Source organism: Gossypium arboreum, chromosome 3 (assembly GCF_025698485.1).
Source record: "Gossypium arboreum isolate Shixiya-1 chromosome 3, ASM2569848v2, whole genome shotgun sequence".
Taxonomy (NCBI): domain Eukaryota; kingdom Viridiplantae; phylum Streptophyta; class Magnoliopsida; order Malvales; family Malvaceae; genus Gossypium; species Gossypium arboreum.
Window position 1 is genome coordinate 3407668 of NC_069072.1, and position 72089 is coordinate 3479756.

At 29.8% G+C, this 72089-nt stretch overlaps 3 protein-coding genes and 4 long non-coding RNA genes across 9 annotated transcripts in view; 4 read left to right on the top strand and 3 right to left on the bottom strand.

The window, feature by feature from the left end:
• Positions 1 to 13696: 13696 nt before the first annotated feature.
• LOC108475798 (uncharacterized) lies at positions 13697 to 14503 on the top strand. The gene is made up of 3 exons (XR_001870017.2): positions 13697 to 13831; positions 13929 to 14037; positions 14138 to 14503. It is a non-coding gene; the product is annotated as an uncharacterized LOC108475798 (long non-coding RNA).
• A 5684-nt stretch (positions 14504 to 20187) lies between these two features.
• Positions 20188 to 21144, top strand: LOC128290514 (uncharacterized). The gene is made up of 2 exons (XR_008280377.1): positions 20188 to 20460; positions 20901 to 21144. It is a non-coding gene; the product is annotated as an uncharacterized LOC128290514 (long non-coding RNA).
• Positions 21145 to 21980: 836 nt separating this feature from the next.
• On the bottom strand, positions 21981 to 22775 carry LOC128290515 (uncharacterized). Its single transcript, XR_008280378.1, has 2 exons — positions 22576 to 22775; positions 21981 to 22133 (listed from the first exon to the last, which is right to left on the bottom strand). It is a non-coding gene; the product is annotated as an uncharacterized LOC128290515 (long non-coding RNA).
• An 11185-nt stretch (positions 22776 to 33960) lies between these two features.
• Positions 33961 to 37391, bottom strand: LOC108474516 (uncharacterized). The gene is made up of 4 exons (XM_017776464.2): positions 36023 to 37391; positions 35511 to 35590; positions 34864 to 35128; positions 33961 to 34757 (listed from the first exon to the last, which is right to left on the bottom strand). The coding sequence occupies exons 1-4, from the start codon at positions 36777 to 36779 to the stop codon at positions 34498 to 34500; spliced, it is 1362 nt and encodes a 453-aa protein (XP_017631953.1). The 5' UTR covers positions 36780 to 37391; the 3' UTR covers positions 33961 to 34497.
• An 8171-nt stretch (positions 37392 to 45562) lies between these two features.
• Positions 45563 to 54213, top strand: LOC108476185 (oligopeptide transporter 4). 2 transcript variants are annotated; one of them, XM_053025417.1, is made up of 6 exons: positions 45563 to 46153; positions 49640 to 49737; positions 51533 to 52105; positions 52435 to 52687; positions 52821 to 53003; positions 53326 to 54213. In XM_053025417.1, the coding sequence occupies exons 1-6, from the start codon at positions 45785 to 45787 to the stop codon at positions 53938 to 53940; spliced, it is 2091 nt and encodes a 696-aa protein (XP_052881377.1). In that variant the 5' UTR covers positions 45563 to 45784; the 3' UTR covers positions 53941 to 54213. The 2 variants fall into 2 exon arrangements, with proteins under 2 accessions (XP_052881377.1, XP_017633800.1); XM_017778311.2 differs by lacking the exon at positions 45563 to 46153 and adding an exon at positions 48558 to 49314.
• A 9446-nt stretch (positions 54214 to 63659) lies between these two features.
• Positions 63660 to 72089, top strand: part of LOC108475951 (uncharacterized) — a 13490-nt gene continuing 5060 nt past the window's right edge. The window contains exons 1-4 of one of the 2 annotated variants that reach the window (XR_008279878.1): positions 63660 to 67016; positions 67128 to 67278; positions 67375 to 69663; positions 71766 to 72089. The exon at positions 71766 to 72089 is cut by the window's right edge and continues 5060 nt beyond it. This is a non-coding gene — a long non-coding RNA (uncharacterized LOC108475951). Of the gene's footprint in view, positions 67017 to 67127; positions 67279 to 67374 lie in introns of both variants that reach the window. The other variant, XR_008279877.1, reaches the window with a different exon arrangement.
• LOC108475952 (MADS-box transcription factor 23-like) overlaps positions 68851 to 72089 on the bottom strand; it is a 17662-nt gene continuing 14423 nt past the window's right edge. Inside the window, exons 3-7 of the mRNA XM_053025418.1 lie at positions 71298 to 71359; positions 69544 to 69643; positions 69402 to 69443; positions 69230 to 69313; positions 68851 to 69009 (exon numbers count right to left, since the gene is read on the bottom strand). Of these exons, the coding sequence (XP_052881378.1) occupies positions 68851 to 69009; positions 69230 to 69313; positions 69402 to 69443; positions 69544 to 69643; positions 71298 to 71359 (447 nt within the window). The remainder of the gene's footprint in view (positions 69010 to 69229; positions 69314 to 69401; positions 69444 to 69543; positions 69644 to 71297; positions 71360 to 72089) is intronic.

Here is a 72089-nt window from a genome sequence, read left to right on the forward strand (position 1 = left end):
TCGATGATTAAATATAAGCTTTTATAACATATTAGTTTTTTTGTTAAGCAGTTAAATAATAATGATTTTATCTTTAAGTCTTAAGTTTAATTCCTCTCCTAAACACATTTGTAATTTTTATTTTATATTACTTTAAGTTTTTTTAGTTAATAAATATATTATTTTGTTTTTTGTTTTAATTTATTTTTAATTAATACTTTTTTATTTATAAAATTAAATAATGAATATAATGGATAAGTACTCATAATGAAAAGACAAAAAACAAAAAATGGCACCATCAAAAGTGTTGTGTGTTGGATATTTAATGAAGAAAAGCATGAAAAAGTCTATCAATATTTGAAAAAGCATGGAAAAGAATGGATAACTACAAGTTTAATACATTTAACATATGTAATGTAGGAGTGTTCTAACGGTTAATCGGTCAATTGAATTGATTTAGTATTAATTGAATTAATCAAAATTTTAATCCCTTAATTGTTAATCAAGTTGAATTTTTTTAAAAATTAACGAACCAAAATTTATATATTTTTATTTTTGCTAAAACAAGTATAAAGCATATATAAATAAATAAATCGATAGTGTTCATTTAATCGAATTAACCAAATTAAAACTACATATAATTTATATTATTAATTATAAAGTTCGGTTAATTACCCAATTTTGAATCAAATTAACAAAGAACCGAAATTTCAAAAATTATTAATTGACATCCGATGAATTATAACCAATTGATTAATTGGATTAAATTAGTTCGATCGATTAATTCCATTTTAACGAAATTTGAACAACCTAATATGATGTAGGGCAAAACAAGAAAATTAATCTCATCCTCTGTATTTTAGTAACTTAATTATAATTTTTTATTTAATCACTAAATTTCTCAAAATAATATATATATTTTAAATTATCCTGTCATTAAATTCATAATGGACCAAATAATAAATTTAACTATTTCATGTTTACAAATAAATTTAAATATGCTAAAGGTTCTTATACTATTTTAAATTTTAAAATTTAGTCTCTATATTTTTTATTTAAAAATATTGGTCCCTCAATCAACTTTTCCATTAGAATTATTGATGTGGCTATTATAAAAAAAAGTAATATAATTCTTTTAGCCCTCAACATTTACTTTATTTTTGTCAATTTGATCCTTACTCTTTAAAAATACATAAATAATTACAAAATTGATTTAAAAATAAAATTTTCTTTTTTTATTTTCAATAGAAAATATAAAAAGTGAAAAATTAAAAACTCTTTAAAGTTAAAAATAAAAATCATTTTAAAAAATATTTTTAAATAATTTAAAATATGAAAATATAAAAATTTCCAAAACTTTAAATTTATATTAAATAAAAATAGAAAATTTAAGATTAAATAAAATTCCTATTTCTAATATATATATATTGATTAAATCTACATCTTCCTCATATCTCTTGTCACTTCACCAAAATATGAATATTAAATTTTATCCAAATCGATCATATTTATAATAGATTAACCTAAACTGATTTTAAAATCTTAAAAGTTAAAATAAATTAATTTATATTATTTTAATTGTAGCGACGTAAAATTTAGCTTTACTTGGTCGCTAATTGTGGCGATCTATTTAAAACTCGAAAACTCGAAAACTCGAAAACTGAAATTTGATTTTGGAATAAAAGGGAGTCGCCACCGATCCTTTATCTTAGGTGTGATCGGACACCTAATAAATAATCTTTTTTTTTGAAAAGACATTTACTTTAAAACATGAAGGCCAAATTTAGATCTACGTGAAAATCCAGAGAAAAATTAGGGTTCGGGAGTCGGTTACGGGCGAGGAAGGTATTAGCACCCTCGCGACGCCCAAAATTGGTATCTTATAAACATGTGTTGTCTTGATTTTCAAAAATACGAGTTCAATATAACATTTAGTCGTGATCCAATTGAAAAGACGAGAAACTTTAGTTTTTGGTTTTTTTAGAAGGGTGTTCCGTCTTTAACACGAGCCGACAAATTCCATCCAACATAGTGATGAAATTCAATGACTTAATGTTAAATCGGTACATTGCCTTGATTATTGAAATTAATTAGAAAATACGAATGGGATTTTCGAAGTAATGTAAATGAAATTGAGATGTAATAAATGGAAAAACTAGAAATATATTGAAGCAAATAACAAATATGACAATAATATTAAAAAACACTAACAAATGCATGCAAGATTAAATATAATTATAATATCAAATACGAGAACACAACGAATATATATATATACACAATGACATTAAGAGTATGTACATAACATATAAAATATACATATATATAAGATATAAAATATACATATATATAAGATATAAGATGTAAAAATATAACATAGTAACTAAAATATATACATGATAATGTATGAAGATATGATGCCTAAAAGATACATATGTATAATAATACTAAATATATACATACTAAATGCATATATACATAGTATAAATGAACATATACAATATATATTAGGATACTAGAAAACATAGAAAATATATTTATATACTAATGATAATAATAAAAGATGTATGTACACCAAATCACATAAAACAATATTAAAATAAAATGATAAGTGACAATATGAAAAATATCAAGTATATTAATGAGTATAATATTATATGAAAATAATACTATATAAAAATATATACACGTATAATTAAAATATATGTGCTAATATTAATAATAAATATAATAGAAAAAAATGTAATAATAATATATACATGACATATATACAAATACAAAGTAAAAAGGTATATATATTAAGTAATATATAAAGCATATAGACAATATAATATTAAAATATTTATGTAATATGCATACATAATAATAATGTTAAAAAAATTAATATTAATAGTAATACCAATTTTACATAAAGATATACCTATATATATTAAAGACATTTACATATATAATAAATATATGACATTAAGACACATACGCCATATGTATAATAAAAATAACAATATACATAATATATGAAAATAATAAATGAAATAATAATAGAAACGATGATACCATGTAAAAGTATATATATACATACATGTATACTAAAGTATACACTAACATTAATAATAAATATAATATTATTTACTAATAATAATAACATGAAATTAAAGTAACTAAAAATAACATTATATCTAAGTATATACATATACATATGTAATGAAACTATACATTAATATATGAAAATAATAATAATAATAATAGTGATAATATTAATAGATACAATAAAAATAACAATACTAAAGTAATTAATTTAGACAGTAAAATAACCAAAAAGGATTAGATTGAGCTGAAAACAAATTATTTGGGGCGAAATTGAAATAAAAATAAGGAAAAGGACTATTTTGTACGGGCGTGAAACGTTGGGGGGACCGAAACAGCAATATTTCCTCTCCCTCAAAACGCAACGCATCAACAGGGACTAATTTGAAAACCGCAAAAATCATGGGGCCAAATTGAAAACCATAATAAACTTAATTGCGAACTCTCAGAAAGCGGAAGGGCCAAATGCGCAAATTTTCCTTCCGCTAAAAAACATGCGGATCCTGACTTGGAGCGGGTCGGGTCGACCCGACCCGGGGTCCAAAACGGCGCCGTTTATTTAAAATGGGGGGGGACCAAAACGGTGCGTTTTGGTCCCCTATAAAAGTCAATTTTTTTTTTTAAATTTTTCATTTGTGCAGCTGAAGAAGAAAAAAAAAAAGAAAAGAAGAAAGGGGAAAGGGGAGAGGGGAGAGAATCCGGCCGGAGGGGGCACTTGGTTCGATTGTCGACCCGTCATTGGCCTTGGCGCCACCACCGTATTACGATGGTAGGAGAGGTAATTTTTATATATATATTTTAAAATTTTTATTTTTATAGTTTTATAGATTTGTAATACTCTTTTAATATTTGTGTATAAAAACAAGTCTAAAACGATGCTTGAAAATAAAGAATTTACCTTAGGTTTTATTGCCTTTTTGTTTCTTCAATCTCCGATATACTCTTTTGATTTGATGATATTATTCTATTTAAATACTTATAGAAGTAATATTTGCTCAAAAAATTGAATGTGTTTTTAGTATATTTGATTGGATCTTTTTTTGTCGAACCCCTTTTACATTTTCTTTTGATGGCTTTATAGCCGAATGAAATACAGACTTTTTCCTATTTCGTGTTGTCTACTGTTTCTTTTCTGCCTTCTTGCAGGTACAGAGGGATGGTGGAGGTGACAGTGGCAGAGGGTTGGTGTGACGTTGGTCAGATGGCAGAAGGTTGGTGCGGCGCCGAACATAGGGTTAGGTAAAGAGAGGCTAGGGTTTGGGGTATTGGGCTTCTGTTGGGTGTTGGGTTTAATTGGGCTAATGGGTATTGGGCTGATGGTTAGCTGATGGGTAAATTTGGGTTTAATTTGTATTGAGTTTGTGGGTTTAATGTAAATGGGCCCAAAATTGGCCTATAACATTAATGTTTAAATTATAATATTATAAATTTAACTTTTAAACCTCCTTATTTCTTTTTAAAAAATTTATTTTTCGAATCTAATATTTTTATTCGTGCAATCACGAAACCAAACTTTAGATGTGGACGATAACTCGATTTTAATAAAATCACTTCAAACCACTTGATCACAGAGAAAATGTCAAATGTAAAACTAATAATTTATCATTTATTAAAATAAAAATATATTATATAAAATTTTTAGCATCTTATTAACTTGTACTCGATCAATCATTTAACATTATCTTAAATCTCATGTGTTGACCTGATGGTAAAGGTGTTTACAGCTCCAGGTGTAGCCTGAATTCAAGTCGCTCTAATTTTGTTATTGTTAAGACTTTGTCCGATTCTTGTAATCCACTAAAAATAATCATTCAAAGTTATTAAAAAAATAATAATACCTTTTGATATATCACTTTCCCAAACTAGATAAAGAATAGATAAATTTGGACCAAAAAATAAAATAACAAATAGATGACCTCGTTGCGTGGAAGATGTAATTAATTGTTTGATTTTTTTTTCTTCTTAAATAGGTGTTTGGATTTTTTTTTAAAAGTTGTTGGGTTGTAAAAATTTCTATCGTATGGCTTTCCTTATTTACACCGTCTGCATAAATTAAAAGTTATTTTCTTTTTTATTTTTTATAGTTTAATTTTTTTATGAAACAATTTTGAGCGTCATAAATTTATGAATCAAAATTCAAACAACTTTATTCTTTAATATTCGACACTGACCATTAGATCGATTTAGATTTGAGGTATGTTCTTTTACTTATCGATGTGCACTAATCCACTATCGAATTGTCGATTCGTCAATTAAAACTCACTAGCGAATTTTGAAAAAGAGCTTAACAACCTAGTGACTAAAATAAAAATTTTCGAACAGTTCTTGACTTAAATGAAAATTTATGAATAGTTTAGTGACTATTTTATGACTTTTAAAAGTTAAATGATCAAAACGTATATATATTAAAGACATTTACATATATAATAAATATATGACATTAAGACACATACGCCATATGTATAATAAAAATAACAATATACATAATATATGAAAATAATAAATGAAATAATAATAGAAACGATGATACCATGTAAAAGTATATATATACATACATGTATACTAAAGTATACACTAACATTAATAATAAATATAATATTATTTACTAATAATAATAACATGAAATTAAAGTAACTAAAAATAACATTATATCTAAGTATATACATATACATATGTAATGAAACTATACATTAATATATGAAAATAATAATAATAATAATAGTGATAATATTAATAGATACAATAAAAATAACAATACTAAAGTAATTAATTTAGACAGTAAAATAACCAAAAAGGATTAGATTGAGTGAAAACAAATTATTTGGGGCGAAATTGAAATAAAAATAAGGAAAAGGACTATTTTATGCAGGCGTGAAGCGTTGGGGGACCGAAACAACAATATTTCCTCTCCTCAAAGCATAACGCATCAATGAGGACTAATTTGAAAACCTTAAAAATCATGGGGCCAAATTGAAAACCATAATAAACTTAATTGCGAACTCTCGAAGCGGAAGGGCCAAATCATAAATTTTCCTTCCGCTAAAAACATCGGATCTGACTTGGGCGGTCGGGTCGACCGACCGGGTCCAAAACAGCGCCGTTTATTTAAAATGGGGGACCAAAGCGGTGCGTTTGGTCCCTATAAAATCAATTTTTTTAAATTTTTCATTTGTGCAGTGAAGAAGAAAAAAAAAAGAAAAGAAGAAAGGGAAAGGGAGAGGGAGAGAATCCGGCCGGAGGGGCACCTGGTTCGATTGTCGACCGTCATTGGCAAGCCGCTGCCACCACCGTACACGATGGCCGGAGAGGTAATTTTTTTATATATATATTTTTAAAATTTTTATTTTTTATAGTTTTATAGATTTGTAATACTCTTTTAATATTTGTGTATAAAAAACAAGTCTAAAACAGTAACGAAAATAAAGAATTTACCTTAGGTTTTATTGCCTTTTTGTTTCTTCAATCTCCGATATACTCTTTTGATTTGATGATATTATTCTATTTAAATACTTATAGAAGTAATATTTGCTCAAAAAATTGAATGTGTTTTTAGTATATTTGATTGGATCTTTTTTTGTCGAACCCCTTTTACATTTTCTTTTGATGGCTTTATAGCCGAATGAAATACAGACTTTTTCCTATTTCGTGTTGTCTCTGTTTCTTTTACGCCTTCTTGCAGTCTGGAGGGATGGTGGAGGTGACAGTGGCGGAGGGTTGGTGTGACGTTGGTCGGATGGCGGAAGGTTGGTGCTGGCCTTGAACATAGGGTTAGGTAAAGAGAGGCTAGGGTTTGGGGTATTGGGCTTCATTGGGTGTTGGGTTTAATTGGGCTAATGGGTATTGGGCTGATGGTTAGCTGATGGGTAAATTTGGGTTTAATTTGTATTGAGTTTGTGGGTTTAATGTAAATGGGCCCAAAATTGGCCTATAACATTAATGTTTAAATTATAATATTATAAATTTAACTTTTAAACCTCCTTATTTCTTTTTAAAAATTTATTTTTGAATCTAATATTTTTATTCGTGCAATCACGAAACCAAACTTTAGATGTGACGATAACTCGATTTTAATAAAATCACTTCAAACCACTTGATCACAGAGAAAATGTCAAATGTAAAACTAATAATTTATCATTTATTAAAATAAAATATATTATATAAAATTTTAGCATCTTATTAACTTGTACTCGATCAATCATTTAACATTATCTTAAATCTCATGTGTTGACACGATGGTAAAGGTGTTTACGACTCGGTGTAGCACAATTCAAGTCGCTCTAATTTTGTTATTGTTAAGACTTTGTCCGATTCTTGTAATCCACTAAAATAATCATTCAAAGTTATTAAAAAATAATAATACCTTTTGATATATCACTTTCCCAAACTAGATAAAGAATAGATAAATTTGGACCAAAAATAAAATAACAAATAGATGACCTCGTTGCGTGGAAGATGTAATTAATTGTTTGATTTTTTTCTTCTTAAATAGGTGTTTGGATTTTTTTAAAAGTTGTTGGGTTGTAAAAATTTCTATCGTATGGCTTTCCTTATTTACAATCGCATAAATTAAAAGTTATTTTCTTTTTTATTTTTATAGTTTAATTTTTTATGAAACAATTTTGAGCGTCATAAATTTATGAATCAAAATTCAAACAACTTTATTCTTTAATATTAAACACCGACCATTAGATCGATTTAGATTTGAGGTATGTTCTTTTACTTATCGATGTGCACTAATCCACTATACGAATTGTCGATTCGTCAATTAAAACTCACTAGCCGAATTTTGAAAAAGAGCTTAACAACCTAGTGACTAAAATAAAAATTTTCGAACAGTTTACTGACTTAAATGAAAATTTATGAATAGTTTAGTGACTATTTTATGACTTTTAAAAGTTAAATGATCAAAACGTAAACTTAATAATAGTTTATGATATTAGGTGTAGTTTACCCTTCTTCAAAATGTATATGAAGAAAATAACAATTTATTAACGGGAAATTAGGTTCGGCCTAGCCCGAATTTCGTATGACTATTTTGGATAATTAAATTTCTGTTCTTTTTTTGTGCTCCGTATCATTTTGTAAAATAAAATTATATAAAATATAAAAAGAAAAAATATTATCATATTAATTTATTTATTTTAAATTGTTCTATGCATATAAGGGTTTTAGTTTTTTTAAATGAATTGGTAATCTGTTAATTTCATACATAAATATTATTTAAAAAAATATTTTTAGACTTGAATTTTAATATATTATCTAAAACTTTTAAAATGAATAAAATTTTAATAAATTATTTAAAATTGTATTTAAAATATTTTTTTATTTTTAGAGTTAAATATAAAAGTTTTTGAAAATTTTGAAAATTTGATTTTTTTAAATGTATACAAAAATTATTTTAAAACAATTTAGTTTTAATATTATTGATAAAGTGTTATTAAAATTCTTTAAAAATATTTTTCAATATTTTAATTTTAAAAAATATAATATGTTTGCAAAAATATATTTATTGTATTAGTTATTATTTTAAATATCTCAAATTATCAATTTTATCTTATGTCTTGGATAATTTAAGTTTTAAAAAATAAAGTATATGGATCAAGCTTTTGTTGTGATAATTTTTATGCATGAAAATAGGATTTAAATATAATTTATTTTTGTTTAAAAATTATATGTTAATACATTATAAATTAATACAAAATTAGTTTTATTAATATATGCACAGTTGAGTTTATATATTTGTATTGTTAGATATAATAAACTATAAATTAATTTAATATATTTTTATTAATACATGATTTAAAAATATTTTAAATTTATATTTAAAAATAAAGTATATTAATGAAATAATTGTTAGGATAATTTCTATTAATTTTCTAGAAAAATTATATTGATAAAAGATAATTATTAAAATTTTATCATTTTTAAGAGATAAAATAATATATATCTACATTTGTAATAAATGCATTTAATATAATTAAAAAATTGAAATACGCACCATAAATCAATTTTTAAACAATACAGGGGTATTCCAAAATTTTTGAATGATTTACAAAGATGGAAAAATAATCTTATTTTTAACAATATATATATATATATATATATATATATTATTCTATAACATTTCACAGATGTTTAAAAAGTATGAGGTTACATTTCTTAAAATTATCTAAATGTGAACCTTATTTTGTTTAATAAAATAATATAGATGTTAACCCAAAATTTATCCTATAAAAGAAGGATTACATTTCTTAAAATTTTTTGAGTAAACTATAAAAATAAACACTTTTATTTGATTTAGATTACATTTTAATCACTTATGTTTGAAAAGTTACGTTTTAGTCACTTACGTTATCGTTTTGTTACAAAATAGTCACTCTGTTGTTAAGCTCTATTATCTCCCTAATGTCAATCCTACGTAACAATCCATATGGGTTTTAAATGTCAATTTAGATATCCAACTAGGATGAGAATATTTTTTTCAGTCAAAATGGAAAAGAAAACTAAAATAAAAAGGAGACGAACAATTTTTCTTTTCCAATCCAAAGTGTAATTAATTTAAAGTTTTTAATTAATTAAATTTATTTAATTAAAAATCTTTTCTAGTCCTAGTTGGATATCTAAGTTGGCATTTAAACTCCATTTGGACTGTCATGTAGGATTGTCGTTAAGGAGGTAATAGATCTTAACGATAGAGTAACCACTTCGTAACAAAATGATAACGTAAGTGACTAAAACGTAACATTTCAAACATAAATCACTAAAATATAATCTGATACAAACAAAAAGTGACTATTTTTATAATTTACCCTTTTATTTATAACTGTTAAAAACAATTGCCTTTCAAAAACAATTAGAGTTTTTTTATAGATAAATTATTTTGAATATTTTTATTTAAAATTTGATAATATATCTATAATATAATTTTGTTAAGAAATAAATTTAATGAACAATTAAAAGTTATAAAATAAATATAAAAAGGAGAGATCCCACACGATAGATATATATAGCTAGTATTCAATTACATTAGCACTATATCTTTTTATTCCATAAGTAATCTCAAAAATTGTCATGTGTATATTTTTTAAATATTTTATTATATCTCTATTGTACACTTGTTAAATCCCTAACCCTACTTGTGGAGTTTAAAAACTCCACTGATAGTATACCAAACCCCTGAACTTACTTGTGAAGTCTAAAAATTTGTATATCGCTAGTGTGTATTAATTGATATATATATAAATTATAAATATACGAAAATTATTTGGTACCTTTGTCGGTGAAGTTTTAGACTCACAAATAAGATTAGGAGGTTGACAAGTGTCCTAAAGGTATACTAAAATATTAAAAAGAAGAGACATGCTAATTTTTAATGTTGTTTGTAGAATAAAAATAATACATTGTTAATTTTTAATGTAATTTTCCTATGTTTTCCATTTGTTAAAACTAAATGAGAAGAAGAAAAGGAAATAAAAAAAGAAAAAATTAAATTGTTCAAAAATAAAATTATAGAGATTAGTTTTAATAAATGGAAAATATAGAAAAACTACGTTAAGAGTAATGGAGAAGGGAAGAAAACAAATGGAGAAGCAGAAGAGAATAAAAAATAAAGAACATAAAAGAAAAAAATTGCTCAAAAAGAAAAAATACAGGGACCAATTGTACAATTTAACCTAAAATTTTTATTTGGAATGATGATTTAACGTGCCACGTCAGCTTACCATTACACTGTTAACAGCAATTAACGGCGATCAGTGACTAAAATGTTACAACACGTTAACGTAAGTGACTAAAATGTAACATTTCAAACATAAATGATTAAAATGTAATTTGATGTAAATAAAAGTGACTATTTTAATAGTTTACCCTAAATCAAATATCAGTTAAATAAACAATCCACGTGAACAGGAAGTTTAAGACCTTTCAATATATATATAATATGATTATAGAAAAGTATCTTACTTAGCACGGTTTATTTAAGGAGAGGTAGAATTAATAAGTATTAATATTTCTTTTTAAAAGAATTAACATCACTTTCGGCACAAAAGTAAATGCTGAATTTTTTTTATAGCTATCATTTTAAATTAGTGAATAAACAAGTAAAAGGAATTTTCCTGAATTAATGTAATAAAATGATTCCATTCGAATAAAGGCATAGTTGTTAGAAATTTATTATTCTATAACCATGAATCTAATTTAGATTAATTTTAAAAAAGTGAATATCCGTTCAATAGATCACAATTTGGATTTGTAGTTATATGAATTTTTTTATCATATTAGCCATTAATTTTATTATTTGGTGTTTTTTATGGTTGTTACGATTTATATTTGAAGTTTATGATTGTTGCTCTCAATAATATTATTTTAAAATTTAAATATATATATTTATTTAAAAATATATTATATCTTATCATTACATCTAACACTTATTAATTATTTAGCTTCAAACTTTTAAATTCAATGAAAAGAATATATGCTAAAGGATTTAAGAAAATATATAATAGACTGCTGCTATATTCTCTCTCAAATAATGAGCTTAATTGTCAATCAACAGTGGCGTGTGCCAAGCATATTCTAATCATAATTTAGTGGGTTGTGAGTTAATTAGATATTAATTTATTTAAAAATAAAAAAAATAATTATTGTTGTATTGATATTGGGAATTTAAAAAAAAAAAAAGCCTTCACTACTCCACTTATAAATTATTCGATAAATATTTTTTATAAATATATTTTCTCATACAAATTTTACTTTCATATAATCTAATTTGTTTAAAGAAAGGAATATGAATAAAAAAAATAAGGAATAAGGGAAAAAATCCAATAAAGCAAGGGGTGGAATTGCTTGCTTAAGTCAGCAATGACACGAGAGCATAATTGAGAGAATTTTGCTCGTGTACGGTAAAAGGGTGGAATTTTACGGTTTAGGCCTTTTTGAGAAAGATGAGAAACGAGTTTATTTTTGTGTTCAATCTACGCTCGTATCATTATTGATACATGATATTAACGAGAGTTAACAAAGAGGAAAAGGATGGTTTTAAAGAAGATTGATTCATCTAAGACGAAGCTGAGAATCGAGAAAGTTAGAGAATTCATGGAAAATTGCTTCTATTAGGATTTGTAGAGAAGGATCAAGAACTCCTAATGTTATGTTTTGAGAGTATTTATAAGTATGTCATAATTTCTGGGTGATCTTCTCTTAAAAAGAATGCGTCCGTTAATAGCGGGTGATCTAACAGAGAATCCAATCGAGTGGTTAAGGATAAATGATCTCTCATGTGGATGGTATGAAGCACGCAAGTGGTTGGTCACTAAACAATCATCCGAACAAGATAAAGTGGAGGGTTATTCGTGAGTCTCTTCGATTAGTTTTCGTGTTGTCATGTGTCCCAATCAAGGGAAGGGTATAACAATTATAATGACAAATTTTTCCATTAAAGTTTACGTATCCTACCAATCTAATCTTGATTTGACAAATTTAATCTACAATATTTATACATTTTATCAATTTAATCCTAATTGTTCTTTTATAAAACTCAAGTGTTTTTAAGAGAAATTTACCACCACCTCTTCAATTATCACTTTACATATTAAACATTTAAACTTTGATTTAATTGTATACACTAAAATAAATAAAAGTAGTTATTTTTAAAATAAAAATATAACTATTTAAGTATGTAAATATTGATATCAGTAATTTTAAAATTTATATTTACAACTCCTCGAAATTAAACATCATTAAAATTCATAAATAATTTTAAAATTTATAAAAAAATTTATTCCAACTTTTTAATTTTCTCTTGTATTAAGTCAGGTTACATTTTGTTCCCCTTCTAAAAAAAGACAATTTAGTCCATGTACGATAGATTAAAAGTAAATTTATCTTTTATTAAAAACTTCATCTATTTTACTATTAAAAATTAAATTATATACGTTAGAATCGTGTACATGTAATACACCATGTAATAGCTTGTCTTGTTATTATGTTAGCTACATAAGTTTTAATAGTAAAATGGATGAAATTTTAATAAAAATAATCAATTTATTCTTTGATCTAATGTATAAAGATTAACTTATTTTAAATAAAAAAAGCAAATACAATCTAAAAAGATTTCACGTTACCACAAAAACCCTAAAGTACAACAAAATAGAAAATTCGTAAACGGTGTGTAAAGAATATTGGTTTAGAAGACGCAGGAAATGCCCGAATTTGAACAAATATTCGAAAATTCCCTTTCACGAAACTTCGAAACGGAAATAAAGTGCAAAATAGAAAGCATTCAACTGCTTTTATACCCAGCCCTTTCATTGCCACTATTTTTGTTCCTTGTATTAATTTCTTAATGAGGGTAGAGATGAGGATTGCCTAGAGACGAAGTCAAAACATATATAATTATATTTTTCACATTTTACGTCTCAATCCACTATTTATATTTGCACGTTAACATATATATATATATTTACATGAATCTATATTTTATCAAAACGATACATCAAAACACACCGGAATAAGAATAATACACCCACAGACATTGTATTCGTTACTTCGCTTTTGCAGCTTGTTAAAGAGAACTTTTCTTTTCCTTTCCTTGCCGACACCATATATTCTCTTATCCAGCCAACCCTCTTGCCAAGTTCTCATCTCTTTTTGCCTTGTATAAAACCCCTGCGTGCCCTTGAACCCCAAACCTACGATTTCATCCATTAATTAGTGTTTTTGTTTGGCAATATGAGTGATTACAAGTACGGCCACCCCTATCCTCCTCCAGGTGCATGCATATCTCTGCTTTCTTAATTTATACTATAATAATCGAATGTTTCTTGATTTTAGCTACCTTTTACCTGTGTATTTAAAATATGGTGCAGGAGGTTATACTTATAATCAAGGGCCTCCTCCACCAGTAATGGCACCTCCTCAGTATTATGGTGCCCCACCACCGCCACCCAGGAGAGAACCAGGTTTTCTTGAGGGATTGTATGTATAAATATACATCAACTTTTTTTTTTTTTAATAAATCCTGCACGATCTAATATTGTTAATCAGCCAGCAAACTTTGTTTAATTTTGTGTTGCAGCCTTGCAGCTTTATGTTGTTGCTGTCTCTTGGATGATTGCTGCTGCGACCCGTCTGTGATAATTGTGGACTAGGGATCTTACATCACCTTACTGTTTATCTAAAGCTTTGACAACAGTATGATTTCATCACACATGTATTTATATTTTGCCGATGGAGTTGACAAATCTATTTGTGTATAGTAATATGTGAAGCTTAGATATTCTCAATGACACTTTCGATTTTACAATGTAGAACAAAATGGGAAAAATAATCGCATCTTGCAAAATATTATATTATTACTGTTGGTATTTTTCATAATGGTTCATATTTGAGGTTTGTAATTGTTTGTTCTAATAATGTCATCTCTAAAGTTCAGTACCCAAAATGAGACCTTGCGAAAATCATATTGTTATGTCAATGTTTTGATTCTATTTTCTTTTAAATATAGAAATAAAATAAAATTTTAATATAAATAATCTATTTACTTTTTGATTTAGCGTATAAAATTAATTTACTTATATTTTTAATAAAAAAAAATGTAATCCAACACGACTAATTTACCTAATACAATGGCTTTCATGGTATTTCTACTACTTTGTAAAGAATTAATTGAATTGAAGCTATAGCATCATCATTTGTTGGAATCGAAATATCTATGAGATCAGGATCGCTATTTGTATAGATTAAACAAATTGTTGGAATTCCCAAAGTGATACATTCTCGAAGAGCAGTATATGCTTCTTGCTGATCAATGATGATTACAATATCAGGCAATCACGTAATATATTTAATTCCGCCCAGATATGTTTGCAAGTGAGATAATTGTCTCTTTAACATAGTTTCATCTCTTTTCAGAAGATGATTAAATCCTCTGTAACAACCCGTTTTCATTGAAATCGGAATAGTGGTTTGGGGACCACAAATCCGAGTCCGGAAGAAAATTTATATTAATATTATTTCATGATCTGCATTATGATTAAAATATTGCATGAAAATTTCGTAAAGAAATTTTACTGATTTTATGTCTAATCCGATAAAAATGACCAAATTGCATAAAATACAAAAGTTGAGTACTAGTAACTAAAGGGATCAAATAGCTATGGAATTCAAAATTAGAAGTCCTTATATAATAATTAGACCATTAAGTGGAGTTAGTAGATAAATATGATGATCCATCCATGAAAAATCTAATAAAGAAAAGGACTAAATTGGAAAAAAAAAGATGAAAAAAATGATAAATTAATAAAATTAGAAAATATCATCATATTATCATCTTTTCCAATTTATTTTACATGGAAACTCTGGCTAAGAGAAGAGAACTCAAGCAAGCTTATTTGGCTTAATTGGATCCGGATAGACCTAGTTCGGAATTGGATCGAAGAAAACAAAAAGTATCGAATTAGTAGCTTACGAACGCGAACATTGTCAAGGTAAGTTCATGTAACTAAATTGTGAATATTTACATGTTTGAACTGAATGTTGTATATGTGAATTGTGTAATTGCTATATATATGAAATTAATTACATATTCGACAATGCCCGATAAATGTTAAGTACCATTTGAATAAATGAAATTCGATTGGATACAAGGTTCCGAATTGGTTGTGGTCCTACATATGTTACGGACACACCATAGCTCAAAAGAGTGTCCCGTTATTAGCCCTTTAGAGCTTCCCGTTATATGGTTCTTGCGAGCTTCCAGTTAATAGCTATTTGGAGCATCTCGATCAATTGTGATCCCTGCATGTGTTGTGGACACATCGCAACTCTTATGAGCGTCCCGATATATGGCTCTTCAGAGCTTCCCAATTAAAGGCTCTTTGTGAGCTTCCTGATTAATGGCTCTCCGGAGCCTCCTGATATGGCTCGCTTGAACTTCCCAATATATGGCTATCTGGAGCTTCCCAAGTCAGTAATCACCCTAATTTAGACACAGGCTGGGACACAGTCGTGTACCCTATTTCGAATGCCCACACGACCTAAAACACGGGCGTGTCTCTGCTCACACGGCCTGACCACACGGGCGTGTGTCTCCTGTACTTTGGAAAAATTTTGAAATTTTGCGAAAAATTTTCTGAGTACCAGGTTTAGTCCCAATTCGTTTCTAATGCATATTTTGGACCTTGAGAGCTCATAAGAGGGACAATATGATTGATTATAAATAGATTCTGATATGATTAATAAATTATATGAAATGTCTGTTATCTGATCTGAAATCTTTAGTAATGCTCTATAGCCCTGTTTCGGCGACGAATTCGAGTTAGGGGTGTTACACCCCCCGGTCTTTTGTTCTGTTCTCAAGCCCCTAAACTTATGAAGCCTTGTTTCTATAGTGGGCAAATTTGTGAAAATACCACCGTGCCCTTATTGCAGTTCGCACCACCAAATCAGTGACTTTATTTTTGTTTCCAACGATTAAGAATTTTTCCCCATGCTACATAAAAACTAAATCACAACAAGCTTCTAATAAAAAACGAGCAATTCTAATCAGATTTGTAATATGAATATCCTTACTTTTGCAAAGATATATGGTGTCGTACGCTTACTATATCATATAAAATTTATAAAAATGACTAATTTAATTATTAAGCTAAAAGAAAAAAAATAAAGTTAAATGAAATTATTGGAACTATCACCTCTTTGAATAAAAGGTTTTAGATTTGACATGGTTTAATATGGCTTATAAAAGGCTGTTAAAAGAAAATCTCCTATGCAATCAATTAAGAAAAGAAAGCTGAAATCAGGCTTATCTTCTCAAGGTTGTGTCCACAAATATGTGTTGGCGTTTAGAAGTTGCCTCTCATTCGAGCTTTTTCTTCTTCAAGTTAAAAAAAAGGGGGACCAAGTTGAGGTTCACAAGCAGCATGAGTATCTGGTCTCAAACATCTTAAAAAAGCCTTGGTTAGGTCTAATGTTGATACCATCTGGAAAATTTTACCACAAAATGTATCAACTTGGATTCTTCTCGACTTCTTTTCCGGCATCTTTATTACTTTCTTCAATGGAGCCTGTGACTTCAATGCTTTGATCACCAAATCAAGTGCCTCGACACGTAGAAGTCAGATTTTGCACAGCCGCATTTCTTCTGTACTGAGCCTAAAAGTCGATGGAAAATCCTGGGATGTCTTCTGAATATTTCTTTCAGAAAACCAGATTTTATTGGAGACTTTTTATTGTCAAAATACACCACTAACATAGCTTTTAAGAGATCAAAAACTCTCTTCAATTCAGCATCCGAGTAGTTTCTCACCTCAATGATCTTCAATATCCAGTAAGTTGAATCCCGAACAAGTGAAACAATCATTTTGAATCTGTTTAAAGAAGCGAACAGCTCTTTCTCAGATAAGGTACTAGTAGATTTCTTGATCTTGAATGGTTTTGATGCGAACTCCAGGTTGTTCTCTAACAAAGATTCGAGAGTAGAGAGTTGGACCGATTGATCAGCCGGAACTTTTTTTCTTTCAGTATCTTCCTTTGAAGAATATCCCATATCTGTTGTACGAGTTGTTCATTGCCTTTTGCAGCATGTATAACCAGCAAAAAAAAGTTTGCTCCGGCGGAATGGATTCAGCTAAATTAGCTCGCCGAACGAAGTGCTGTCAATGGACATTTTTTCATGAATTTTCAAAGCTAAAAACAAAGCACCCAGATTTCCTATATGAATGGCATCTTGAAACCATTGAGTTATTCCTGGAGCTTCAAGAATATGATCGAACAATGCTTCAGCAAAAGTGTTATATAAAGACTCAAACATCTACTTATCATGTTAAACACAATGATATATTTGATCAGTGACTACCTCATCAACAATTTCTAAAATGATTTACAAATATCTTTTTTTCCCAGCAAGGGAGATAATACCACTCATAAATTCCTTGATGTGCAGAGTATCTTTATCAGAAAGCCACTCTTTAGCAAGTCTGCCAAATCGAGCAAGTGCACCGTAAGCGAATAACCAACCCAAGAGGCGATCCCTTACATCCTGGAGTATAAGAAGCTAGTTGTTGAGCATTATGTGAGGAGATGAGAACCAATATATAAAGGGGGAATCATTCCTCCCTGATCCTCCATTGATGATGAGACTTCCAACAAATTAACTATAAGTTTCAACAAGGAATCCACTTTAATGCTAGGAATTTTAGCCACCAAAGCAGTCAAACCCAATGCAAAACCTGTCCAACATACTGCAAAACCAGTGGCAAAACATGTATCCTAACCCTGTCTAAGCGTCCTATAGAAAAATTTTCAGGCTAAGTTTTCATACAAGTGCAAAGCATGGATTCAAAGAATAAAGATAGCAATATCAAACCTTTCTTGATAATGCACAGCATATCTCAAGGATGATGCACAGTTATCCAAGCCATCATCTATTTGAGCATTTAGTTTCAAACGACCATCATCATCAACCAAATTACCCTTATCCTTGAGCCTATCATATTCTTTCTGTACTTCTCGCAACTCTGTCACTATCTTTTCCAGTGCTGCATCTTTCACAGAAGAACCTTTCGATGCCAAGTAGGCAAACCACTGGTATTCATTTGTTTTTGTTGTTTCTCCATGTCTATTTGTTTTCTCTTCTTTATTATTTCCATAACCCCATTTCTCATCTCTTATTTATTGTTATCCATCTTAATTTTCTTATTGGAAGGAACCAAAACTGTATTGTTTTTAGCTAAATCAGTTTGACCCTCCATCAGTTTCACTCTGATTCTCTTCTTGCTGCCCATTAAAAGAACCCAACTTCTGAAAAGTGTCTGCAATAGCTAACAATGTATCAAAATGAACTTTCCCAACAAAACAGAATCAGGACATACAATAAAGATAAAACCTTTCTAACTAACAATCCAAAAGTATCCCTTTTGTTTGCTCATATTGCGTAGTCAGCCACGATGTCACGAAGTTCGTTGGTCAAAATAGACAGATTCGCCACCATCTCAAGCATTGACAAAACATAAAAATATATATTTTTTATTTTTATAATTTTAGAATAATTTGGAAAATTGGTTGTCATTCATTTGTTAATGTTGATTTTAAACTTGAATTTTTAAAATTTTTTAAAAATTTTTATTTTTGATGTTGTGACAGTGTCATATCAATAATCGCTCTTGACGTAGATTATCACATCAGCATTCATTGACTAACTCAACAATACATCAATAATCCCGTTAGAAATTAGTAATTAATGTCAGTCAAATGGTCAATTTGATTAATTCTATAAATTCAAAGCTCAATTAGGTACAAAAGTTTGAGAATAATTTAATTGTTTTTTTTTAATTCTTGAGGGTCTTTTATACAATTGAAGCTTTCTTTAAATGTAAAAATTTAATGAAAATTAAAATTTTATGCATTTGTTTGCACCATAATCAAAATATTATATTTATAATTATTCGATCAAAACTCATATATCAAATTATACATTAGATGGAATGACTTTACGGTTATCGGAAAAGTGTATTTTCGGTCTCTATTTCGAAAAATAGACTCGTAAATATTTATTAAAAATATTTATGAAGTTAAATGAGTGGTTAATTAAAGTTTAATGAATTAAATTAGCTTAAATTAAGGATAATTAGGAAAAAAATTAAATTGAATGAAGTGTGAAAGTTTAATTGTAGATTAAAAGAAAATAAAAGGATCAAAATTGAAATTAAGCCAATTTACTATAGATGAGGCGGCAAACTTAGATAAAATCTAAGATTTTATTGGATTTTATATGTTTTAGGTTTTAAATTAATTATATTAATTATGGCAAAAATAAAATGCATGTGTATAAATATTGTACATACATTTATAATACATGTATGTATTTACTTATTATTTAAGTAAATATTAATGTATTTATTATTATTAAATTAATATTATGTGATGAATAAATTAAATAAAGACAAATGTGTGAATATGATTTGATACAAGTGTATACATAAAATACATATAATTGTAATACATGTATTTAATTATTAAAAGATATTTATAAAAATATTTATATGATAAATAAAGAAAAGAATGACAAATGCATGGTGATATATGGATATATATGTATTAACAATGTACACATGTATAAAAGTATTATTTATTATATAAGTGTATTAATATTGTTATTATATTATATTATAAGATTTTTATTTAATAAATATATTAAATTATGACAAGTGTGTGGATATAAATGGATACAAATGTAAAATAAATATATGATGTTAATTAGATATTTATATATATAAAGTAAACAAAAGAAATGAAAAGGATAGAAAAGAAACAGAATGAAACGAAACAGAGAGCAAGGGAGAAAAAGAAAGAAAGGAAGAAAAGGGAAAATTGGGGGTTTGATGCTTGAAGCTTAAATAGGTAAGTCAATTTAGCCCTTTTTACTTAATTTTGATGTTTTAGAAGCTTTGGAATAAGGTTTTGATGAAATTAAATTGATATATTGAAAGTTATTAGATTTTTAAATATTGTTTATGTTGAATAAAATTATGAATTAGGGATTAAATTGATAGAAATTCAAGTTAGAAGTGAGATAAGGATTGAATTGTAAAGTAATTCATAAGTTTTGAATAGTAGGGACTGAATTGAAAGAATTTCGAAATTATGGTTTTATGCTAAAATTAGAGAGCTGAAATTAGTTTAAAGTGAAAATTGAATGAAAATTGAGTTAAATGTGAAGAATAAAAGTTAGTCTCAGTTTGGGACTAAATTGGAATTTAGACAAAAGTTGAATAAAAATTGAAACATTCAATGTGAAAATTGTACTGTATTGATGATTATATATTGTATTAATTCCGTAGCTAACGGGGTGCCGGAACATCCTCAGTTAAGAAAGGAAAAGATGAAGTCAACGAGGGTTAGCTCGGAAATCACAGTTTGTATTTATATAATCCGAACCTAGTTATTAATTATTATATTTTATTCAATGCCTTTAGTGAATGTTGAAGTGAGAATTATTGTGTTTGATAATGGAAGAGAGTTGATTTGGTATGTTATGAATTTATTGAATTAATATTGAATTGAATTATATATATATTATAAATATATATATGTGTGTGCATGTGATATTGTGCAATTATGATAATTGAATTTTGGGTAAATGTTATGATAAATAATTAAGATGTGAATTATTTGTATTGTGTTTTTTAATTGAAATAAATTAATTTAGTATGTGATGAAATTAATATAAATAAGGGACTATTGTGAAATTGAATATTTGTTATTGAAAAGTGAATTGAGTTATATTGAAATTGAGAATAAATGTGATTGTTGAAGTGTATAATGATAGGAAACTGGAAAATGAATTGGAAACCCTATTAATAGTATAGTTGGCATGTCATAGGATTGCAAGAGTTCAGGGATACTTCGACCTCGAGTCGATGAGACATTGGGTGTCACTATATTTCTTCGGATAGATTCGATGAGGTACTAGATACCATTTTACTTCGGCCACGCCGATGAGACACTGGGTGTCACTATATTGCTTCGAACTATCCAATGAGACATTGGGTGTCATTCTGGTGTGTTTGGTTGGATCCATGTATCCGTCTGAGTCCGAGTCATGTTAATAGGGGTTATTAAATATAATAGTGATCAGATTAATACTGAATGAAGAATTGAAATGTGGACTGAAACACACAAATCGTATTATACAGTGAAAACTATCTGGGATAGCAAGCTGATTTGGTATGAATGGTAATGACTGTTATTGAAATGGATATGTACATAACACTGATTGAAAAGTGAATAGTTAAATATAGTTTATTGATATTAAACAGTGAACTAAAGTATAATAATTAATAACTATTCACTTTTCAATCAGTGGTCTGTACATATCCATTTCAATAACAGTCATTACCATTCATTATCAAACACAATAATTCTCACTTCAACATTCACTAAAGGCATTGAATAAAATATAATAATTAATAACTAGGTTCGGATTATATAAATACAAACCGTGATTTCAGAGCTAATCCTCGTTGACTTCATCTTTTCCTTTCTTAACTGAGGATGTTTCGGCACCCCGTTAGCTACGAAATTAATACAATTTATAATCATTAATACAGTATAATTTTCACATTGAATGTTTCAATTTTTATTCAACTTTTGTCTAAATTCCAATTTAGTCCCAAACCGAGACTAACTTTTATTCTTCACATTTAACTCAATATTTTCATTCAATTTTCACTTTAAACTAATTTCAGCTCTCTAATTTCAGCATAAAACCATAATTTCCAAATTCTTTCAATTCAATCCCTACTATTCAAAACTTATGAATTACTTTACAATTCAATCCTTATCTCACTTCTAACTTGAATTTCTATCAATTTAATCCCTAATTCATCATTTTATTCAACATAAACAATATTTAAAAATCTAATAACTTTCAATATATCAATTTAATTTCATCAAAACCTTATTCCAAAGCTTCTAAAACATCAAAATTAAGTAAAAAGGGCTAAATTGACTTACCTATTTAAGCTTCAAGCATCAAACCCCTAATTTTCCTTTTTCTTCCTTTCTTTCTTTTTCTCCCTTGCTCTCTGTCTCGTTTCATTCTGTTTCTTTTCTATCCTTTTCATTTCTTTTGTTTTACTTTTTATATATATATATATATATATATATATATATATATATATATATAATATGTTAACTTAATAAATATCTAATTAACATCAAATATTTATTTTACATTTGTATCTATTTATATCCACACACTTGTCATAATTTAATATATTTATTACATAAAAATCTTATAATATAATATAATAAAATAATAATATACTTACATAATAAATAATACTTTTATACATGTGTACATTGTTAATACATATGTATTCATATATCACCATGCACTTGTCATTCTTTTCTTTATTTATCATATAAATATCTTTTATAAATATCTTTTAATAATTAAATACATGTATTACAATTGTATATATTTTATTTATACACTTGTATCAAATCATATTCACGCTTTGTCTTTATTTAATTTATTCATTACATAATATCAATTTAATAATAATAATACATTAATATTTACTTAAATAATAAGTAAATACATATATGTATCACAAATGTATGTACAATATTTATTACACATGTATTTTATTTTTACCATACAATTGTCTTTCTTTTATTTATTTAATAATAATTAATATAATTAATTTAAAACCTTAAACATATAAAATCCAATAAAATCTTAGATTTTATCTAAGTTTGTCGCCTCATCTATAGTAAGTTGGCTTAATTTCCATTTTGATCCTTTTTTATTTTCTTTTAATCTACAATTAAATTTTACACTTCATTCAATTTAATCCTTTTTTCCTAATTATCCTTAATTTAAGCTAATTTACTTCATTAAACTTTAATTAACCACTCATTTAACGTCATAAATATTTTTAATAAATATTTACGAGTCTCTTTTTTAGAAATGGAGACCCGAAAATATACTTTTCCGATAACCGTAAAGTTCGAGTCATTACAATTCTCCCCCCTTAATAAATTTCGTCCTCGAAATTTGCCTAAAAAGAGGTAGGGGTTCAGTGATCTCACTGTTTCTTTCAGTTCCCGTATTGCTTCCTCAATATTATGACTTAACTTTTCAAGCTAATATCTCAATCAGTTCTTCTTGTCCATACAATATATCAGTTCAAATTTCAATATCATTTGTCGAGATAACATGTAAAAGATCTGATCTATAACTTCCGAGCATCCAAACATGAAAAACATCATAACTTTTCTGTAACTTCGGAGGCAAAACCAAACAATATATCACTGGTCTAACTTTTTCTATAATTTCATGTAACACCCCTCGTCCATATCCGACGCCGGAACAGGGTTCGAGGTGCTACCTGAATTAAACAATAATAAACGTATAAAACCGAGTCATAAATCTATATTTTAATTTAAAATTTTCTTAAATTTCATCTTTAAGTCCTTAATATGGACCTGCGAGGCCCAAAATATGCTTAGGAAGTGATTTGGGACTAAACTGGGAACTTTAAAAAATTTTCCTTAAAAATAGGGGCACACGCCCGTGTGGCCTGAGACATGCCCTTGTGGCATGCTCGTGGGCGATTCTGACTTTACCACATGGCCTGGGCACACGCCCATGTGACTTGGCTGTGTGAAAACCTCATTTTTTTACTATTTTAAAGCTATTTTCACATAACAAACACACTTAATATATGCCCAAAACATTGACTTATAAATCTTGATCAAATAATATTCTTTTATCCATTTCTTGTACCTAAACACAATTATACATTAATAGAACCCAACCAATCAATTATTTCAATCCAAAATATGTATATTTCATTTTCAAACACAAAACATCACATTTAACATACTTTACATATTTAATCATTCACACAATTACATTATCAAATCAACTCCTATACATGCCATATAAATCAAAAAGTTGTTTAACAAAATCTACCGAAATAAATCTGGATAGTGTGACCCTTGATGTAGATCCAATCCTCCGTATGTATATAAGTCAATCTACAAAACAAGTAACATACACAAGTAAGCTTATAGAAGCTTAGTAAGCTCATAGGCATAATTACACAAATCTTACCAAATATTTTACACAATCATATATCTATTAGCTTATCTAATTCATCCTGCAAATCACAATTTCATTAATAAACTCATTTGGATAATTTCCAGATTGTTATTCACAAATTTAACTCCCTTGGGCCCATTTCTCATTTACTTCCATTGTCAAATTAAGGAACAATAAAGGAATTGAGTGATTCATTATCACATTGCCATAGTAAACTATGGACTTTCACATTGTCACACATCACACACTGAAGCCATAGCCCTGCCATGGTCTTACACAGATCACATAACATGCCGATGTCATATCCCAGATATGGTCTTATACGGAATCACATTATCACATCACACCGATGCCATAGCCCAGCTATGGTCTTATACGGGAACTCGAACCACATTGTACCGATGCCATAGCCCAGCTATGGTCTTATACGGAAGTACATATCACATCTTTTCCGTCAATTCATTATGGTCACAAAATGGAAGCACTCAAATCTATTGTTCCAAATAATATGTATTTTTACTTAAATACTATTTCATACTTTTTACAAATTAATAGTATTCATCTACAATAATATACTTAAAAACCATAATATTTTCATAACAAAACATTAAATTTTCCATATGAACTTACCTGGGCTAATTTGCAAAAGTCATAGAAAGTTAGGGACTATTTTTGAATTTTCTCCTTTCCACGATTCATTTCGTTTTCTTTATCTATAATTATAAAATCATTACTTCATTAGCATCTATTTTGATTCTATTCTATTTCACAATTTATGCCCTTAAAATTTTGAAATTACACTATTAGCCCAAAACTTTTTAGTTTTTACAATTTAGTCCCTATTCAATTTATTCATCAATTAAACTAATTCCTTTCAAATATCATTTTATCTAAACACTACAAACTACTTCATAGCCTTTGACATTCCAAGATTCAACACAAAACCCTAATTCCAACAACTTTCACAATTAGGTCCTAAAATAAATTTCTATGCAAATCTCTTCATAAAATCATCATATAATGAAATTAAAACCTTAATTCCATGATAAATCATCATAAAATTTTAGCACTTATTCATGGAAACTTTCAAAATTACCCATGAAATAAAAAACTAATGAATTAAACAAGTGGACCTAGTTGTAAAAGTCTCGAAAACACAAAGTTTACAAGAAATAATCAAGAATTGAGGTTACATGTAGTAAAAATATGAGAAACCAGCTTAAAAGTACCCTTCAATGGTGTTTTTAATGGAGAGGATGAAGAAAATGAAGAAAACTCTAGATTTTACCTATATATCATATTTTACAATTTAATTTTTACCCTATTTCCAATTTTGCCCCTTGTTCACACTTGATGTTTATTTTTTCTGCACACTCATGCCGTCCAGCCAAATAATAGGTGTTTAATTGCCTATTTAGTCCTCCTTTAATTATTACTAGAGCTATTTAATCACATTTCACAATTTTGTACTTAATTCAATTTAGTCCTTTTTACCCAAATGACTATCGAAACCTTAAAATCTCTTAACGAAAATTTAATACTAACTTACTAACACTCCATAAATATTTATAAAAATATTTATGGCTCGGTTTATGAATTCGAGGTCTCTATACATTGTTTTTATCTTATTTAATCTACAAATTTCTTTTAATTTATAATTTCACTAATTCGAAATTATTTCTAAAACTACACTTAACTTTTACTTACTAATATCTAAACTCAAATATCGGATTTAGTGATCTCAAATCACTATTGTAGCGACGTGAAATTTGCTTTCGATCGCTAATTGGGGTGTTTGATTGAAAGTTTAAATACCGAGGTTTGATTTAAAAGGGAGTCACCACTGATCCTTTTTCTTAGGTGTGATCGGACACCTATTAGATTTTCTTTTTTTTTAAAACAAAAAGAAAGCCGAGTTTAGGTCTACGTCAAAAGCCAGGGATAAATTAGGGTTTGGGAGTCGGTTACGCGCGAGGAAGGTATTAGCACCCTCGCGACGCCCAAAATTGGTATCTTGTAAAACACGCGTCATCTTGATTTTCAAAAATACGAGTTCAATATAAGCTTTAATCGTGATCCGATTGAAACACAAGAATTTTCAATTTTTTTGATTTTTTGAGAAGGACATACCGTTTTAACACGAGTCGATTGATGTTCACCCAACATAGCGATGAAATCGATGACTTAATATTAAATCGGTACGTTGCCTTGATTATTGAAATAAATAAAAACATGAATGAGATTTTCGAAATAATGCAAAGCGAATTAATCAAAATAAATAAATGGAAGAGCTAGAAATATATTGAAGCCAATAATCCATGTGACAGTAATGATAAAGATGTATGCGATATTAAATGTAATAATAGAATCAAATACTGAAATATAAAACAATGAATACATATACATAAAAATGATATTAAGAACATGTACGTCAAAACATATATATATGTATAAATAGTAATAGTGTCGAAATACTATATATAGTATTTGAAATATATACATAAAATAGTAAGAATATACATAATTAGTAATGCTAAAGTATATATACATAATAATATATATATAAATATTGAAAAATGTATGTACATAATAAGATAAGCAAATGATACATTTATAATAAGTACATGAAAATATCTATACATATATGTAAATAATAACAATAATATTAAAAGTAAGTAATAATAGCGAAAATAATAAGAATAATATGGTATTAAGAGTATACATATAAAAACATAATATTGAGAGTATATATACATATAATAAAACGCACTAATATCAATACTAATAATAAGGATAATATAGAAAAATATATATATGAAATAGTACAAAATGTATAACTAATGGTATTAAAATATATACATTATAATAGTATTACAAAGTGCACGCATAGCATTAAAAATATATACATAATATGGCTTGAAAATACATACATAATATAGTATTAAAATACTTACATAGCATTTACGTATTAGAAATAATAATGTTAAAAGTACCTATTAATAATATTATATAAATATAATAAATAATAATAATAATAATAACAATACTAGCAAAAATACAAAAGAAAGTATGACATAATAATAAGGTAAGGAAAGTAAAATATAATATATTAAAGATAATAAATATAATAGTAAATATAATAATGTTAAAAAATACCATACATAAAGAGTATATATATACATATATAATAAAAATATACACTAATATTTATAAATAATAATAGTAAATATAATAATAATAATAATATTAAGTATAGTATAAATAATATGTACATAACAGTAATAATAATAAGTAACAATAATAATAATAATATAGAAATTCAAAAAGTAAACATAATGTAATAATATTAAAATAAAATAATTTTAAAAAATACTATATAGATATAAATACATATATGTATGTAAATAAAATATACACTAATATAATAATAATCATAATCAAATAATATTTAAAATGAAATAAAATAACGAAGATAATACGAAAATAAACTAAAATTAAAAAAAAGGACTAAATTTTGAACAAAAACAAAGTTTTGGGGCAATTTTAAAGAGAAATAAAGAAAAAGGATCAAAATGCCACACGCGCATAACCTAGGAAGACTAAAATAACAAATATTCCTTCCCATCAAAACACAACATATCAGTGGGGTCTAAATTGAAAAGTGCGACAACTTCCTGGGGCAAATTTTAAAATAAAAAAAACTTGATTGCAAAAGCTTGAAAAAGCGGAAGGACCGCACGCGCAAATTCCCCCTTTTCCAAAAACACGCGGATCCTGAGGCGGGTCCGGTCGGGTCAGACCGGGTCGTATCAAAACGACATCGTTTTGGGGTTAAATGGCAGCCCCCAAAACGACGTCGTTTTGGGAGGCTATATAAAGGCCAAAATTAACAAAAAAAAAATCATTTGGTGAGGAGAGAAAGAAAAAAAAGAAGAGAGAATGGAGAGGGAGAGGGAATCCGGCCATGGGCCGGTCACCGGCCGATCGTCGGACGCCGTCCTTCGCCGGCGCCAGCCACCGTGCAAAGGTAAATTTTTTTTAGTTAAATGATATAATATATATATGTATATGGTTATAAGTAGGAAAAGAAAAAAAAGAAAATAATCGATTCGAAAATATAAGAAAAAAAAGAAAATCACCTTCGTTCTTTGGTTTCGATTTTTGTTCTCTGTTTCTCTGATTTTGTGTTTGATTTGGTGATTATTCTCTTGACTATTGATGGAATCGCTATCTTTTTTGCTTAAAAATTGAATGCTTTTCTTTGTATATATTTTTTTAAAGTTGTCGAACCCCCTTTTTGTTTTTACATTCGGCTTTTATAGCCTTTACATTGTGTTTGCTTGATCTTGTAGGTGGAGCAGATAATGGTGGCAGACGGCATGGGGTGCAAAGGGTGGTTGGCCAAAAAAAGGCAAGTGGGGAGGCTAATTCATTGAGGTGACCCTTGGTGATGGGGCGGTGGCTAGGGTTTCAATGGGTATTGGGTTGTAACGGTTTGGGCTTCATTGGGTAGGTTTAATTCAATGAGGTGTGTTTTGTAATGGGTATTGGGTTTAATTTGTAAATGGGTTTAGGGGTATTTAGGTTGTTGGGCTAAGGTTTGGGTAGTGGTTGGTTTTGGGGTTATGAAACGGGCTGAGGTTTAAGTGGGTTAATGGTATTGGGTAGGGGTTTAATGGGTTTAGATGATCGGGGTCCGGGTATTGTAATGTAAATGGGCTTATGGGGGTTTAATGTAAATGGGCCCAAAATTGGCCTATAACAACTATTCCGATATCACTGAAATTTGGGTCGTTAGATTTCACATAGCCAAATAGAACAAGAACTCAATTTCCTAATGTTTTAAGTCTTCATACGATTTCTGTCTGTCAAAAGCTGTTTTCAGTCTATCTCAAATAACTTTTATTTTTCTTCAGTTTCCCAAACCAAAATAACTCTATCTATTCATTTTCCCGCTGCATCCTGTCAAATACTATGAAGTTTTACATTCATAATCATACAGAGCTTCATATAGTACTGAAAACTATTATCGCGTACCCAAAATCTCGTATACTTGTTCTAGAATCAGAATGTAAACCATTTATCTCAATAAGAAATAATAGAAACTGACATATCATGAATCTGACAATATCAGAAACCCATATTTCAGATAATTACTAAGTAAGAAACTTATTCATACCGGAATAAAATATGCAAACTTCTCCATACCTTTGACAATTATTCAAATATCATCTTTCTTTTTCGAAGATAGGGATAATTCCATTTCAAACCCATAGAAATACTATCCCATTTCCATTCTTATATCATCACTGCTGTAACAGTCCTGAAGGTATCAGTATCTGATGTTCAGTTTTATCCTACCATTCTTGTACAAGTTCAGAATATCATTTTTCATTCCAAACCGTCAACACATTTGCTTCAAATGACAGTACAACTTATTTCTTCCAAAATACATAGACATGTTACTACTATAAATTTCGTGTAAAATCTTTTGTATAAGTTTCTAAATTCTTCAGTACAGCTTCTGTTTCTAAATAACAGGCAATCATCAGATCCAATCTGAAGTTTTTAATCAATAGTCATTTATATTCTATACCCATATAACTGATAACTCATTATCACATTCCTGAGCTTTGCAGATTTTCCGTAGAAAAGTCAATTTAACTTTTATCCCAACTAGAAGTGAACCATCATCTCAGTTTAACTTTTATCCCAACTAGAATTGAACCATCATCAAGTGATAACAATTGAGTGTTCATAACTCATAACACAAAGCAAAACTTTCAATTCTGAGTATACATAACTCTATTTGCTTTTCCTGAATGATAATCATTTATCAAATCATGATCTTTCTAATGCAAGGACAATAGCTACCACTTTCAAATCATGTATCAAATAATTCTTCTCATGTGATTCTAACTTTTTATAGCATAAACCATTAGTTCTCTTTCTTGTATCAAAACGCTGCTATCCCTGGAAATTACAAGTTTCTTCATTGGATTTTAGACTAAACCAGAACTAGTGCTTCAGTTAGCTGAGCTCTCAACTAATCAAAACCTGGCTGACATTTATCAAATCATTCCAATGCCATATCTTTCTATAATAATTATATCATCCAAAAATCCCTTTTTTTCAAATTTCTGGTAATAACCGACTAGTTTCAGAAAACTTATGATTTCAAATACACTTTTCAATACCATTTCAAGCACAAAATTTATAGCAAATTTAACTTCCTTAACCAATAGTAATCCAAGTAACTCTTCTGGGAACATATCCAAATTTTTCACATACTATTGCCACTGACATAAATTTTAACTTAAATACTTTAATATTCAATACATAAGCAAAGTAAGTACTATAACCCCTTTTTGGCACATTTCTGTGTTGATATTATTAATATCACAAAGACAAATCATTCAATCTTCTCTGATTCTGAACAAAACATTTCATTATCCTAACTTTGCAATATATTATACTTTTGCTTAAAATTTACCATAGCATCATGCAGAATTAACCATTCCATTTTCAGGATCACATCAAATAGTAATAATATCAAATCGATCAGAAAAAAATAGTATCATTATCAAACAGTTCATATAGATCTTATCAGCCCATAAATACTGATCCGGAAAATTTAATGCTTCAATTCAGTAAACTCATCAGGCAAATCTTTAGTGGATACCAAACTCATGCAGTTATAGGAATAGATCAACCAAGATCAATTTAAAATAATCATATCAGTGTCGATAAAGAAGAAAGTACCTGTAATAACATCCAGTAGAGATAAATCTCCTTATATACAATTAACATATGCCCTGGCTGATGTTCATTCTCCAAATTTTTCAATGAAGTCCTTTGTCACGCTTCGATTATCACTCGTATTTCCGGAGTTACAAAGTAATCTACCTCTGGCAGCTGTGTTACTCGATCTTGAACTCTGAATAATATCTTTTTTCAACTTCTCCAAGCAATCACTAAGATAATGATCAAAAGAATCATATCCAACACATATTCCACTATTTATTCTACGTTCTTCGGCTTTATGTCTTCATTTAAACTATCTTCAAACCACTTGTAATAGTTTCTATCAGAATATACCCTCTGATATACTTATTCAATCAAATAAATTCCCTTCATACTCAGTTACAATCATATGACCCTGTTTAAGCTTCAAGAATCCCTTTGCATTCTTGATCAAAAAACCTCTGACTGATATATATATTTCTTTCAGAACTCATTTCAGAAAATTTCAAATAACCATTTCATAGTCACTGCATAAATCAATATTTTCCACCACTAATAAATTGAATCTTTTAGTAGAAATACCATACCTTCCTAACATTTATCCGATGAATTAAATAATTGAATAGTTATGATTGTTATATAATTTTAAGTGTTTGTTATATTTTTATTTTATTAAGTGTTCGGATTATAAAAATACTACTAAGTATACCCATACTCAAATCACGGTTTATTTCGTGCTGTGAGTTAAGTTAAAGTGAGAATGTCGAATCAACATCCCAGGCCGATCCCGAATTCAACGAGGTAAAGCGTGTTAATTGTTGATAATGGCATGTACCTAGGTTGTCTTATGTGTGACATTTTGAATGGTGAATGTAAAAGTGAAATAAGTAGATTTCGATTTTGGTAATGATATATAATAGGACTTGACTAATTTAGTATGAATTTGATTTATTTGATAATATTTGATAAGTAATTAGAATTGAGTATTGGATAATATATAAAATGTGTAAATTTAGCAAGTTTTGAGCATATTTAAATGTGTTTAGATTGGTTGAACATAGGTATTTTATGTAAGTTGTCCAATAGGTTCAGTAATGCTCCTAACACTGTTCCGGCTACGGTTTGGGGTTAGGGGGTGTTACATTAAATCAATATTTATCTCTTAAGTTATATAAATTTTATAACAACAATTCCATTTTCTTATGTATTTTTTTCTTTATGATTATTATTACTAAATTAGTATCAATTTGAAAAATATCCCAAGCAATGAGTATATGTTGGATTATAATTTAAACAAGTAACTTCTAAACTTAATATATTATTGTAAAACAATAACAATTGTATTAATACAAAATTAATACTTTTTATGAATCATTTTTTACATATATTTGATAAATATCTTGTTTTATATAATAATTCCATAAAATTTCAGTAACATTCTTTTATTTAAGTAACAAAATTCTATTTAAAATATCATTTTATAATTATTTAAATTTATGATTAATAAACTCTAGTCATGTTTATAAGACGGTTAAGTTAAAATTAGTACCCATATTCTATTTAAAATATTATTTTATAATTATTTAAATTTCTAAATTCAAATACATAATACATTTTCATTTATGATTAATAACCTTTGGTCATGTTTATAAGACGGTACCCATTGAGATTCATTTTTTTCAAAACGTGTTAAATTATTGTTTGAGGTACAAACTTGACAGTTAATTCAGAATAGGGTTTGAATTTTTTTGTCTAAGTTATGTTCCCACATTAGAGCCTAAACTAGGCAAATGTTTTCACATTGGGGTTTGAATTTTTTCTTGTCAAGTTAGTTTTTGAATTTGATAATTATTCTCATATTGGGATCTGAACTGACAATTGTTCTCACATCGAGGCTTGAGTATTAGGGCTTTTAAAGACTAAGAAAAAAATTTCTACCCTCAATGTATGAGTAATTGTTAAATTCAGAGTATACGAACTCTAATCTAAAAAAGGTTACCAAATTAAAGGCCAAAAAAAAGATGTAACCATTTTCAAAATCCCATGACATTCTTATGACACACCATAAACCTCGTGATTTTGTTCACAATATCTCAAGTTTTATATACAGATATTATTTCCCAAAAAGGAGAAAGGTGACAAGAAAATTTATTGGGATTGGATGCTTTTCCTTTTGTTAAACGTTCTCAACAATGACTGATTTTTTTTAAGACACTGAAAATTATGGATGAAGCTACAACATGGTGAAAAAAAACATTTACCTGACATTTCTTTAAAGGAAAATTGCACAGTAAATGTGGTAATTGCTTATTAAGCCCTCAAAACATTACTGGAATACTCCATATTTGATGCATACCAAGCAACACTTCAGGAGATTTTTCTCACTTCAAAAGTCGGTACTAAAATCTGCCACAAATTTCTAAAATGAAATGTTTAGGTGACAGAAAGTTATCCCGTTTTAGGGAGCATGCCGTAGGTCTTAGTGAGAACTTACATTGGATTGTAAATCACCGATGAGACTCGAACCTAAAGCCTACAAAACCTTGTAAATTCGACCATGATTTCACCTCATTTTCAACACTTTCACTAAGCAGTTTCTAGTAGTACATTAAAAATTTCAGACAAGTTCCTGTTTCCAGAGCATAATAAACTCGACTTTTCCCGATTCCTTACTAAAAGCTAAAGCTGAGACTCGAAAGCAAACAACAGCATAATCGAAAAACCATCAAATGTATAAACAAGAACTCAAACAGATTAGAGTTGGTGAGTTGCAACTACCTTGAAACCGGGATTGCAATGTTTCTACTGTCAAACTTTAATGGAACCACCTGCACAGTTGAACCTTTAAAAGGAAAAATGATACAACATACAACAAAACAGACGAAAGAATAGGACTCACCTCTAACAAAGCGCCTTCGTCACAACTAGCCTAAATAGGAGGATGTGATAAACATAGTATTCCTATTTTTAAAATGATGCTATTGAAAACAATATTTGTGCATCCAACAGTACAGTTTTGCATATGTGATCGATGAAGCAGCAAACAGAAATACCCGGGAAACAAATTTCTTTTAACTCTGTCAAATCCTGAGGTAACCGCCTCTTTCTTGAAGTCCGATGGTTCTCTTGAGGAATGATCTCCGGTTATGTGACCAAGTTCTTTTCAAAGACCTCCTCCGAAGCCAGGCAGTCAATCGGGAATAAAGGGCAGGGAAAATGAAGCATAGCAACACCAGAAGCAACATCGCAAGGCAAAGACCCATGACATTGCGGAAACCATCTTTTAGTGCAGGATCCTTTTGCACAGTCCATGGAACTCCCCCCACGTTCATTCCAAACACTGAAATAAACAAAAAAGCAAAGTGTTCCATGATGCTTACCTAAGATACATCAATAAATAAGAGCTTATATAATGAGGTATTGGTAAACAAGTATCGAAGTGGTACCTCCGGTGATGACGGATAAAGGAAGGAATATTATAGAGAGGAAAGAGAGATAATAGAGTTTTCTGTTAATTTGCTCAGACTGCCAGCTATCCAAACCGGCCTGAATTGCAGTCACACGATTTGCTAGAAACCCTACATTCTCTTTCAGCCTCCTCAAGCGTCCAATAAGCTCTTCAAGGGAGCCGATGTCTTCACTTGCAAACCAATGTTTAGAAGAACATTTTTCCTTCACTCGAGGAAATACTTGCTCCCCATGGGCAATCACCTGCATTTCGGAAAATAGATAAAAGCAAAGAGGGTTTAATTCTCGTAATTTTAAAATAAGTGGGAGTTTCAACCAAATCACATCCCATGGATGAATCAGCAAAAATACAGTACAAACACAAGCTATCACCAGATTTTTGGTAACCTTAAAATGTGAAATCTCTAGAATCTAATAGCTACGACATGCTAAAGGGACCTCATTGAGTCCAGCCTAACAACGTCCTGGTTCCTTTCTGGCTTTTATATTGCTCTTCAATAGAGGTTTTGAGTTAAAATAATTCCTCAAAGGAAATGTCTAGGGTAAGAATTAACCATCCATCAGGCAACTTGATCGTTTTCCGCTCTCTTGGCCATTTAAAAGCGAAGTTGGAAAGAGAAATTACCTGCAGGAGACGTTGCAAATTTAGATGCATTTTGGGGAACCGTCTATCGTCTAGCATCTCTTTTTTTAAAGCAAATCCACCTGAGGTTAAAGCAGAATAATTAAAACTTCATCTACAGAAACTTCATTGCCAGAATAAAACATACAACTTCGAAAAAAAAAAAAAAGTGTGCAGTAATTGGAAAAGCATCCTCACGAATGCAATTATACTAAATGCTTTGGATATTACCCAAAGAGACAAAGAGGTTACAAGAACTCGGACGGGTGGTTTGAAGGAAAATGTACATAAACGGTATTGATCCTAAGTATTTGAACAGTACAATGGCCTAAAAGTTCATGAAAGCAAAGCCACTTTCATTTTCAGTTCAAATATTCGCAAGCTCATTTAGTGTTAATGAACATCTTTAAACCAGTTATATGAATTTCATAGATGGAATCCAAAACTATTTCATTCCATAGCACTAAAAAAGCTATAAACCAAATTAACATAAAATTGTCTTGGATGAAATTTACCTCTATCCAGTTCAAGCTCCACAGAATCCAGCTCCATCTCAAGTTTAGTAACAACATCTTGTAGGTGATCCATGTGTGTATCGATGATGTGAACAACAAGGTTCGAGACAGACTTTGGAACAGGATTATCAGCTTCCTCGGAGTGATTCATAGTCAATAAGAACTCGAGAACATGCTCCCTAATAACAATCCCACTCCCTTCATTCCTCTCTCCTCTATGATAAGATGGACTTTCAATACTGGGAATCTCTGAGAGGAGAGATTGTCCAACGGGTGAGAAACCTAATCTAGGAACACGTCCCAACGAAATGGTAATCACTGAATTCTTAGTAACCCTTGCAGCTAACCTAAATGTAAAGTTACTAGAGGGAGGACCAGGTGAATTAACCCGAAAGACGAGAGCTCCATCAACATGCCCACAAAATGGTCCATTACTAACAAGGGAGAGAATGTCCTGTAGCTTGAGTGGTGGACAAAGAACATCTATAAGGTATTGTGCAGATTGAGATAGCTTTTGTTTCCCTTTTGGAAGTTCTACATGGTACCAACAAAACTCTTGGCCAGTACCTTCAGCAAGATCCCACTCTTTGTTATAATAATTTCCAAGACCATCAAAAATATAAGCTTTCTTTCTCACCATACCAGGAAAATGTGTTCTCTGGAGATGATTTTCCCCGTTAGGAATTTTAGCAGTTGACACCCTAACCAATTCCTCCATTTCCCCATCCCCAGCTGGTTCTTCCTGAGCTAAATCCATGGCTTTTTAACTATATTTGACCAATCAAGATTGTTCTACTATTCTATTGAATCCACTGGGGTTTTAGATTGTTCAAAGGAAAACTGAGTCTTGGAGGTAAAATGTAAAGTTTCAACAGCAAAATCCCATATTTTTATCAATCCAAGTTCAAATATAGACAATGAAACAGGGTGATAGAATAGATTTGAAAATGAAATGGCTTCAAATGAAAGTAGAACCAACTCTAGAGATCCAAAAGATAGAAACCCAGATCAGAATTATTCACCAAAACTTGAAACAAATCCAAATAAGTATCATGAATAGCCAGGGACTCCCAAAGATTAATTACTTACCTCAATAATAAAAAATAAAAAAAGAATCTTGGCCTAAACAAGAAAACCCAGATCAGAATAAGCAAAGCCTGTTGAAATCTATCCAGAAAAGGCAAGATCAAAGATCCCAAGAGTCTCCTGTTTAGCTTTCTTCAAAAGTAAATTAACTAACCAAACATGACAATATGGACACAAATATTGAATAATTCAAATTACGAATATCATGGATAAGCAAAACTGCCGGGAACAACAACAAGATAAGAATATTATTATTAGATTGAAGAAAAACCTCAAATTATACATCAACTACGATTTTTGTAATTATATATATCAACTTTTATTTTATGTAATTTTATATGTAAATTTTTATTTAATTCAATCTTTTATAAATAATTAACATTATAAAACATTATTTTATATTTATATATTATATATTTATTTAATATAAAAATAAATTGATATATTATTTTTAAAATATATTTAATTAAATCAAAATTAAAATTTTAAATATTTATAAATTTATATATAATTATATATTAAATTAAAATTAATATCTAATTTTAATATTTATCTTTTAAATAATGATGATGGATTTCTAGAAACTTCAACTTAACTTTAAATCTTTTGTAAAAGTCAAAGGGTTTTACTTTTATTACCTAAATTGGTATTTAATATTTTATAAAATGTTTTTGGAAAGTAATTTTTTTAAATGTAGGGATTATAGTAATAATGATACTTTTATTTATTTTTTACCTATTAAATGAAAATGTTATTAAAAATTGTAATTCTAAATGTATTTTAAACGTAAAATAATCTATTTTGCCATTAAACTTAAAAAGAAAACATCATTTGGTTAAAATGTTTATTTCTTTTAGTTTTAAATTTATATTTTGTCAAATCATCCCAAAATAAATAGAAAAGTTAATGACTGTTAACTTGGTTGATGTAGTTTACATATGGATTGTCACGTAAATATCACACCTAATTTTTAAAATTAAAAAATATTAAATATTAAATATTTTTATAATTTTTATAATAATATTAATAATTTTATTTTTTAAAATGGTTTTTTCATTTTAAATTCTAAAATTAATTAAATGTTGACGTGTCATTCACGTGTATGCAACGTCGACAAAGTTAAAAAAATATTAATTTTTTCGTTCATTTTTGGGTGATTTCACAAAAAAATACAAGTTTAATGACTAAAAAAAAGCAGGCTAAAATGACTTTTTGTAAAGTTAGAGGATTAAATAAGTTATTATGCCTGTTTAAATCATTAGGCTAATAAAATTATGCCTAATTTAAACCACTAAACTAATCCAAAGTGGATCTTTCATAATTAAACATTTATATGGATAAAGCTCACATCTCAATATAAAAATTTGACACAAGTACTAATATATTTTTTTTCACAATAACCATCGCAAACATACATGTATTTCATTTCAAAATCTATATGTTCACATTTTTGTTATGATTAGTCTACGATTATAATAAATATGCCATAACAAGATAAATCATAGTGAAATATACCAAGATTTTTAACATTATCATCACCCTAGCTATTATCTCAAGCATGCTAAAATAATTCTACTTTCATAATAACATTTATAAATTAATAGTAAAATCATACGATGCTTGGAAGTTATCTAATCTACATTGTACTAAAATTTGATACCATATATATGTTATAAAATATCACGGCACTTTAATCAAAGTACTTATAATTTTGATTTAAAAGATATAATACAATCATTAAACGATAGTAGGTTAATAAGACTCGTTAGAACCTATTAAATTTCCTTTTAATCAACACTAGTAGGTTAATAACACTTTCGTAATTTTAATCAAATTATAAGAATTTAAAATCAAAATATTTAAATATCTAAAGAGAGCGTATTTTTATTCATAAATAGGGATATCTACCTTGTTTTTCTAAAGTGTATATTTATAGAAATAAGAATATAAATAATATAAAAACTCTACTTCTAATGAATATTAAAGTCTTAAATGCACGTGGTTTTGAGCTCATTGCTAGAGAAAGGAATGCAGTAGCGCGTGAGATGATGGGTGAAGGGATGAAAAGATTTGAAGACTTTTTCTAGGTTGAAGATGCTCTGTTTCAAGCTCTGGAAATGGCAGATTTAGACCATTGTTTCAATTGTCCACCGTAGTTGCCCTCCTCTACTATTCGTGGTTTTGGGTCTAGAACTTTTGTTACTCTAAAAGTAAATCTCAACTCCCTTCCATTGTTTGGTGGCTCTGATTGCAAGATCTCGAAATGATTTTTGGTCGTTTTAAGTTTTGCTGGTCACTGAAGGGTTTGGACGAAGCTTCTAGATTTGCACCGTGTTTTGCTTGTTTCTTTATTATTTGAACTTCTTTTTCTATCTGTATTTGTTGTGTATTTGTTTTTGATTTCAAGCCCATTTTAATCAAAACAGACCATTCATGTAACATCCCTAACCCGAACCAAACACTGGAATAGGGTTATGGAGCATTACCAGAAATTTCAGAACATTTTCAAGTAATTCATGATATTTACTGTTCATAGCGAAACTGTCCACTTGAGTCATAGTCACTAAATTATTTATATCTTGAGCTACGAAACTCCAAATTAAGATTCACTAATTTTTTCTGAAACTAGACTCACATATCTTCTTACCATAAAATTTTCAGAATTTTTGGTCTAGCCAATAAGTATAATTTATTCTTTAAAGTCTCCCCTGTTTCGCTGTCTGACAATTTCGACCCCTCTTCACTAAAAATTAATTATCTCCTCATATCGGATTCGGATGAAGTTCCTGTTTGTTTCTTTAAAAAATATACTCATCAAGGATTTTAAGCATATAAATTATAACCCATAATTATTAATAATTTTCCCAAATCAGAACAGGGGATTCTGAAAACAATCTACCTTGTCTCACAAAAATTCAAATATCTCATAAAATAAAATTCTTATGCTTACACCATTTCTTCTATATAAAACTAGACTCAATATAATTTAATTCCATATTTTATTCAACCTCTAATTCAATTTTCATAATTTTCGGTGAATTTTTAAAGTTGGACTACTACTGCTGTCCAAACCTATTTTAGTGAAAAATGTTGATAACTAAGTTTATAACACTTTCACTTCTTTTCAATTAAACCCTATACATGCCATATAAACCTAAGATGCACAATAAAATTTACCGAAGTAATCTAGATAGTATGCCCTGATGTGTTAATCTGATCCACTGATTTCACATCAATCTACAAAGAACATTAAACACACAGGAGTAAGCTTATGTAAACTTTGTAAGTTCATGGGCATAGAAAATAATTCTTACCGAATATCTTATAACAATTATGCAATATATAATTTCACTAATTCTTCTTGCCAATCACAAAATCAATGACAAATTTTAGTTGATTGAGCTCAATATCAATAAATAATCAATTTCAATCTCTTGGGTCCATTTATCGCTTACTTTTCTTAATCAATTTAGAGAACAGTTACAGAATTGAGTACTTCGTTTTCACAATGTCACAATATAACTATGATCTTGCACATAATCACATATCACACATCGAAGCCATAGTCCAACCATGGTCTTACACGGATCACATATCACACTGATGTCATATCCCAGATATGGTCTTATAAAGAATCACATATCACACCGATGTCATATCTCATATATAATCTTATATGGAAGCACATAATCACATTACACTAATGTCATAACCCAGTTATTGTCTTATATGGAAGCACATATCACACCGATGCCATAGCCCAACTATGGTCTTATACGGAAATCACATATCACATGTTGCCATGGTCCAATCATGGTCTTTTCCATCAATTCGTCTTAGCCACTGAACGAAAGTACTCAAATCTATCGTTCCACCTAATTTGTACTTTTTCTCAAATATTATTTCACAATTATCACAATTTAATAGCATTCATATGCAATAGCATACCATACAATTATCACAATTTAATAGCATTCATATGCAATAGCATACCATAGTATTCATGAAATTTTTATAACAAAACATTGAATTTAGCCATATGAACTTACCTGAGTAAATTTGTAAAAGTCGTACAAGTTTAGGGACTAATAGGCTATTTTCTCTTTTTCACGATTCACTTCGGATTCTTGATATGGTGTAAAAATATGAAAAACCAGAATAGGAGACCTGCTATGGCGTTTTTGGCTGAGAAAAGATGAAGAAATGTCTAGATTTTTCAATTTCATCATTTTTAACTACTAACTTTTATACTATTTCCAATTTTGCCCCTTATTCACATTATTTTCTTGCTTATTTCATAGCCAAACCGTCCAACCATTATCCTTTGGGCATAATTGCTATTTAAATCTCTCTTTTTAAATACTTAAGTTATTTACTCACAATTTAACAAATTTTGCACTATTTTCAAATTAGTCATTTTTAATTAACTGACTATCCAAACATTAAAATTTCCTAACGAAACTTTAATACTAACTCAATAACACTCCATAAATATTTATAAAAATATTTATGGCTTGGCTTATAAATTTGAGGTCTCGATATCTCGTTTTAGACCCAATTTACCTATTAAATTCTTTTTTTTAATCACAAAATTCACTAATTCAAAAATTCTTCTAAATTCACATTTGACCCATAATTATTAATTTATTAAATTTTCAAACTTACTTGTCGGATTTAGTGATCCTAAATCACTGTTTCTGACACCACTAAAAATTGGAGTGTTACAGTTCATTAAAAAATTATATTGATCTTAATGAAAATCTATTTAATAATAAAATATTTATAACAAAAATTTTTATTTTTTATAAGAGTATCGATTGTTGAAATTCAATTTCACGTGAACTAAAACTTGAAATCAACAAAAAAAAAAATCATTGATTCACCATGACTTGATCGACATTATTATTATTACTTATTAAATCGAAAACATATATTTTAATTTTTTTACATTTTCCTTATAATTTATATATTTTTTCTTTTTGATACCTAATTTGTATTCTTTTATTCAGTCCAAATTGTGTAGTGTTTTTAATATCAAGTTGGACATATAATACTAAGATGGTTACGTGGGGTGAAAAGAATTTTATTATTTAAGAAAAAAAAGAAAGAAAGAAAGTAAACTTTGACGGAGCCGAAGAGATGAGTGATAACTCAACCTAAAAGCTAAGCCTAGAAGCTTAAAAGACCCACTTCACAAGTGGAGCCCAACAGGAGATTAGGGCTCATAGACATGATATGATGGTCTACTTTGCAGTCCGAGCCTATTTATTAAGCCCATTTATTCCAAATTTAAGTTGACTTTGAGTGCTGGTAAATAAGGTCTTGAGATGGTGCCATTTAAATCTGTCTATGGGCTGTGTCAGTTTGGCCCGGTTTGAATTCAATTTGAATAATAAAAACATATTATAAAATAAAATCTCAATTAAAAATATATTTAATATTATATTAAAATTTAAATAATAAATACATTTTTTGGGCAGGTTGGGTGAAGATGAAAATGGGCTCAATTTTGAAAAAAAATTAGGATCAAGCTTTAGCTCGGCTTGACCTAATTCATGGACACCTCTAGCTTCAATAAGAATGGTCGTGGCTAGCATGACTCATGCTTGACGACTTGAGTTACAAGTTAAAGTAATCAACATGGTATCAATGGACGTAACGCTTTTTTTATACTGATATATATAAATACCATAGAATATTTTTGAATTTATTGATATGTACGTATATTTAGTTTCTTAATATATTATATTTTATAGATGTGTAAATATATCTCAATTACATATATTTATATGTAAATATAATTTTAAAAAAATATTAATTAGGTCTAATAACTTAATTTAATAATTATATTTTAAATTAAAATGCAATTTTCTAAAATTTTAACATAAAAATAAAATTTAAATTTAAAATATTAAAATTTTGTATCAATACGATTAAATTTACACGTTGATACAAACTAATATTGGTCGAAACACACGAAATAGTAAAAGAATAATTTTTTTAAATAAAAACATAACTTAAATTACTTGATATTAGTTGAGAACTAAAAAATATGTTTCAACTAATACAATTGATATAATATGGTAGCGATTACCATGTCACGACTTATGAGCACGGCTCACACTTCCAAATTCTTGCAACACATATAAACATGTGAAAATCTAGTAGGCATAAATTTTTTTTTCTCAAAATCAAAATAATACACTGCTAGGTAAATATATCATTGAGATTTTAGTATTAGGAGTTAGATTATATTTTATTTTTTACTTAAAAATTAATAAATTAGTTACTTTTTTTATTATAAATTAATGTGGATGATAGAATAATTAAATGAAGAAACAAAATACAATGTGAATTGGGGGAGACAAGTATAACCACTTGTTTAACTTGAATAAGAAGGTCAAATTGTGGAATTGAATTTTCCAAAAGACAAAAGTATAAATCGCAAGGCCCACACATTTAAATTACTATGAGCTAAGATTTTTTTTTTTTGTTTTTGTTTTTTGTCAATTATTAAGAGCTAATTATAATGGTGTATAAAAATATTTTATATTTTTATAAAATTAGATATTTTAATATATATTTTAAGACTGTTTATTTTATATAACCTACGTTGATATGTTTTATGTTATACATAATACTATAGTTTAATTATATATGGGATCTCGGAAGGGTTATTTGAAGATTTTTATTTTTTTTCGAAAGTAAGGGTGTTTAAAAGGTCATTCGGTTATTAATTAAATGGAATTGTATAATTTTTAACTATTAACCAAATCGAAAATTTTTCAAAAAATATTAACTGAAGCGCAATATTTCGATTAATCGAATTTATATATTTTATCTTTTAGTTAAAACAAATATAAAACATGTTCAAAAAATATATTGAAATTAACCGAAATATATGTTTTTGTATTGAATGTTAACTGAATTAACCAAAATTTTATGTATTGAAACACTACATAACTAAAAACACTATATAAGTCTTGAAAGTTGAAACTGACACATAATATTAATTATTAAGGTTGGTTAATTTAATTAATTACTCGATTTCAAATTAAATTAACGGATAACTGAAATTCTAAAAAACTATTAATCGATCTTTGGCTGAAATAAATTTAACTATTAGCCAATTAATCGAATTAAATTGATTCAATCGATTAATTCAATTTAACTAAAATTTAAACACTTTTAAACAAAGGTTATTTCAAACAACTAGAAAAATGAAAAAAAAAACAGTTGTATATGACATGATTGATATTGTTAGAAGTAACGATTTTGAGTTGAATGTCAGCCCAAAGTATCTTTTGCCATCTTTTGATTAGACCCCAAGGTTTTTTTCTTTTCTACTTTATTATAATATTATAAATTTTTTTCATAGAAGTATTGTTGTTTTGAGATTATTATTTAGATTATGATCTTTGACGCATGAAAAAGTACATATGAAGGATTTTTTTAAAAGTTTTTATTTTTTGTGGCATTCTATATTCAATTTAAATGATGGATGAATGTAGGATGTTTTATTCGTTATCGAAATAATTTAAATAAATAAAATAAAATATTAAAATTGAATTAAAAAGCGTAACATATAATTCATAGTTAATAGTCAATAACACAAAATTCGATAAAATTTTATCAATTCACCCTTTTTGATAAAATTCAACCTACTCAATCTTTTCAATTGTTATAAACCACCTGTGTTTAATTTTTTTTTTATCTTTTCATCCTTAAAAAATTAATTATCAATTTACTACCTTTTAATAAAACATGACTAGTTAATGGATGGTTATTTGAAACTTTTGGTCCACTAATTAAAATCAGTCACCTCATCCCTTTTTCTCCAATCTCTCTCTATATTTTTTATGGATGGTTATTTGAAACTTTTAATTTGATTATTATAGCATGAAAAAGGGGACATCATATGAATAATAAGATAAAAATTGTTCATAAAATATTTTTTATTGGTAAGACGTATTATACTTTTAAAACGATAATCTAAGTTTGAGCTTTAGAGACGACATTGTTAATACAGGTAGTCACGAATCCCCAACATGAATCATAAAACAGAAGCGAAAAATATTAAAAAATAATTAATACTTGATTATATTATACTTACACTTATGGACTTTTTTATTCCATTATAGGTTCATGAAAGGAAAATCAGATTGTATTTTGTTTTTTAATAAAATGATAAATTAATCTACGTACAATAAAAAATTGGCATGATAGATGAAATAATCAAGTAGTGATATGTACTCATGTTGATATATAGGGATCGATTTTTAACAGTAAAAATAAATAAAATTTTAATAGAAGAATTAATTTATTCTTTGATTCAATATATAAAAATTAATTTATTTTTTTCTAAATAGAGGAACAAAATGTAATATAATTGTTAGTATGAAAATATAGTTTTAAGATAAAATGACAATCCTATATATATAACACCATGTTACTTGCAAGTCTTTCCTACGGAACCAATCTGCCAACCACCGACTTGCTCTTCATAATGGCCTCTCTTGAATTACAAGTCCCTCCTCACCCCACCGCCTTAGACCCCGAAAACCATGCCATCAAAGGTGAAAACGCCGAGCCGGTGACGATGTCTCCCCTATAGAAGAAGTCCGGCTAACCGTTACCAACACTGACGACCCGACGCTCCCAGTATGGACCTTCCGGATGTGGTTTTTGGGCCTCATATCATGTGCTCTCCTCTCTTTTCTCAACCAATTCTTTGCCTACAGAACCGAACCACTAGTAATAACCCAAATCACAGTCCAAGTAGCCACACTGCCGATCGGACAGTTCATGGCGGCGGTGCTGCCGAGGAGGCAGTTCAAGCTTCCGGGTGTAGGGTCGAGAAAGTTTTCATTGAACCCTGGTCCGTTCAACATGAAAGAACACGTACTTATTTCTATATTTGCAAATGCTGGCAGTGCGTTTGGGAGTGGCTCTGCTTATGCGGTTGGGATTGTTACTATTATCAAAGCCTTTTATCAACGTAAAATATCGTTTTTGGCTGGTTGGCTGCTCATCATCACCACTCAGGTAAATTGATCATTCTTTTTGGGAGATTCAATTTTCTTTTTAATTGTTTTAAAGTATTTAATTAGTGACTTATTTGACGGTTTGTAATAGTTGGTAGAAGTGTTCATGAATTGGGTCAAGTTGGGTTCGGTTAAATCTAATTTGATCTAAGTATAATGTTAACATATTTTATATTTGTTTAAGTCGGCCCAATCTAAAATATAGGCATAATATTTTGCTCAAGTTTGTCTATATTTGTAAAAATTAATCTAAATCCATTTTAATTCCACCAATATTATTTTTAATTTAAAAATAATTTATATTATTTTAATTTAATATTTAATAATTTTATATATTTTTCTATTTATTTAAATTTTATATAGCCATTTTAACATTATTTTAATGTTTACATTAGAATAATATTATATATTTAGTATAGTTTTATTTTTTAATGTGTTATAAATTACATAATATATTAAAAGTACATAATATAAAATATTATAAACTTAAAACAAACCGAGCTTGAGCCTTAAATATTTAAACCCGAACACGATTCATATTTTAAACGGGTTTAATTTTTACCTAAATCCTTTATTATATGACTTCATTTTACAAATATGTAAATAAATATGTTTTTCTGAATTGAAACAAAATTCATATTTACCAATTTTATTCATTTTAATTTATCTATTTATTTAATTTTTATTTCATTTAAATTTAAATTTTTTGGTGGCGAGAAATAATAGTGAGCAAAATCCGATTTGATTCGAAAACTCAATAAAAAATTAAAATTTGAATTAAATAGTTTGAGTTATTTGAATTAATCGAGTTATTTGGATAAACTTGAATAAAAAACCAATTTTTTTGTTTAACTCAAATATGAATTACATAATTCAAGCTATGCGAAAATCTGAATAAGAAAAGGTTAAACTATATCGTTTTGATAAATGTTTACCCATTAAGTTAAAAGCAAAACTATTATATTGTTTATGTAAGTAAATAAACTTGTACTTCGTCTATTAGTTAAATAAACGATCCATATAAATGCAACATTGAGTATAAATAATATGATTCGTTAACTCGAAATTTTTTGACTCAATTTCTATTTGATTCGAAAAAAATTTAAATTAAATTCAGTTGTTAAAATAGGTTTCGTCAATTTACCTAATTCGAAATTTTTTTACTCGATTCAATTGAATACTCAACCCAAGCTTAAATTACACAAACAGCATCTCTAAGAAATAAAACAATCCCTTAAGGCTATGTATACATAAAGTATAACAATTCCCAACTTTTTGTTGTCTAATAATGAGAAAGCATAATATCTTCGTTGGAAATCCCTTTATATAAATTGACAAACTTTTAGCTTTTGATAATCTCCTCTATTTTAACTCTCCTTGAATGATCCTAGCAATCATATATACTTTAATTACTGAAAATATGCTTTATTTAATTATGACGTCTTTCTCATCCCATTAAAAGAAATAGTTAAAAAAATCACAGCCTGTTCCACTTGTAACATCACAACTTCAACTCTGATGTCAGCCGACATTATCATATGAATTGGCCTTTAATTTTGCATAACCTTCTTTTTTTCCTTCATAGAAAATCAGATAATGAGTCCTAGTCATCTTCCCTAACTTAACTTTGTTGGATAATATTCAACATTTATAATAGTATTATAGAATGATCACAAAATAATAATAAAAAATAAAACACAAAAAATAAAACACAGAGATTTTATGAGAATCGAAAAAATTTATGGATAGAGGAGAAGAAAATTCATTAATATTGAAAATCAAATGATACAAGAGGAGTTTCGACTATATTTATTTAAAGGTTAAAAAATTTTATTCTAATCAATGTCAAATAGAAGAAGTACATTACTATACGGATTTTACTTGTACAACATAGTCCATATCTTAAGCCTTATACAGATCTATTAATTTTACCATTGTATTATTTCTTTAACAAGAATTGAGTTATACAAACTTTAATTATATGTTTAATGATTTTATCTATTCAATTATAAATCAAATGATAAAATATTTATATTTAATCTTAAAATTAAAATTATTAATTTTATATTTGAGTAAAAGTTGGTCAAGAAAGGTAATTTCTCTAATGAAGTCCTTTTAGAAAATAAGAAGAAAAAAAGTAGAAGAGAGAATATGTTTTTGAAAGTTTTATTAGTAGAAAGAAAGTGTAATTATAAGTATATGTTACATATAAATGTATGTTAAATTAAGTACAATATCAATTAATATAATTCATAGTGAACAAAAAATCAGATTAAGTGAAAAATAAAATAAAATAAAACACACAAATATGACAAGAAAAGGAAACTTAACCTTGGTTAAAAGTGCCAGTTGATTAAATTATAAGATGCGATAAATATTTATCTCATTTTTTTAATTATGTGATCGGAAATTTGAGTAGAAAAACTCATTTTCTTAGTCAGAAAAAACTCATTGGCATGGAACAAGAGAGTTTGTTTTTATGCCGGTCGAGGCTCCAAAGTCCCACACACACAATAATTTACTCTTACAAATTCACATCTTGAATTAATAAATACAACCGTCTATTTTAAGCTTTACCCAATCTCTTTCGACTTTCATTTCCAAGCTCTAACCCTGGGTTCAATGGAAATACAAGCCCCTCATCCCATCACCAAATCTTCAGACCCTGAGAAACATGATGCCACCAGCGGTGGAAACCACGACGTCGAAGACGACGAGATCTCCCCTATCGAACAAGTCCGGCTAACTGTAACCAACACCGATGACCCCACTTTGCCCGTATGGACCTTTCGAATGTGGTTCTTAGGCTTGTTCTCATGCGCCCTTCTCTCTTTTCTCAACCAATTCTTCTCTTACAGAACAGAGCCTCTCATTATAACCCAAATCACAGTCCAAGTTTCCACACTTCCCATTGGCCATTTCATGGCTTCTGTCTTACCCAAAACCCAGTTCGGTATCCCGGGTTTCGGGTCGAAAAGATTTTCTTTGAATCCTGGTCCATTCAACATGAAAGAGCATGTTCTCATTTGCATCTTTGCCAATGCCGGAAGTGCTTTCGGTAACGGGTCGGCTTATGCGGTTGGTATAGTTAACATTATCAAAGCGTTTTATGGTCGGAACATATCGTTCTTAGCCGGTTGGCTTCTCATTATCACCACTCAGGTACTAAAATGACATAGCTAAACTAAGCTTTGCTTGTTCGTAAAAAAGGAATAGTTATTAAATTTGATTCCTTCTTTAATTTTACTGGTTTCAAATGCAAGAAAAGCAAATTCCCAAGTCCTTGGGAGGAAAAAGTTGATTCCAATTGGTACTTAATAAGCTTTATTAGTTGGTAGTTAGATTGTCATAGTCAATTAATCATGGGTTTGCTTTGTTAATTATTAATTAGCTGGATTTATCATTTATGTCACTAATTAAAACTAAAGATAGTCCAAAGAAAGTGCTATTGCTAATCTATGGGTTATCATGATGGTGAGTGGTGCAGGTACTAGGATATGGCTGGGCTGGGCTCCTGAGGAAGTATGTGGTGGAGCCAGCTCACATGTGGTGGCCTAGCACTTTGGTGCAGGTCTCTCTTTTCCGGTAAGTTCCTAATTTCCGGCATTGGTGTAACTTATCTATACGCTATTAACAGTAAATTTGGTATCGCACTACTAGATTTTGTCACACTCATTATGTGAGTAAAAAAATAAATATTAAAATTATATTTATATAAATAGTGGTAAGATATTTATAAATAAATTTGCTGAGACTCAAGTTTAATATTTAGATATCTCATTTATAGTTGTTTTATTTAAACATTTCATAAAAAATTAGTACAAAAAATATCATTATATTAATAATTATTATTTATTAAAATATATTATTTATTTAAAACAAATATTCAATAAAAAATATTTTTTAAAGTTTTAATTCATTTATCTTTTAAAACATATATTATTTTTCACCCAGTGAAGTCTACTCTAAAATAGATCAGAGCTTCAATCATGGACTAGAAAATGTAAGAAGCAACAAAGAAGACACTATGTAATCCGTAGGCATCAAGAGGATTACAGGGATAGAGGGTTCAATATTCAAGGCATTTTCGAATATTAAATCATTACTGAGCTTTCCCACTTGCATGCCCTTTGTCTTTAGTTTTATCTATTCGTTTTTTGGCTCATATGGCGTGCAAAATCAACTTTATAATGGCTAAGCACCAAGGAAGAAAGAAAACTGAGAAAATGAGGAATGTAGGACACTATCAATACATTGCTTGATTTGCCTGATTTTTGATATCTGCGTATGTCATTGTTGTAAGTCAATGGTAGCACCGCTGGAGATGGTCATTGGATCGTATCACATGCCATCCATGTCCCTCTCTTGCGGCGCCTCCTTCACGTGAGGTGGACCATGATTTTCATCCCCATTTGCTCAAAGCCAAAGCAAAAGCGAGTACATTTTAGTATTCATTGTTAAAAATATTATTTTTCAATTTAAATAATTTTATTTACCAAATCGTAATCTTGAAAAAGATCTTATCGAAGGTCATGTAATGATTTAAATGTAAAAGATTTCAATTATCTTTATTTTATTTCATTATCCTTTAAATACTTTAACTTTAATTTTTTTAAAATATATTAATTAAACATCTTAATTATATTTTATTCTTAATTTTAAGTAGTATACTAAACAGATTTTATAACTTAATTTTTAACCCTTAAATTTTCACTTTAGAGTAAATTGAATAATTTAACAAGTCTTGGCGACTCTAGTCAACTCAAACAAGCCTACCAGCTGGAGTCAACGAACAAAACTACAAATGGGCCGGCAAAACCATTCCGTTTTGTTTGACAAAACTGCATGGGAGGAAGCCGAGTGGAGAAACTGAAAAAGCATGTTTACATACATACATATATATATGTTTACAAATAGGTCAAAAAAATGAAATTTAGCACGTTTGATTTGTAGCTTAATATCATTTTCAGAGGTCCACCCAAGACCATTAAGAGCTGTTGATGAAATTAATGTGTTGGTTGAGAGGGGAAAAAAAAGGCAACACCCAAACCACGGTTGGTAAATGTTTAATCAAAGCTTTGGTGGGAGGGCCGGCATGTGAAAGAAACTTAGCACCTAAAATTAGTGATGGATATTTAGTAAAAATCACTAATAAATGACATGAAATAGTTTCATACTGTCATGCATGTCTGTTGGACCATGGAAATCCTACAGTCATTCCACTTCATGATGTTTAAACCCTATGATGCTAAAAAATGAAAGTATATATGCTCATTAAATCACATGTTAAACTTGTATATGCTAATATGCAGGCATTCAGGATATGGCTAAGCAAAATAGTAGTACCTTGAATTGTGAATTCTTTGACCTGGATTTGCAGGGCTTTGCATGAGAAAGATGATAAAAATGATCGACGGATGACAAGGGCAAAGTTCTTCCTCATTATACTAATTTGCAGCTTCGTATGGTACCTGGTCCCGGGTTACCTCTTCACAACCCTTACCAGCATCTCATGGATCTGCTGGATTTTCTCCAAGTCAGTTACCGCACAGCAAATCGGTTCAGGTCTGAAGGGACTCGGACTAGGAGCCTTCACGCTTGATTGGTCTGCTGTGGCATCTTTCTTGTTCAGTCCACTCATCAGTCCTTTCTTTGCCATTGCTAATGTTTTTGTGGGCTATGTATTGATAATTTACATAGCAATCCCTGTAGCTTACTGGGGCCTAGATTTGTACAATGCTAGTAGATTTCCCATATTCTCTTCTCACTTGTTTACAGCCCAAGGACAAAAGTACAACATAACAGCTATCGTTAATGACAAGTTTGAGATTGATTTAGCTAAGTATGAAGAGCAGGGTCGAATTAATCTAAGCATGTTCTTCGCTCTCACTTATGGGTTCGGTTTTGCCACTATTGCATCGACAATGACTCATGTGGCCCTCTTCTATGGAAGGTAAACTTATACTCGTCATTCTTATACGCTTCCTTACATGAGACTTCATTTTTTAATTTGCATAACTGAACTTAATCATAAACCAATATTTCCAAAAATATATATCCATCACTCTCAACATTCACTCCCCTCCTTTACTCCCACGCTAGAAATAAGTTATTTCTTCCAATTATGGAAAACTTTATTTGCAGTAGCAGAAGGCAGAAGCAGAGATTTTTTCCATGTCAACTTATTGAAAAGACAAACTAACCCTAAAAGTAAATTCATGTTCTTAAATTAAGAAATTTAGATTTTCAGAAAAATCACTATTGTCAAATTGTTATCAACAGAGAGATATATGACCGGTATCGTGCTTCTCACACGGGAAAGGAGGATATTCATACAAGGTTGATGAGAAAATACAAGGACATACCTTCCTGGTGGTTTTACGCTTTGCTTGCTGCAACTTTTGTAGTATCACTGGTGCTCTGCATCTTCTTGAATGACCAGGTGCAGATGCCATGGTGGGGACTCCTCTTTGCTGGTGCAATGGCCTTTATCTTCACCCTTCCAATTAGTATCATAACTGCTACAACAAACCAGGTAAATCAATTCATTTAGAAAATAAAATTAAAATGCCGTCCACCCCCAGGACGAGATCACGAAAATTTAATAATATTATCAATCTTGGGAAATCTGCTATTTTCCTAATACTGCTTTCACTCATCATGTACAGACACCTGGTTTGAACATTATCACAGAGTATGTCATGGGTCTCATATATCCTGGAAGGCCTATAGCGAATGTCTGCTTCAAAACCTATGGTTATATGAGCATGGCTCAAGCAGTCTCCTTCCTCAATGATTTCAAACTAGGACACTATATGAAGATACCTCCAAGATCCATGTTCTTAGTTCAGGTACTTTTCTTCTACCTATGGACTAAGATGCATCAACATATATCTCAATGAAAGAAGAAAAAAGGCCAGTAGTAGTTGTTTACAAATATTTATAGAGAAGAACTATCACTAAGAATTCAAAGGACTTCCAAGAAGGAAACAGGATTCAAAGCAGGAAAACAAATGATAACAGAATGAAAACTTCCTAATCAGATAGATAATATGGTTTTCATTTGAAATTAATATTAACTTATCTAAGGATTTTATGGTTTCCCTGCCATCTCTCTAAGTGCACAACAGCTGATACAGTTTATTTTTGTTGCATTTCCATCTGCTTATCTAGTTCATAGGAACAATTCTTGCTGGAACCATCAACATAGCAGTGGCATGGTGGTTGCTGAACTCTATCGAGAACATATGCCAGGACGATCTCCTCCCCGCCAATAGTCCCTGGACATGTCCTGGTGATCGAGTCTTCTTTGATGCATCAGTTATATGGGGTTTGGTTGGCCCGAAGCGGATCTTTGGATCTCTAGGAAACTATCCGGCGATGAATTGGTTCTTTTTAGGAGGAGCATTAGGACCCGTCATTGTTTGGCTCTTGCACAAGACATTTCCCAAGCAATCTTGGATTCCCCTAATTAACCTTCCAGTTCTTCTAGGAGCAACAGGAATGATGCCACCAGCAACACCATTAAACTACAATGCCTGGATTTTAGTTGGAACCATTTTCAACTTCTTCGTATTCCGTTACCGGAAGAAGTGGTGGCAAAGGTACAATTACATTCTCTCGGCAGCTCTGGATGCTGGGGTAGCTTTCATGGCAATACTATTGTACTTTTCAGTGGGAATGGAAAATAGAAGTGTGACATGGTGGGGCACGGAAGGTGAACATTGTGAGTTAGCAACTTGTCCAACAGCCAAGGGAATAATGGTTGATGGTTGTCCAGTTAAGTAATGAATGCGCTCCTCTGATAAAATCATTCAAGAGTTGCACACCATAGAATTAGCAAGGAATATGAAATTAGTATAGCTAAAACCTTAAGGTGTCTACACAATTTCCAATGTTACATGTAAGATCGTTCTTCCAAAATAACTTTCCTTAAGGTTCATTCTTAGGATTTATTCCTTAGCCGAATACAAACTTTATGTCCAAAGAAAAATCATGGTCGGCACCAGATGATGTTTCAATTTGGGAACTGTTCATGAAATACAAAAGAAGTTTGAAGAACTTTCAAATGAGTGTTGTATGTCAGGTAGTGAACAATAGAAATGAAAATGCATGTCCAGGCAAACAAGGATACTAGAGATGAGATGATCTACTTGTTTACTTTTATTGTACTATATAATTGTCAACTAAGTGCTTTGGAGCACAATTACACAAAATAAATAAATAAAGGCTTAATGTCAATTTTGGCAGTTGAACTTGACAATTAAGCTTAAAATGAAATGGTTAGATGGTTTAAGGTTTAAGGTTTATATTGTAATAAATACGGTAATGTGTAAATGTCTTGTGCAAAGAAAAATTGTCAGTATTACTTGAACTATGGAAAAGATAAAAACTAAACAACAAGAAGGGTTGACATTTTGGCGGAGGAATTAAGAAATTATAGAATGAACCCGAACAATAACCGTGTTGTTGCCCATATAATTGTTGTTGGGTAAAGACAAGCTCGACAATGAGTTTGATTTGGATAGCATGGTAGATAGACAAGTTTTCAGTTTAGTAGCATCAAAAAAGTGAGATAAAAGGTGTTGCTATTGTAAGAAGTTAGGTCACGTCTGTAATACCCCAAACCCAGCCCATACGCTATGGCCGAATCTGGTGTGTCACATTGAAGTGTTTTAGCGAAAACCGTATTTTCATTGAAAACCCTTCTTAAAATAAAAGAAACCCTAGTTAACTAAAAAAAACCTTTCAGTTACGAAAGCCTTGTTTAAAGCATTTGTTTTTTTTTTTAAAAACTTAGTTGCGGAAACGTAGAAAACATACTATAATTAAGAAATCCATGTTCAACTTCTCGTACTTGCAATGAAAATAATAATAATAATTCAAGTTATAAACACATAATGAAAACCTTATTACAATCTGATCTGAACACACTCCAAAAGAAATAACAACTTAAATACTTAAAAATAAACCAAGTCCAAATTATCTTGCTAGCCGGCCACCCAGAGTCCCTCCAAACATCAAACATTCTACTGAGCATCACCTGAAATTAAAATAAAAGAGGGGGTGAGTTTTCGCAAACTCAGTGAGTACAACTCTTGATGAAAAACAAGCATTCAAAGAGAAATCACCAAACATGTAATGTAATCCTATCCAAATTATCCATCCGCTACACACCAGCTCCGTCCCCCGTCACACCATGTGAGGACATAAATATCGACCCACCCAGCCCTCACACCAATGGTAGCCTGGTTGCGGAACTACCTTTATTTACATATTGGGCTTTAAAAGCCGTAGGTGGATCCGCGATTGTCAGGCAACCATGCGATCCTCATATACTTCCTCCGTACCATAATTCCCGCCCCATATGCAACCTAAGTAGAACATCATATGTCTGCATGTCATATCCACAAAACTTACATTCAACACCTATGGGTATTTTGGTCATTTTCGCCTTTAGGGGTATTTCGGTAATTTTCCCTTAATTACGGTTTTCACTTACCTTGGCCCATGAACAAACCCCGTGAGCTAAGGTGAACGAATCCTATGCACCAGGTAGGATTCCAAAGAAGAAGAGGTGGGTCATTAAGTCCGCTTAAGTACCAAGCTCCCCTTAGATCCAATCCTACACCTTAACCCTATGACTTGTCCACGGTCTCAATTAAGTTAATTAAGTTTTATGTAGACATCACATATTAGGCCCAATACCCCTACATACATACATATGGCCCACTAGGCCCAATTCACATTCATATGGCCCATTAGGCCAAAATCATATTATACTCATGCTCACATACAAATTTTCTAACACATAGCATCATTTATCAATCTTTGCCTATTATGGGCCCGACAGCTCATTAAGCCTATTTTTCCCATTCCGGCCTATTTGCCCAATTCTCAATCCAAGTCCACGGAATTGCCTGTGAGCCTCAGGCAACCTATCGGTTTCCTCTCTACGAGTGTTCGGGCACTCGTCTGACTACCGTAGCCCAACTTTCGGCTTTTCGATATTTCGGCATTTCAGCTTTTGCCGTTTCATTATGTGTGTGCAGTGTATGTACACACCTGGTAAGCAAGTGTGATGCGATCTCCTTAGCCCAAACCTACAATCGATATCACTCAAAGATTAATCTTATACACTTATCGAATACTTTACCAAAAACCGGAATCTCACCTTAACTTTACCTTGCGTGATAAATATAACAGCCCCTTCACTAACCACGATCAACTCCTAGATCTGCACCAATCGTAACTGTTAAAACTAGAATAATAGGTGACTCATATCCAACACAAGCCCCATTACCTTACTATGGGTATTCGGCCAACCTTAGCCAATGGATGAGAAATACTTACCAAAACCGCAACACCTAAGGAGTAATTCGGTAATAAAATAAGATCTGAGATCTGATACTAATTTCCTACCATAGTTGTTTAGAAAGAGTGAAGGACAATATTCGATACTTAGCAAAGAAACCGATTGGAAGAACAATACTTACACTAGATTTGACTGAAGTAGAAGGAGTAGTGATTGCACCAATGGTATTCGGCCAAAGAGGTTCAGCCTTTTACGATTTTGTATGGCAAAAGAGGGTTATTCGGCTCCAAGGAAAAAGAAAGAAAAGCCAACAATAAGGTGGAGGAAGAATAGGATTCGACACAAGGAAAAAGAAAAAGAAAAGAAGGGCAGAGGGTTTTCGGCTTTTAGAGAAAAGAGTTTCTGGTAACAAGGTGAAGGCAATTCGGCATTAGCTTCATACCCTAGCATTCGGCACCTATTTATAAGCCTTATAGCCTAATTTTCCCATGCCTAATTCTCCATTTGGCTCCATCACTTCTCCATTCTCATCTCCTCGTTTTTCTCCCTGATAACCCCTTGATCTTTTCCTTAATTTTCTCTCCAAAACACTTCCCTTGGAGTCCACTTTCACGCCACTTCTATCCTTCTAGAAGGCCAAAATTAAACTTTTAAAAACACTAAGCTAGGATTTGAACCTTGGACCTCATTGCTAGGTATTAACGCCACTTCCCTACACTCTAAGTCGCGTCACTTAGCCACTCTTCTACAAGGCTTTTTGATACTATTTTCCCCTAACTTTATTTAAAAGCCCAACTACTTGCCAACCCTGATTCTTTTATTATCTAAACTATAATTTCATTTATACCTAAGTTCGAACTCAAACCTTAATTAAAACCTACTATAATTATCACATGGCTAGGAACATAAAACACAATTTTTATCAAAATCGAAAACAAAGAAAGTTCGGGATTTCGGGATTTTTAGGGCGTTACAACGTCAAAGCAGATTGTTATGAATTGTGAAATAAAATGATTGCTTAGAGTAACAAGGAAGATGTAGCTAGTGCTAATTTGACAGATAAAAGCGATGATGATTTCTTATTAGTGTCAACGAACAATAACTTTGAGCTTACGTCTGAGTGGATCCTAGATTCGGGATGTTCTTTCTACATGTGTCCTAACAGAAAATGGTTTTCCAGATACAGTTCATTTGAAGGTAGAGTTGTGGGCATGAGAAACAATTCATACAGTAAGGTAATCAGTATTGGTACTGTTAAAATTAGGATGCATAATGAGATGATTAGGATACTATCAGATGTCAGATATGTACTTGATTTACGAAAGAATCCCATCTCCTTAAGTATTTTAGATTCTAAATGTTGCAGAATCAACATCAAATCTAGTGGCATTAAGGTGTCTCATTGGGCTCTTGTTTTGTTGAAAGGTAAAATGACCGTCAATCTTTATATTCTGAAAGGTTCTACAGTAACCGGTAAAATCGGACGTCCCTCGTCCGTTACGGAATCAAAGTCAATTCATTTGGAGTGAAGGTAACTTGGTCATAAAAGGGAAAAATGTATGACTATTTCTTCAAAGAAAAGTTCTCTTTTAGATGTAGGTTTTGAAAAGTTAGGGCACCATGTTCGTGAAAATTAGTGTCGGGTTAATTTTGATTTGGCAGTGCACAAGTCAAAGGTTAGAAGTCTTCTAGCTTCCAAACACAGATTCAACTCAGTTAATTCCCTGCATAATTCAAAATAATCCTGTGGCAAGTTTTGGCAAAGATGACGTTGTAGAAATACGAGTCAAGGTGGAGATTTGTTGAGTATACCTCATATTTTAGTCAAATTTGAGAGATAATCTCCCAGTTAAACTCTGTTTGTTTATTTCAGTTGAACTCTGATTAGTTTAGATTATTTTATTATTATTTGACCTACGAATTTAGCCTATAAATAGACTGTTTTACAACCTTAGAAAATACAACCATTAAAAGATTAGAACTCATAACACTTTCAGATAATTTTATGTTTACGTTTTGATGGTTCATTGTTTTTGGGCTTTAGAGTTTAGTTTTTATCTTCATCTTTTGTACTATTCATTCTTTTACCATTATAGTAAAATTATCTTTTACCCATGATTTTTTATCCTCTTTGAAGGGGTTTTTCCATGTTAAATTTGTGTGTTCAATTTCTTAATTTCTTCCGCTATTTTTTACTTGTTCGTTGCTTAATTGAGTTGATCCCCACATCATGCATCAAATATATCTACCATCATATTCACGTGTTTATATAACCACTATCAACCAAAATCCAGAATTCATCAAAGTTCAAATTAAAACCATATCCAAAACAAACACATTTATTAACCCTATGTAAACGCCACATAACTAGCCATAAAACGTTCAAATACTACTGAATCTAAGGTTGGATAGTGTGGTCTTCGAGTTAATTCAACTGACAAGTTCCGCAAATCAAATGCTTAGTTATTCCATATAACAATAACTTAACATACCTTGACATTTCAGCTAGTTTAATTAATTGAAACACAATTGTACAAAACATGACATTTTGGCATCCTTTTGCACGCATATACAACTTCACGAAATTACTAGTAAGTTAGTACTCAACTCATATACAAGCACAACCATGCCATTTTATGTCATGCTATTCAACTTTGCTCATTTTGTAAACATATCACTCTAATAACTTGATACAATTTAGTCTGACATAACATTTTACAGTATTAGAGCGTGTTCAACATAATATAGAGTGATATGGCATTGTAACATGTAATATACTATTCAATATATTACCATACACATAAATTCCACAATAAAATACCATTTGTATCGTTTATTCATCATATAACCATTTGAGCATGAGACTCGTATCATTTCACTATCATTTCTCTTTTCTATTAATCAAGTAGCCCGATAAACTATAATAAATAGATTTGAATATACGTGTAACTACACCATACCATATTTGTTCGTAAGATCTCAAACTACAACACACTAGGGCACCGAAGTGCAAAGCCCATAGGCATCATATAATTAATATTAATACCTCCCTCCACCGCACTAGTATAACTCGATAATCCGCAACAAATGTTGGATTCCTATATAATCAATAATATCTCCGTACTATCACATATATCTTATACAGCGCGCAAATAACCATATTGGCATGTCAATCGTATCATATCTTTTAATGCATTCACAATGGTATTTTTTACCATTTACAATTCATTACAATCCCTATAGCCATATACACACTTCTTACATTTCAAATAATAATCCATTTACAATTTAAACCTTGTAACAATTCATAATTCAACAAATCTAAAATAAATAATAAAAATTAATTTTAAAATATATTTTTGGTAAAAGAATAATTAAAAAATAAATTAAAATTTAAAAAATATATTTTTGTACTGACTAATACACCATATTATGATAAGTATGCATTGGCACAGCCAGTATTGACTGAATTTGCATTAGAACGAAGCTAAAGTTTGTTGTCTCAGTTTATTACTAGAGCATTCTGGCAGAAATGGGTGGTATTAGAATGAAATTGACTACCATGGTTATACCCCTCAACCTTAGGACATGTGGCAACATAAGAAGTGATCGAAAAGACACCCGTGAACGACCCTTCGCTCTCTATCGTCTGGGAGGTCACCAAATCACCAATGTCTCAAAAGGTTTACTTCTACCTGACATCTCGGTTTCTCCAGAAGGATCCTAATTGCTCATGCCTACAAATGAACCATCCACTCTCTTCGGAATGGTCTTGTTTACCCCCTTCCATGAACAAGTCACCCATTCCTCAAGGCACCCGCTCTTCAGTAGAGAACATGACCTTTAGGCCACTAAATGCCACCTAAGTGCAACAACCACATACTGTCAACCAAAAGGAATGGAAGAATGAGTCTCATCATATACATCCTTCCTATACGCTCTGCAATGATGTCATCTTCAAGCACGAAACTTCCACTATATATACCCCGACTCGATGAAGAAAGGATTGACCCTTAAGCATTCTAGCCACTGTACTGTCCTTAGCCCTTCTCCTTTGTGTACTCAACCTCCTTACTTATTTCCTCCGGCTCTTCGTTTAATTAAATTGAATTAGCCTTCCTCAACACCATTATATCCTTCTTCGTATCTCATTCCTTATTGATATTCTTTATCAATAAACCCAATGCGACGTATGGATGAACAATCATACTAGTTAAGACAAAAGTGGGCAACAACATTAACATTTTAAATTTAAAGTTATTAAATTTAATCATTAAAATTAAAATTAAAAATTCAATACTTGGCCCACATGTTTGTTTTTTTTTTTCACATTATATTTCGTTATCTCAAAAGACACTTCGAGAGCTGACTACTACGTCTACTAGGAATACTAAATGTTCAACTTGCCTTACTTGTGTAAATATTAACACTATAGAAACCAACTTTTGTGAATTCCAACAAAACATTGTTTGGCAAATTGGATTTTACAAATAATATAGAATTATATAATAAAGCATATATAATTGTCGTGGTTTTTTTATTAAATTTTATGATTTTTATTTAAACATTATTTAAATTAAAATATATACTTTTATGCATTTTACAATTTGTATAATAAAATGAAATCAAGATGAAAGCTTTTGAATTCTTATTTACAAATATAATAATATTTATTTTACGATTGTGATGGGTTGATAACATTGGACATTGTGCAAATGGAATTTAATCGAGATTTTCAATTGCTTGTTTTGAGAATTATGTGTCTCACATAAATTCTATAATTAGTAATTTGCTTCCCTGTCCCCTTTCCTTCTTTCAAATACTTTTTGGATTTAATGCCTGTAGTATTTATAAATAATTAAATAACTTATCTTTTAGATTTTTAAATCGTTCATAATTTAGTTTGTTTTTTAATTTTTTCATATTAATTTTTTATTTTTATTTTTAGATTTATTTTAATAAAATAAGCTTTATTTTGTAGGTTATAAATATTATTTGATAAAATTTCAAGATCTTTTTCATAAATAATTTTAAAAATAATAAAATTTTGATAACTTTTAAATTTATTTTATTATTTTAAATATAAAATATTTATTTTATATTATAAAAATTAAAATTAAAATTATATTAAAATAGAATTTAATTTAATTTTCATAACTATATAAATTGTTCAAATATTTTGATTCCAACCGATTTATTTGATTGATTATTTTCTCATTCATAATTAAAATAGACATGTCATACTTAAAAAGTGATCTTTATGAATAATAATAATAATAATAATAATAATAATAATAATAATAATAATGTCTTTATCGAACAAAAATACCAAATTATGCCGTTAGATCAAATGATGCAATTAGCACTTTTACCTAAAGTATCTATTCGATTGAAATTTGTAGAGTACTTTAAAGTTCAACTGCAGCGGCTGCTTTCCGACTAAAAGAAAAAAAATTGTACAAGAATATTGGATAAAATAACGTATAGTTGTTAATTTTGACAATTTAAAAAAAATACTTTTAGGTGATAATATAGCATAATATAAGAATTTGTCTTCACATGAACTAAAATTAAAAAGTTAATAAATTTCAGGGTTGTTGTGAAGAAAAATTTAATGACTAAATTAAAATATATATATGAAATTCAAAAAGTAAATATTGCTTTATCCCAATATTTTTAATGTGATTATAATTATAAAAAGAAAAAATATTTAGTATATTGTCATGTAATTTTTAGATTTGATAAATAAGATTAGAAGGTTGACAATTATCTTATAAGGATATAGTGAAATATATAAAATAATTTTAGAAAAAGAAAGGCAGATGATCATTTTTTATGGCGTTTTGATTTATAATATCAATTGTTATTTATTATTGATAATATATAGTTTCAACACTTGTTGTACCACCTTCGCATATCACCCTTCAACATCGTCCCATCAAGTACAAGTTCACCATTAGCCACCTTTGCAAAAACGAAACCAGTTGACACTCAACATTTAAAACACTTCAAATATGATAAGACAACCATTACTCATCAAATTAATTTATGTTATCACATCACCAATTTATAATATTTCATTTTCAATGACATAAGTGGAACAATCACCAATAAAATGTTAACGCGTGACAATCCTTATCTCTCATGTAAAACTCCTCTTACCCCAATAAAAATGGTATATCAAATAGATAATCTTCTCTCTCACTAAACTTCAAAAAATCTCTTTTACCTTTCTCTTTCTTTCTATTTCTACTCTTATGCCATCTCTCTATCCATGACAACTTTCTGCTCTATAGGGGTGAATTGTCTTACACTTTTACTAATCTATTCTCTTGTTGATTTTAATATTGATAAAATTATAAAATTTATAGTAGTTTTTAAAAAGTTTTAAATAAAATTTAATTACTTAAATTGTTAAAAATAATAAAACCAAAGTTCAAAAAATCAATAAAAAACTTAACTGTGACAATCTAAATAGAATAGGAAGAATAGTAAACGATAAAAATAAAATCAAACATAAGATAAAAAGTGTGTATGATTAGGTGAAGGTTCAAAATCATCATATTCACTATTTGAAATAATATTTCTTATACTCATACATTTTATGATTATTTAAAAAAATTATTGGAAATAAATTTAAGTGGACTATTCAATCTTTTTAAGATTTTGTAATATTAATTTAGAATTTCTAAGTTTGATTTAAATTTCATCATGAATAAATTCTATTAAAATGTTATAAAAAAGTCAATTGAGTTTTAGTTAGGTTAGTATCGATATTATTGTTAGTGTAAGAGGATATAAATTTAAGTGCGTTGAAATATATTATTCTTCTATTTAAAGATTAAAAGAATATAAAAAAGCAGATATAATAAAACTTATAATGATGACTATTTTATTATTTTGGATGGTCTGGGTGGGGCTTATATAAATTTTTTATCTACTCAAAACCCAAATTTAAATAAAATAAATTTTATATATTCTTATTTAAATTTAATTATAAAAATTACATATTTTATTGCTTTTTAAACAATAATATAAGTTTTTCTTATAAACTGAGCCGGGCCAAGCTCAAATTCAAGCTTATTTTTCTTAAAAATCAAGGCCCGGCCAGGGCATGGGCATGGACATCTCTACAGTCATGAATCTCCTGTGCAACTAAAAGAGACTAAGAGAGACAGAACTGGCCAAGAAAAAAAAAAGACAGCTGTCCATGTACACGTAGTTCACCTAATTATGTTTGCAGAGAATATAAAAAGCCTGTTGTGGGTTCTTTTTTTTTCTATTTATGGGTTCATCTGTTTCCTTGTGTATATCAACAAGGATTCGTCATTCGTGTAAGTTGGCGAAGATATTTTCTTCTCTCTCCACATTACGACGCTTTTGATAATCCAGGCGTACAGCACCTTTCGGTTCCAAGAGGAGGGAAAAGAAAAGACCAGAGCCAGACCAGATCCGTCTCCATACGCCCTCCTTTCCACTGCTTAATTCGTTGGCTTCGTCTTCACTTTCATGACGAATCCTTTTTTATGTCCGTCGAGTTGCTTTGTTTTGAGAACTTTCATGGCGATATCTCTCGCTGCATGTTGATAGCTGTGTTAAGGCTTTACTCTTTGTTCTTGATTCTCTACCCTTTTTTCTGTTCTGATATATAGTTTTCCAATGATTTTTAGGAATTGATTAGGTCAATGGCTTCTGAAGCTTATTCTTTGAGGAAGTGCTTAGTTATATGCTTTTTATGTTTCTTCGCGCTTCTTTATTTGTAAGTTTTTAGTTATTGTCATAATTTGTTTTACTTTCTGAATATAAGTTCACGTATAGTTTTATCGTCTAGGTTGCTTGATTTTCTTCTTCTACGGTGTCCTGAGCTTGACATGTTTTCGTCACTAACCGCGTTGAATTAATGGCACTGCGTATTATTGCAATCTGATGACTCTCTGTTTGCTAGTGTATACTTTTTTATTTATTTGTTTTTCTTATCTATTTAAATCTTTCTTTCGGAAAGAGTACTGTAGTGTACTATGCCTCTCTTTTACTGCCACTGGAATTGCACCCAAGAAACTAAAAATTATCACTAAAAATTTTTGTTTTCTTGATTTTGTTAATGCTGGTATTTCTTAATTAATGGAGGAGAAATGCGTTTTATTTTTTATTTTTTGTGGATTGAGGCCGTTGGCCTTAGCCGTTAGATAGTCAACTCGCAGTGAATTAGGGCTTTGCTCTATGAAAAACAGATTATATGGTTAAATTGTCAAGGGGTAGTAGTAGTGCTGATATGATGAAAATGAGTTGGAATTTAGCGAGAATATTTTTGGACTAGTGAAAAAAAAAGAGCAAGAATGCTGATTATGTTTTCAAATGATGAAAATATACATTTAAGAAGGGGAATTGCTGTCTAAAAGACCTGCTATCAGGATTCATCTTGTTAGACCATAATGTTTTCTTTCTCGTGTGCTTTTGCTTAATGGAGGTTAAATCAAAATTGCTAGTCTATGATTCTTCTCTTTGTATACGAGGTAGCTTTAATTGTGTTAGGTTGTTGTTAGTTAGCCATATTGTATTGGAAACTAATTTTAATTAGGTTTGTACAATGTTATTATTGCAGTACCAATTCTTGTAGTTGTTAACTGAATTTCTTATCCATATTAATTGTGAATATTTCTTGCTAAAGCTTTTTCTCCGAGTTATTTTGAATTGCTACCGTCTTTAAAGTTACAAAAAGATGGTGTTATCGTTAGCATTTTAGATTCCAATTAAAGGAAAATGACTGTTGTTGGTGTTTTTTTTCTTTGGATAAGTAGTCATTGTTAGTGAGTTATGTTTTATCATCGTGCTGATGTTGCACTCTGTAGAGGGGGTAATAAATTTGTATTGGTTGATTTTATTTTGGTATGTTAACATTTGAGGCGAACATTAATATAGTTTGATTGATTAACTCTAAGTTATGCGATCAGTAGCAAACTATACATGTCTGCATTGTTTGTACTTGGGGTTCTGGTGTAAGGAAAGGTGTGTTTCTGTAACAAATACATTCAGTGTGGTATGGATGGGCAGTGCTGTGCGGTGGGTTTAGCTTACTTTTTGTCTTAGGCTATAGTATCGTTATAATATTTAATCTCACCGCCACTGTTGTTTTTACACTAATCGCAGATAAACGCACCACCCATTCAAACCCATCCTCAATCTTCTTAAAATTTTACTTTTACTTGGAGGGCTATTGACATCCATGAAATCTTTGAGTTGTCCACTACAGGTGTTTTAGGTTACAACTTTACTTGTATTGTTAAGGTTAATATTACATATATATATTGTTATTGTTTTTTGGAATAAAAAGCATATTGTTTCTTCCTGAAATTGAATGATAAATTAATAGATAGCTTTGTTTTTCATCCTGTATTTTGTGTCGAAAATAACTTCATTGTTAGCTAAAATTGAAATCCTACAATTCTCACAACAGCTTGTGCCCTATTTGTCTATTCCTTATCACTTAAAGAAAACTGGATTGAACTCTACTGATATATTTATGTATTTTTTAAGAAAGTTCTCTTGGATCGTATAAATCCTAGAAGGTTAGATTATTTGTCTCAAATATGATTAAATAATATGACTTCTATAAAAAAATTGTGCAAACAATTGCAACATGATGTACTAGGAAATTCTTAATACTTGGTTACATGTTTAATTGAAAATTCTAGTTTGTGCTATTTCTTTGGGCTGAAATTTGATTAATTTCAAGAAGCAGCTTCAACAAAAAACAAGAAGGTTTACCTAGAGAGTGAATAAATTATGGTACTTCAGGAATTGTGGGTCAATAGATTCAAAAGGAACCCCATGCTGAAATTTTGCATGGACTTTTCACAGTTACCTTACAAGGTGGTGGAAAGGTTATTCACAGTTGTATTTCTTGGGATGCAGTACTCAATAAGCTTGATTCCTTATTAAATTTTGAATATGAGGGTTTTGGGAGTCTTCGTCCAAGTCACATGCTACTTATTTGAATTTAAAGAACATTTTGCAAAATACTTATTAATTCAATATTTGTGTGCCTTTGTCCAAGTGCGCATATAAAACCCAGTAGTTTTGCGTCACTATCTGGTTAAATGGGGCAATTATAATGATGGTTGCCTGGCGAGTAATTTGGGTTTGTCTCAAGTCAAGCTTTACTTGTTCATTTCTGTTCCTGGACTCTTTGATTGTAGCTTTAGTTGTTTGTATATAACACAGATATTTTTAGGTTTTTGAGTTGATAGGGAGAGCTCAAAGTTAGCTTAGAGGTATTGTCAGTTGTAAAGTGCAAATCCGGTGTGGAGGTTCAAAGCTAAACCTTGTAAAATATCCAATTGAATTAAGAGGATTCTGTGCTCTGGAAATTTGGGTGTATGGTAGATACAGGCTTTTAGTTATTTTCATTATGTTATTCATCAAGTTAAGTTGAATATCTCACAACTCTTAATAGTTGAAAAACTAAATTTGTAAGGTCATTTATGAACTACCAATATTCCAATTGCAGGCAAGCACATACGAAGTGGTTATAAAGTTTTAATAGATGGAGGTGATTCTTTTCCCTTTTGTTTCTGAAAACTTTATATACCACTTCGGTTTCAAAAGTCCAATGAGTTTAAAATTTCTAGCTAATCATTAAAACTTTTATATTTATTTTCAGTTCAAATATTTCGCTTAATTATGCCATTGTACCTGGTACTTGGAAGATTACTTAGAATGGTAACTTTAAATTCCTTTTCATATTTGCTTTCTGGAAATTGTTGAAAGAGGGTCACTTTGCATGCTATTGAAGATGGCAAGTTGTTGAATGGGTAAGCATCTGTTGATGGCAGTAATTACCACTGTAATGTGTTTTGATGAAGTGACTGTCATACCATTGGGAATAATTTTTGTTTCTCCTCTGACAGATATACATGCCGCCAGATCTTATCCTCATGCATTTAATGCAGCAACAGACATGAGTATTGCTTAAATTTCTCCTCACGATGTGAGCTCAAATGTCATGTTTATCATTGCCATATATCCTTGTGATTTATTATTAAAGATGATTCAGGTTGCAGTTCAAGATTTTGAGTATTGCTTATATTACTTGATGCTCTAAGGACCTGACTTCTTGCCTGCCAACATTCCACTTCAGGCACTTATAACTACTGTATGTATGTTTTTCCAAAGATGCATCGTGTTCAGGAGACGAATGCTTTACCTTAAATTATTGAAAGTTGAAAGTTTCCTAGATTACAAGACTTCTGACTTTTTTTTTTTTTTTTTTGTGCAACTAGAAAAGGCTTGTCTCTACCCTGAGCATGAGACCTGTTCTTTACCTGGCTGCTGGTATTAATTATAGCGCTAAAATACTCCTAGCTGTATGGTTAAAACTTTGTTCCCTGACTCCCTGGTTCCCTATATTTATACTCTTGCAGTTTAATTATATCAAGTGGTATGATTATTTCTTTTATCATAAATGTATGCATGAATGCCTGCAGTTGACTACAATATCTTTTGCATTCTATGTAATTATATCACCTTTAATCACGGCATTCATCGTATAATTATTTCATTTCAAGTCGTTGTTTCTCCATTGTGGTCAATACAATTACTGAGGAAGAGGTAATGAGTTGTACGAAGTACTCTGCTGGAAAGGTGGCTATATATTCAAGGTAGTGTGCCTAGAAATTTTTGGCCTGTCTAGAGCAGTTACTAAGGCATGCTTTTAGTGATGCAGTGAACTGTCAAAGTTCTTTCTAATTATGAAATTAAGTCGCTTGTTATGTTGTTGGTGCCCTACTAATTATTTATATTTAATATGTAGTTCATTTGAACCTCCCTGCCTCTCCTTTTTCCAGCCTCAAGTTTTCTTTTATCAGTAAGATCGAGCTATCAGAAGAAAGTAAAATCAATCTGAGAATTTTTTTATTGGATAACACAAGTAGTACAATTGCAATTTTTCACTTGGTAAATCAATACTGTTGAACAAATAAGTTCTCGAGGCAGCTGACCATAGAGTAACATCAGACACAAACAGTGCATTCTAATTATTTCATAAATTTACATCGGATAATGTGTCCCTGTTAATTACAGAAACCTAAAGATTGTTTAATTATATATTTCATATATATTTTTTAATTTTTATTTTATGCTGAAAATACTTTATCTAATAGCTGGAATATCAAGGCTCACTTGTAGAAGCCTCAAATTTCAACTGCAGGCAAGTTGTTGATAGGGTAATGATGTGATGTCCATCCATGGTTGTCCGACCTGCTTGCTAATGCAGTTGTAATCTGTTGGAAATTTAAGAAGTTAGTTTTAGGATTGATATTGAAATAATTTGCTTTCTTACATGGCTTTATTTCCTGTAGCTTTGAAAATTGTAATGAATGGAAGAATTACCCCAACTTCATTGGTTTTTCTGGTGCATCATTCTTCTGAGGTAGGGGCTGGCTTAACTGGAGATGAACAGGTGCATGGAGATCATATCCATTGTTGAAAGTATAATTTGGGGGAGAGCTTCTGCTAGCTTCATTTGCTTGCCTTGTACCATAAACCTTAGACCGAAAATTTGTGTTGTTTAGGAGTATTAGGAAGAAAATCTTCATTTGCTTAGAATTTAAGATTATTTCATGGGCCTTCGGCATATTGGCATTAGTTTTTTGGAATTTTGTTCTATTACTTTCATGAGAACCAAGGAAATAAGTTATAGAGGAAGCATAATTCATAGGTGAATGTGAGATATTCTTAGCAATATTGAATTATCTAGGCCAATACCTTCTTTTGAAGCTCAGTGTTTTCTTGGCACATGAGGTCTAACTTTTTATGCAGTTCTAGATTTTCCTGATGAATGAGGTGCCCCTGCAATTCAATAATTGAATGTTACTCAGCAAGAAAATATCTAACAATGAAAACCTGAATAAAAATGCAGAAGAACTTAATATAAAACCTTGTTGTTTAGCTCTTTGACTTCATCTGTTAGAATTTGGTCCTGTAAGCAGAGAATAGTAGAGGAGCAACTGCATAAATATTATCTTCTTATCTTGAATATTTTTGGTGAAAGTTTCATCCAATTCTAATGTTTGTCATACCTTTTTCATGCGGACACCTTTCAAACTCATTTCAAGTTGGTTTTCCAGGTTCTGCAGATCATTGATACTTAAACCAGATAGTTCTTCTCCCATCAATTGCCTGCAGCACGTCATAACTATGTAAGCTATTGCTTATCACATGGTATGTACATCCCACTATATTATATTTTAAAGGTTCTTATCAACCATCAACAGTTTCCTGATAGTACATTGTTATGAAGAATATTTGAAGTGATCTTTACCATTTCCAATATCATGTTATGCATATCATACTATATATACTAGCATTTTGTGAAACCCTATAACAAGAGTTGTTGATTTTTTGTTTTATGCTCTCTAGTCCATAAAATTCCCTTGTTTTACTGGTTTGTTTATAAAATTATACGTGAGATTTGTATTATAGGATGCCTGGATCACTAGTGACGATGAGAATTGGATATGGTTTCAGGAGTTTTGGTTTTGCTTAAGTTGGTTTTTTTCTTATATTAATTGATGAAGAAAATTATTATCCATGTTCATACTAAAGTTTAAGGATAGTTCTGTTGAAGTAGGTAGAGAAGATGATTTAGATGTATGTGTGATGGGCACGATCATGAAGAAGAAGGACATGTATAATTAAAAAATAGTGACTTATATATTTGTTTATGAAAATATTGTCTTAAAGGTCAAATTGCTTGTTGACTTTACAGCATTCTAGTATGAACAATGAAATTTTGATAGTTCACCAGAAGTTGGAACAATTTGTTTAACAAATTACAATTGCTAAAAGATGATTATATCTTTAAAATATGTTTAAGTAAACCGAAATCTAAACCCTAATCACTCTGTTTATGTTATAGAAGTACTTTAAAAATTTTAACTCCATACCTTGCTCCATTAAAATTGACAAAAATATTAAAATACTTATCACATCATTGTAACTATTGAAAATAATAAACTTTACTATTACAATAAAACATGACTGAAATATAGTAGGTTATGAGATGGAATTTTAAATGAAATTTGAGTTTAATGAGATTAGACTCTTTAAAGCTTTGAAAATCTACAAAGCAACAAAAAGTGGGTCAAAAAGTTGTCTTCTACCTCATTTGGCTTTCTATCCAAAGAAATAATAGGAAACACAACAAAAGTAAATGATGAAGCAACAGGTAATAAAGATAAAGGAGGAAACAAAGATAAAGGAGGAAACGAATCAAGTAAAGAGCATTGACAATTGACTTTATGAAAGAATTGCCAAAGAAACAAGGGGTTGGAGCACCATTTTCTTCTTTAAGTACAAAATAATTTGATATAGAAATTAACCAAAGAATGTTTTGAAGAAAAATGTTGATTTTGAGGGGAGATTCTAGAGTGATTGATTGTGTGGTTATATACATGTAGAAAAAACATAATTTAGCATTGACAATTAAACATTTCATTAGGCTTCCAAACTAAAAAAAGCTACAAAGAACATTTTTAGTGAATTATATTTAAGTAGAAATATTATATATATTAATTTGCCACCTTTAAACATAAATCTTGGATCCATCTTGTTTTTCCTTGGTACTTTTCCCATTAACATGGACAAACATAATTGTTATTCTCCAAAACGTAGTTTTGGAAATAATGTAGTTAATGCATTTGTTACTACAAAAAAAATTGAGGCATGATTTTTTTTCTTGGTAGATAGAAATTACAAATTCCTTGCATTAAATTCACAAGTCTAAAGATTCTTAAAGAAAGCTTTAGTGTGATGAAATGGAGGCCTTTAGTACCTGTGGTATTCTTGCAAGTACTGTAGTTGCTGCCTCAAGCTTGCTACCTCCCTTTGCCAAAACTATAAAGTACAAAAGCAATTATTAAGTAAGAGTGAAACTTTTGAATGTGAAGTCTTTTGTATTAAACTAATATCAAGTGATCTAAAATTGAAGTACATGTCGAAGAACTTGGGTGATTAGTCTCTATTCAATGACAATATAATGTCAACTACTTATGAGTACCTTTTAGTTACTTTGCCTCAACTCACCTTGTTGAGTTCACATATTTTGTGATTGGAGTGAATCAAAGTGATTTATTGCTCAAATTGAAGCTATCTACAAGCTTAATCTAGCATCTGATATTTCACATATTGTGTTAAAAGGCTCTCTCTATAGTTTGAGCTAGATTCTTCTTTCTTGCTTTATTGCTGTCTTAATATGAAGTTGTTTCCTTCAACCTATCATTTTATTTTGAATGCTTAACAGGGTATCAAAGCTCAGGTTATGTTGTGTTACTCTTTTCTACCCCATGTGATGTTAATGACCTTCATCATGATGCTCAGTGTAGGCTTTGTTGAGCTAAATGTGAGAGGGAGTCTTATGTGGTGTTACCCCCACACATCTATTAGGCTTGGGTTCACAATGATGTTTATTAAAGGCGCTCGCTTTTCAATTATCACCAATTTTTTTTATGCAAGGATGCTTAACAAAACCAATGTCTATGTAACTTTGTGTTCTGCAGGAAGATTTTATGGAAGGGAGAAAAAGGAATAGAAGAGATGATAATGGAAGGATTTGTCGTATGGTAGA

What these genes read in the sequence shown, in the direction of transcription:
- LOC108474516 (XM_017776464.2), bottom strand. Translation starts at nt 36,779, where the DNA reads ATGGATTTAGCTCAGGAAGAACCAGCTGGGGATGGGGAAATGGAGGAA. An exon ending in GGAGCTTGAACTGGATAGAG is followed by an intron (nt 35,591 to 36,022) that starts GTAAATTTCATC and finishes CTTTAACCTCAG; the next exon opens with GTGGATTTGCTTTAAAAAAA. An exon ending in ATTTGCAACGTCTCCTGCAG is followed by an intron (nt 35,129 to 35,510) that starts GTAATTTCTCTT and finishes TCCGAAATGCAG; the next exon opens with GTGATTGCCCATGGGGAGCA.
- LOC108476185 (XM_017778311.2), top strand. Translation starts at nt 48,775, where the DNA reads ATGGAAATACAAGCCCCTCATCCCATCACCAAATCTTCAGACCCTGAG. An exon ending in GTGCAGGTCTCTCTTTTCCG is followed by an intron (nt 49,738 to 51,532) that starts GTAAGTTCCTAA and finishes CTGGATTTGCAG; the next exon opens with GGCTTTGCATGAGAAAGATG. An exon ending in TAACTGCTACAACAAACCAG is followed by an intron (nt 52,688 to 52,820) that starts GTAAATCAATTC and finishes CATCATGTACAG; the next exon opens with ACACCTGGTTTGAACATTAT.